Below are 60,948 nucleotides of genomic sequence, written 5' to 3'. Positions count from 1 at the left end.
TTCCTCAGCACCACCCCCAAATCTCCAGGTATTTCCCAACCTGGAGCTGGCAACCCTAAACAGCTCAGATGCCTGGGGAGGAGCAAACCTGCCCTGCCCCCCCGCCATGGCCGACTCTGCATGGTCCCCTCAGCCTTGAGTGATATGTTTGGGGTCGTGGGTGGGGGATCCTAACCCTTACTCGGAATTATTCCTGACTCCTGCAAGCAGCCAGTCTGTCCACTGACAGTCCCACCAGCCAATCAGCAGGGGGTCATCCTGGGTTAGCCCCGCCCCTGTTAGGCCAGCTAACTCGGTGGGGGCGTGGGCCCGCCTCTGCTCCTGCCACGCCCGGGGCAGGTGGCACCCGCGGAGCGTCCCTGGGGCTTGCGGCACCAGCCCCCGTCCACAACAGGGGGTTCAGCTCCAGCCCCCAGAAAGGCCTTTGGACCGGGCCTCGCCCAGAGCGCCATTAACTGCCAGGGTCCGAGCCGTGTCTCTGCAAGTCCGTGGAAGAGTCCAGGCAGGCCGGGGCCAGCTGTTCCGGGAGCGAAAGGCGGCGAGGCGGCAGCAGGGACGGCTCCACCAGCACCACCACGTCGCTGGGATGGGCGGGATTCACCGGTGGCGCCGGGAAGCCAGGGACCTGCGGAGGGAGAGGAGGCACCAAATCAGCACACCGGAGCCAGGAAGGAAAAAAGTCTCATCCCGGGGGCTGCTGAACCACAACTTGGAGGGGTCCCATGAGGACCCCACAATCTCAGGCAGCCGCCTTGCAGGCCGAGCTTCCCTGCTTCCATACGGCCAGGGTCTTCCGGGAGGTGCTCAACGCTGAGGCAAATGCCTTGGCAACAGCAATGGGGTGTCCACATGAGGGTTTCCCCTCACTTGGCTCAGCTCAGCCTCCTTCCTGCGGCTACCCCCCCCCCAGCCACTCTGAGCTTTTCAAGCCTTTAAAAAAAAAAAAGGCGATTGCTGCCTCACTGTTATTTATTTGCCTGAAAAAGCTCTCTGGTGGCACAGGGGTAGGGTAGGGGCTGGCGCCCCTTCCTGTCCTTGTGTTGCGCACAACCACTATGGCTGCAATCACATCAAACCATGTTGGGCGAAGGCTGAAGCAAACCAGGCAGGAACTTGGCCAGGAGACAGTTATCGGGTGCTGCTGCCGTGTGGATGCAGCCCCCACCCCCACCCACCCGGTTCCAATCTGAATGCCAGACGACAGCAAAAGCCCCATGTGGAAGCAGCCCCCCCCCTGCTCTGGAGCCCAACAGGCAGAACTTCAGCAGATGACGTCTCCCTTGGCACGATGGGGAAAGCTTTATCTGCTAAACTTCTGTCTGTCAGGCTACTGCTCAGTTTATCACAGGCGCCACCTTCCGGAGGGCCTGTGCAGACTCCCCCTCCCCGCCCCGGACAATCTGTACGCTTAAAATGGAATTTGTGGCATAGAATCATAGAGTCGGAAGGGACCACCAGGGTCATCTAGTCCAACCCCCCTACACAATGCAGGAAATTCCAAACTACCTCCCCCACACATCCCCAGTGACCCCTCCTCCATGTCCAGAAGATGGCCAAGGTGCCCTCCCTCTCATGAACTGCCTAAGGTCATAGAATCAGCATTGCAGAAGTTGGGATTTTAGAAGTAACACTTCAGAAGCCGCAGGGGCGCCCCCTGAACACAGAACCCTTTGGGAGACGCAAAGTGGACCTCCACCACCACCAGGGCCAGAGAAAAGTCTGTGTGCTTTAGAAGGAAGAAAGCGGAGGCCCTCCGAACGGTGGGTTCAGGTGAGCCCTGGGACTGCATCCAGACTGCCCTTTTTCATAAATGGGGGGGGGGGGAGAATGGGATTCCTGGCAGTAACGTTGAGCACTCCCCCCAAGTCAACAAGGCAGCTCCCCGGAGTGAAGGAGCCCCGCAAGCGCGCTGCAGTCCCGCTTCCACAACGAATTGCTGGGCTGGGGGTCCCGGGCGGAGAGGTGTGGCGAAAGGGAGGCCTCACCAGGGAGCGGGAGACTTACCTGAACGGGGAGCCAGAGCGCCTGGGCTTGGATGGGGGTGGCAGGAAGGGGGCACGCTCCTGGGGCGGACTCTGGGCCGAGCGGTGGCAGTGGAGACGAGACGGTGCTGTAGGCCGGTGGCACCAGGACCGCTTGCCGCTGCAGCAGCTGCATCACGGCTCCCACGTCAGCCGTCAGGCGGGCTTCCAGCCTGTGGGGAACAAGGCAAGGTGAAGGGGCTGGGAGGGGGGAGAGAGGCTGCCCAGAGTCCTCTAGGCCAACCCTGCATCGCCCCCACCCACGGCAGACCTACGAGGAGGCCTCCTTTGGAACCTCCGTGCAATACTGGTCCCCCACCCCCCATCTCAAAAAGGACACGGTAGAGTTGGGAAGAGTGCAGAAGAGGGCAACCTAGATGAGTAGGGGGTTGCAGCACCTTTTCTGTGGGGAAAGGCTGCTTGGTCTGGGGCTTTACAGTCTAGAAAAAAAGATTACTACCCCATAGGGGAAATGCATAAAATTATGCATGGGGTGGAAGAAGTGGGTGGGGAGAGCTTTTCCTTCTGCTCCCATGATACTAGAACTTCGGGACACCCAATGAAATTGTTGAGAAATAGATTCAGGGCAGACAAAAGGGAATACTTTATGCAAAAAGTATTTAAATTGTGGGACTCGCTGCTAGTGGATGTTGTGGTGGCCGTGAGCACAGAAGGCTTGGAAATATGGCTGGCTGGACTGAAGCCCTGTTGGTTGCCCCCTGCGTGAGACAGGATGCTGGACAAGACGGACCCTCACTGGTCTGGTCCAGCGGGGCTCTTCTGAGGTTCTGCTCAGGGGAAGGGGCCTCGGCCTCTCTGCCCTGTTCTTGGCCCGCCAGAGGAACCAACTGGCCACTGTGTGAAACAGGGAGGCTGAGTGAGGAGGACCCTCAGCGGTCTCCTCCGGCAGGGCTCTCTTGATGTTCCCGTGCCTCCGTGTCACCCAGCCATCCAGCAGTCTCCAGTTGCTCACGCCAGGCCGGGACCCTCCTCCCCGACAGAGCGGAGGAGCAGAGAAATCTTACTTCTTCTTGGTCAGGCGCAGACACAATTCCCTCCCGTCAGGCCACAGGAGTTCTGGATGGGGGGTTCTGGGTGGCCTTTCTGTGAACACTTTCCTGGGGGGGGGGGGGTTGCAAGCCCAAACACGAACATGAACCCAGATCAGGGCCAGCGGTTCCCAAGAAAACAGAAGAGTTAAATACCGCCCAGGACCAACGCAGGCAACAGGGTGGCTGTGGCAGTCTGTGGTGGCAAAAATCAAGAGGAGCTTTGCGGTGCTCGCTGGCAGGGGCCATGTGTCTGAGGGTGCGATCCCAAAAAACCTTCTTTTCACAGCAAAATCATCCAGAAACAGGAACGGCCAAACAGTAGGCTGGCTTCTACTCCAAGGGCAACTCTGACCTCCTCCCCACACTTCACTCCCCCTCCTCATCTGCCCGAGCAGCCTTCCACCCTCTGGCTCAGCCCCCTACCACCTCTTCCTTTCACCTCTTCCTTTCAACCCCCTCTTCCTTCTTTCCCAGGGTGAGCAGGGCCCCCTGCCACCACTGCGGGGGGAGCGGAGGACAAATCCAGGACAAGGCTGCCCACCAGTCACCAGCCTGCCTCCCACTGCCTCCCACACCAGCCGTGCCCGACGTCTCAACCTGTGCATGTGCCTCACCCCACCCAACTCATGGCTCGCACGAGACCACTGCAGACCCCAACTGCCCACCAAGTCCCCCCTGGCCGGGAAAGACCCCCCTGGGGTGGCTGCTGGCCCAGAAGGAGAAGCTCCGGGACCCAACCAGAGCTGTCAATGGGCTGGGGTGAGGTGAGACTTTGCCTCTTCACCACTACCGACACTCTATCGAAGCAAGCATTCTCACCCCCCCACCCCCACAGCCACCTCCCGTACCTGTTCAGCTGCTTCTGCAGCAGGTCCAGGCGGCTCTCCAGCTCACAGCGATGGCGTCGGCCCCCGGAGCTGCTGACCAGGGGGATATTGAGGGTTGTGTGGGCAGGAACGGGGCAGCGTGGCAGCTCCTGGTACTGGCGCTCTCGGCTTTCGCCCCAGAAGCTGAAGATGTTGGACACACCAGAGAAGGCCCCTGCAGGGGGGAGGAGAGGGAGTCAAGCCCCCCAGCTGGGCACCTGCCCTGTTTCTGCCCCAGAGGTAACACCTGCAGGAAAGGTTTTGTCTGAAGGAATCGGCCCCTCCTTGGAACCACGGCCTTGGAAGGCCTGGCCATGGGGGGTGATCCCGTGCCTCCCCACACGGGGGGGCTTTGAAAAAGGGGTCCTGGACGCGGCCAGGAAGATAGGGGAACAGTTGCCAATCTTGGCTCAGAAGATCCCGGCCTCTCAGCTACAATCATGGACATCCCCAATTGGCACTCAAGAAGCTGGGAACAGGAGAGCCTTGGAGAGGGGCGGGGGGGGGGGAGCTGCAGGGCACCAGGCCCGCCAGAAAGGGCTTAATTCCCTTCAGTGGGCGGGAGGGTGCCTTGGGGCCCGGGTGTGAGAAGTGCTGGAGAGGGGAGAGAATACCCAGACAAGGACGAAAAGCAGGACGTAGATAAAAAACGGGGGTTATCGGTAATCAGACGTATGAGAAACCGGTTATCACAATTTTAGATATTGCGTGTCAACCATTTAAAATAGCCCTCCTCTGGCTTCTGAGTGTCTTGACCCAACGTGCCTCTCTTGCCAGCAGAAGGCCTAGAAAGGTGACGGATGGTTTTTCAGTGCTGCGGTTCTCCTCCCCACCTTAAAGCCCTGATGGGAGGCGAGCGGGATTCTGGCCCTCTGTGCCCTCCAGGTAGGGGCCGCAGCTACGAGGAGGGACCTACCTGAAAGAGGGTTGCAGGTGTCACTGGCTCTGCGCTCCGTCGCTGTGGGGGAAGGGGTTTCCGCCGTGGGGCAGGAAGGCGAGAGCTGCGCAGCGTTGGAGGCAGCGATGGGGGCCTCCTCCTCGTCGCTGGAGCGGGGGCTGGATGCCACTGAGCTGCTGAGGCAGGGGTCCCACCTGGGCGGGCCACGGGGGGCGGTGCCTTGGCAGTTCTGGCCCCCCGGCAGGGCCCTGTGCTGGGCTTTCAGCTCTCCTGCAGTTGCCTCGTCTGCATGGGGGACAGACGGGGGGGGGGGACGGCTGAATCCAGGGCAGACGTCTGGGCCCCAAGCAGAACACCCTCCCTTCCCCCCTCATCTTGGGGGCAGAAGACTCCCCAGAAGGGAGAGGTGAGGAGTTACTCCCCTGGACAAGGTGAAGGAGGGGGAAGGGCTCCTGAGCGGCACAAGAGGCGTTCTCTGGGCACTTGAGTGTTGGGCAGGGAGAGGGCTGGTTGGCCTGGCCCAGTGGGCAAGGAGCCAGCGGGGAAGCCAGACTGCTCCTTCACGTCCACTGAATATCTACCGGGGCAGCGGGGGGTAAGGAACTGACAGTCTATGTTTAGTGTGGTTACACACCCAATGTTACTCATCCAATGTTTTTAATTTCCAGTTCAATTCAGGACTTAAGCAGATAAGACAGATGTTGTACAATGCAAAATTGCTGGCTCCTGATGCCTCAGGGCCATGTTCAGGCCTTCCACCTTTGCTCAGTTTCACTAATCAAAAACAGCCCCCCCCCCCGCTCTGCCACCAGCATTTTAAAGGAGAGAAGATGTGTTTTTCTGTTCAAGGAGACCAGTTTCAAATTCTGAGAGTGAATGGCAGTTGAAGGGTTAATCCTCCCCACCCCCCGTGCCTTCCTGAGGCAAACCGAGGCTGCCCAGCCTCTTCTGTGCATGGCGTGGATGGAAGGGGGCAGAAAGGCAGGGAGCGCTGCTCCTGGGACAGGGAACTGCCCCCCCTCACCTTTCTCGGTGCGGCGGCGGAAGGAGAGTTTGCGGCGGCGCAGCCGGTTGAAGCCGCCATTTATTTCCTCACTGCTCGGGGAGCCAGGGATCATGTTCGTCTGCCAGCAGAAGAGAAGTCCATTAATCTGGGGGCTGAAGACTCCAGGAGTGGAGGAGGACAAGCGTCTGGGAAGGGGCACATGGTTAGCTACAGAGGCTTCCTCCCCCCAGTTCAGCTATGGGTACTGAGGGCCCATGGACCCCCGCTCCTTCCCCTGAGCTGCTCTGCAGGCCACTGGGGGTGGGAGTCCCCAGACCACCGGGTGAACCAAACTCACATCTCGCAGGTTGAAGGTAATCTCCAGGTTGGACCAGAAGTGGTCGGAGAACTCCGGGTACATGTCCAGGACCTCCAGCAAGTCTTCCCGGTGGATCTTGTGCAGATCACAGTAGGTCAGCGCTCGCACATCTGCGTTGGACTTGCCCGGGCGGGCGTACAGGTTGAGGGGCTCCCCAAATATGTCGTTTTTCCCTGGGGCGGGGGGAGAGGAAGCCACAGAATGTATTGCCAGGTGACCACACCCCATCTGAGCGCTGACGCACTTTTGAACCAGCGTGGCAGAATGGTCAAGAGCGGAGGACTCTAATCTGGAGAACCGGGCGGGTTCCCCCACTCCTGCACATGCAGCCTGCTGGGCGACCTTGGGCCAGTCACAGTTCTCTCCGAACTCTTTCAGCCTCACCTACCTCACAAGGTGCCTGTTATGTGTGGGGAGAAGGAAGGAAAGGTGATTGTAAGCCGCTTTGAGACTCCTAAAAGGTAGGGAAAGAGCAGGGCTCATCCTGTGGGGCTTGCTTGCATAGGGCTGTGGGCAGGGTTGGCTGCTGCGGGTTGGGAAATGCCTAGAGATTTTGTGGTGGAGACTGAGGAGGGTGGGGTTTGGGGAGGGGAGGGGCTTCAATGCCATAGAGTCCAATGGCCAAAGTGGCCATTTTCTCCAGGGGAAAGGATCTCTATCGGCTGGAGATGAGCTGTCATAGCAGATCTCCAGCTAGTACCTGGAGGTTGGCAGCCCTAGCGGTGGGCCTCCAGCCCCAGGGCTTTTGTGGGCGTGGTGTTTGGGGCTAGGAGGCAAACAGAGCCCACCAGTGAAGCTAGCGGGAGAGGTAACCCTCTGGGCAGCCCCAGTTTGGTCCCCATCCCAGACGCTGGAGAAGGGTCCAAGGGGAGGGGGCCACTAAAATCACCCGTGGGAGTGGTGTGGAGGAGATTGTCTTCCTTGGAGAGGAAGCCTGAAGCGTGGGGTTTTGAAAAATGTCAAGGCAGGGCACTATGGCAGGGTCTGGATGGGGGGCTGGGGGTGACCCCCGAGGGAGGGCAAGGCGGGCGCCTCCAGGGGCCTCGGCCTTCCCCAGGGGGCAGTTCTGAGGCAGACACCGAGAGCTGATCTAGATCAGGGGAACCACACAGACCAAGAGAAAGTCCCGTTGAAACGGGAGGCCCATCAGGACAATGGGAGGCAGCTCTGCCCAGCCCAGCATCCCACCCCCAAAAGAGCTTTGCCAGACGCGTCAAAGACCCTCACAAGCAGAGCAAGAGGAAGAGAGAGGTGGGCCCACCAGTTCCAAGGCCATGCTGGGGCCTGAGCAACAGGGCATGTTAGAACCTCTACAAGAAGGGGGGGGGGCTGAGCCATGTGCTAGACCAGGAGGTTCTTCCCCCCACCCCACCACACACACACACACGCTCTCCTGCCCTTACCCAGGATGGCCACCACCACGTCGCCACGCAGGATCTCGATGGAGCCGCGGGAGATGAAGTAGAGGGCGGTGAGGACATCGCCCGCGTGGACCAGCGTGTCCCCGGGGGGCGCGTGGGTGGTCTTGAACTTCATGGCCAGGGCCCGCAGGCAGCCCTTGCTGGCCCCCTTGAAGGGCTTGCAGTTCTGCAGCAGGGTCCGGTTGAGGTGCAGGCAGATGTCGGCTTGCAGGCACTCCGGGAAGCCCTTCAGCACCTGTGTGTGTGTGTGGGGGGAAACAGGGAGCGGGGAGGGGACTCAGCAGCCCTCCTCACCTTGGCTCGAAGCAGAAGCGGGGCCCCGCAGACCGGGAGGAACTACTCTGGAGCACAGTTGGGGGGGGAGGCTCTCCCTGCAAATGGCCAGGGAGAAGGAGGACACCTCCCCCGCCCCCGTGCCCCACCAATGCAGCCCAAGGGACCCCCAAAGAAAGGCCCATCCCCATTCGAGGGGCGGCTCAGCTAGGGCAGTGCCCGGGGGGACTGGCACCCAGGCCTGCCGACGGGAGGGGGCCTCTGGGGCCGGCATCCTCCTCACCGCATTCATGTCGATGCCGTTGGTGTAGGACCAGGCGTGCTGGAAATACTCCTCCAAACGCTGCCGCAGTGGGTTGGGGATCTGGTGGAAGCGGATGAACTCCCGCACGCGCAGCATCTGGGTGTGGTAGCGGGCCGTCCCCGAGTAGAGCCGCTGGATGATGGCCGAGACGTTTCCGAAGATGCTGGCGTACATCAGGGCTGGGAGCAGAGAGGGAGGAAAGAGCATGTGGGGAGAATCCCGCCTTCCCCCGTGGTCAGCGAGTGGTCATGGGGAAGGACTCTGCCTGGCCTCAGACAGGGGCGGCAGCAGCAGCAGCACCAGGGACTGTGGAAGTCCTTGGCGCACAAGCGTGTGCAGAGGGCAAGCTAGTGGTTCTGCCCGTGTCCTGTCAAGATTTCCCGCCTCAACCCACCAAAAGTGCTCTTCTTGAGGCTAACACCCGTGGGCAAAATTGGGGCACAGCAAAATCCTTCAGGTCTGGCCCGCACCAGTGGAACTCCTTCCCACTGGATGTCAGGCCTCAGTTAAAAGTGCATGCTTGGACATACGCGGTTAGATGGTGTGCTTGCTCCTGTCAGGAGGGCTGGTTTTCGGTTAAGCGAGGCAAGGATTAGGAGAACGTCCACCCACTCGGGGGCAAGAAGAGACCGTCATGGCCTCAGCTCCTGGCATCTCCCACAAAAAGAGTTTCTTGTGGGACTGCGGCATCTGCCTACGCTGTGACCGCTATCTACCACTGCTCTTCTACATGCTGTAGCTCTACGCACAAATCCTCACGCCGCAGGACTTTGGTGGGCAGATGCGGGACTTCTGCCTCCGTCCAAAGACACGGACTCTCCTCCCTCTGCAGCACCCGCCCACTCCGGTGTGTGTGGGGCTGGTGGGGGGAGAACCCTCCAGGCAGGCCCAGTCCCCATTCCCCCGCCCCCCACACACACACACTCACAGCCAATGAGCATGACGCAGATGGAGAAGATCTTTTCCGGGTTGGTGTTGGGGGAGACGTTCCCGAAGCCGACGCTGGTGAGGCTGCTGAAGGTGAAGTAGAGGGCGGTGACGTACTTGTCCTTGATGGAGGGCCCGTGGTGGGGGTTGGTGTCGTTGAAGGGCTTGCCGATCTGGCTGCCCAGCGAGTGCAGCCAGCCGATGGTCTCCCCCTCCACGTTCCCGATGGCGTACCAGATGCAGGCCAGCCAGTGGGCGATCAGGGCAAAGGTGCACATCAGCAGGAACAGCACCGCCGCCCCGTACTCCGAGTAGCGGTCCAGCTTGCGGGCGACGCGCACCAGCCTCAGCAGCCGTGCCGTCTTCAGGAGCCCGATCAGGGTGGTGGTCTGCGGAGAGTGGGGCGGGCGGGGCGTGAAGTAAAGCCTGACAGCAGCAGGGCCCCCCCCACCCCCCGGCCTTTATGAGCCTCACAGCACCTTTGGAATGCTGACACCACGTGGTGGGGGCACAGCCACAACATGGCGGCTGCAGGAGGCGGGGCCAGCGACAACATGGCTGCCGCTGCTTCCCTACAGTCGCGCAGTGAGGGTCTTTGTGCCGTGGTGGCAGCTGCTGCCGAAGCCACGTTTTTAAAAATATGCATGGTCAATCAAATCTCCAATGGCCAATCAGAAGCCTAGCTGGGAAAAAGCTGCACCTGGCCCTGCCCACTTTCTAAAAGCACTTGGTGGGCACCAGGGAAGATGTTGGCAGGTGCCACGATGCCCACAGGTACCACGTGGGGGACCCCTGCCTTACAGCGTTCCCCACAGGGACGGAAGGGGTACCCGGAGGCCACGGCACCCAAGAGGGCCCAGAGAGAGAGCTGCTCGGGCTTTGCCGCAGGGGCCTCCATTCCACCCCCCACCCAATCCTTCAGCACAATTACCGCAGTGTTCTCGGAAGGGACCCCCCCCCTCAGAATATACCCCCGAAGAGCCTCTCATGGAAGGTGCCTTTCTCTGCCTGGAGTCAGCCCTGGCCCGAAAACGGGAAGCCGTCGCAAAGGGAAGAGATGCCGGGACACTGGCTGTTGCCGTTTCTCTGGTTACCAACTCTGGCATGAGAAGCCCAGGTCTCCGTGGACCAGGATGCCACTCCGTGGACCAGGCAGGTATGAACAGACCCACGCCCCCCTCCCTTCTTCCCAGTCAAGCACGTGCCAGGCAGGAAGGGGGGGGGCTGTCGCCACACTCTGGGGGCGCGCAGATTCCAGCCTCCCACCCAAACTAAAAGCTGCCCGGCCTTGGCTCAAGGAGGCCCCACGGGGCAAGGGTCCAGGCCCTCCCCTTGGGAAGGAGGGAAAGGAGGAGGCCGCCGTCCTTCGGCTTGTCCACAAGCCTCTGTCAGGGGGCCCCAAGGGTGCCTCGCTCTTTCCCAGAAACTGCACCCCCCACCCCCGGACTTCTCTTGCCAATGGCTTCGTCCTAAACAGTCAGAATGTCTGCAAGAATTCCATGACATCAGAGAAGCTCAGCCAATGGTGGTGGGGCTGGCCGTGCTGAGGCCGGACCAATGAGCTAGGGAGGGGGTGGGCCTACCTCCTCTGATCCAGAGCCGAAAATCAGCAGGTCAAAGGGGATGGCGGCGACCATGTCGATCAGGAACCAGCCCTTGAAGTAGTGGATGGCGATCTTGGCCGGGTGGCTGACCACCTCCTCATTGGAGTTGACGTAGGTGGTCCGGAAGTTGATCAGGATGTCGATGATGAACATGATGTCCACGATGAGGTCCACCACGTTGAGGGGGCTGCAGGAGTAGCAGGAGTAGGCTCGCCGCTGCACCTCGTCTTCGTCGTTGAGCAGGAAGGCTGCCGAGTAAGGGGTGAAGATGGCCGTGTAGATGACCAGCAGCAGGATCAGCCAATCCCAGACCGCCTTGAAGGGGCTGTAATGGAGAATGGTCCATTTGTGGATGCGAGGGGCCTGCAGCTTGTATTCCGGAAGGACGTCCGCGCCCAGCGACAGGACCTGCCGGCAAGGAGAGGGGAGGGGAGGAGGCAACCGCAACTGTCAGCCCCTGCGTGGCGCCGGGGGGCCCGTCAGAGCTACACGCAGCCCCCGGAGGCTGCTCCTCGAAACCCAGGACAGGGCAGCCAGGACTGGACTCCTCCCAGCTTTCCCTAAAGTCTTCCAATGCCAGCGATACAGAAGAGCTTCACAGAGCGCCAGACCAGAAAGGGATCCCTCAGAGGTCATCTAGGCCAACCCCTCCCCCCCATGGCAGGAAATCTAAAGGGAGAGCCGCCCTGTCAGATGACTGCCCAGCAGGAGATGATCAAGGCTCTCTGGCAGGCTCCTCTTCCCTGTGCTAGACGTTCCCCCTTCCTGTGACCTCTCCTTGAAGGAATACCACTAGTTCTGAAACAGGGCCATCCTGAGAAGAAAAGAGTAAGAGTCCAATTTCGGGCAGGGTAGCAGCTGTCATGAGTCACAGCTCCCTTCTTCAGCTATGGCTCAAGAAAGCCCACTCCCCGGCCAGAAATACTGCTGGTCTTTAAGGTGCTACCGGACTCTGGCTCTTTTCTGCTGCCACAGACAGACTAACATTTAAGCAGAGGCTGTAAGCAGAGGCTGGATGGCCATCTGTCGGGAGTGCTTTGATTGTGGGATCCTTCATGGCGGGGGGAGGGTTGGGGTCACTGGGGGTGTGTGGGGGAGGTAGTTGTGAATTTCCTGCATTGTGCAGGGGGTTGGACTAGATGACCTTGGTGGTCCCTTCCAACTCTATGATTCTATGATGGCGACCCATCGTGATCTACATCCTAAGAAGAGTTATATCTTTTTAACACCGATGAAACGAGTGCATTTAGAAGGGTATAACTGGGCAGGGGACTGGGTGGTAAGAGACTTGCTTGCAGCCATGGTGGAATGGAAGGCAAAAATTGCCCTGGAAAGGGACACCCCCCTTCCCCCCCACAGGCCTTTGGCCCGCCAAGATTTTTCGCAGGGCCTGATGGCCCATCTGCCCCTTCTTGCAGACTTTTCTGAAGCAATCACATTATGTGTAAGATCATGCCCCTGAACTCTGGATTTAAGTATCCACAGGTGGGGCTGTGCTGAGAATTACATCTCTTCCTCCTCCCCTGCCCTCTTCCCTTCCAGTTCCTGCAAATGCCCTCGGCTGCCTTGGCCAGAAGGCAGCCCCCAGCATGACATGAAAGCACCCCCAGAAAAACTGCCCCAGCTACATTAAACAACAGCCATGAAAGGGACCAGGTGCCCCCCCTTTCCTGCTGCAGGATTTTATCCATGAGCAATAAATACCAAGACCTGCGCCCACACTTAGCAATACAAACCAGGACCCCCTCTGAGCCCACCAAGATCTCTGGAGTGGCAAGAAACTAACTCCTTCGGGAGCTGACCCCCCAATCACGCTCTGGAATTCTTCCTCTGGATGGATTTTCTGGAGGAAGGGGAAGGCCCGGAGCGCAGGGCTTGGGGGCAGGCTGACCAGGGGCCCACACTCTCTCCCCCCTGCCCCCCTAGTAAAGCAAAACCACCGTGGCGGAAAACCAATCAGCAGAGGAGCAGCTGTGTGGCCTGGAGTGAGCACACCGCCCCTGGGGCTCTGGCTGCTCTCGCCCTGCCATTCGTCCATCCAGCTCACGCTCCCAAGACCGGCACTGTCACCCAGGCCGGGCTCCGGAACCTGCATCCATCCATGGCTGCAGGAGGCGGGGCGGGACAGGGTGGCATCTCCTGCTGGCCAGGCAGGCCAAGGAAGATCGCCTCAACCTCGCCAGACTACTGCTGCTGCCCCCAGGATGGGCACAGACAGAGACTCAGCAACATGCCACGGGAGAAGGGGAATTAAAAAAAGAGTCCCTCCTGGGGCTCCTGAATGACTGAAAAAAATCATTCCAGCATAAGAGTAAGGGGTGCCCGCGAGGCCCAGCCGTGACGGGGGTCTCAGTGGGTGTCTCCAACATATTTTCAAAGGTGACGCCAGAACGAAGGCCAAAGAGCCGTAGCAGGTGAAAGCGATGCCCTCTCCCCACAGGAACCACAGTTGGGAGACTAGAGTTGCCAGCTATTGGTTGCGAAATTCCTGAGGGAGGGGGTTGGGGGCAGAACCTGAGGATGGCAGAACTTGAACATAAGGACATAATATAAGAACACAAGAAAGGCCCTGCTGGGTCAGACCAAGGCCCATCAGGCCCATCAGCAGTCTGTTCACCCAGTGGCCAGCCAGGGGCCTCCAGGAAGCCCCCAAACAAGACGACTGCAGCAGCACCGTCCTGCCTGTGTTCCACAGCACCTAAGATAATGGGCATGCTTCTCCGATCCTGGAGAGAATAAGTATGCATCATGACTAGTAGCCATTTTGACTAGTAGCTATGGATAGCCCTCTCCCCCACGAACATGTCCACTCCCCTCTTAAAGCCTTCCAAGTTGGCAGCCATCACCACATCCTGGGGCAGGGAGTTCCACCATTTAACTATGCGTTGTGTGAAGAAATACTTCCTTTTATCTATTTTGAATCTCTTACCTTCCAGCCTCAGCAGATGACTCCACTTTCTAGTATTATGAGGGAGAAAAGGTTCTCCCTGTCCACTCTCAACATGCCATGCATAATTTTATACACCTCTATTATGTCTCCCCTCAGCCGCCTTCTTTCCAAGCTGACCCCTGATCATTTTGGTTGCTCTTTTCTGCACCTTCTCAAGCTCTGCAATATCCTTTTTTAGATGTGGTGACCAGAAGTGTACACAGTATTCCCAGTGTGGTCTCACCACAGATTTGTACAAGGGCAGTATGATAGCAGAAGTTTTATTCTCTATTCCTCATCTAATCTGGAGAGGGAAGGGAGTTCAGGAGGGACGTTGAGTTCACCCTTTGAAGCTGCCACTTTCCCCCGGGGAACTGATCTCTGTACTCTGGAGATCAGCTGTAACACTGGGAGAACTCCCGGCCCCACCAGAAGGATGGTAACCACAGCTGGGACCCAGACATCCGAGCAGGGCTCCCAGAGTAAGCAAGCCACGCGAGCCGAGCCTTGCTCCTGAGAAGCGCCTTCCGCTGCATTTGGTGTCCAAATGGATCCTGGCAACTGGAGGGAAATGTTCTCAATAACCTTTCCTTTTCCTTTACCTCTCAGAAGCTTCTTGCTCCATTGATCTTGAGCAGCGTAATTGTTCTCAATAACGCATCAGATCTGGGAGACGATGCCTGCCTCTCCCCTCCTTGCAGAGAAGTGGGATCCGGACCCACACACGGCCCAGCAGACGGATGGAGGAGAGAGGAGAGTCTTCCCTCCAAGGTGCGCCAAATGGAGCCTCCCCCCTGGACAACCAGACTGGGGTGGGTGGCAACCCCCCCTTCACCGACAAGCCTCTCCCGCTGCTATCTCCAGAGGGGGGGGGTCTCTCCCTGGCTCTGCCACACCAAGGCCTTGCCAAGAGCTCAGGAGGCAGCTGCAGAGAATCCCCCCCCCCCAGTGGCACCCCCATCTCTCCCCACAGCTGCCGCCCTCTTGCAGCGAGGAATTAGATGTCCCGGGTGCTGGGATGGGCACAGGGTTATAAATAGAAGACAGCGGGTGTGGGCAGGGCGGGGCACGTGCCGAGGGAACAACCCATGGCAGCTGGCTGGTGGGCCAAGATGCCCGCCTCAGATCTCAGGCAGCCCAGGAGAGAGGCCTACGCCCCCCATAGGTAATTTTTAAAAACCCTAAACTGTAAAATAAAAATGTATTTTTTAAATGACACAAAACTGACATGTGAGCCGAAATTAAAATAGCTTCTTTCTAGATTAAAAATAAAATAAAATCTAATTCTTTCAAAGATTAACTCTTTTGGGTGGCCCTGATTTGCTGGTGCCCTGAGCGTGCCCTCTGTCTGCCAACTGGGGAATCTAGCGTTGGCTAGGGGGCCCTCACTCACCTGAGCCCCTCCCCCTGCCCTCAAAAGACCCTCCTCGCATGTCAGACCTAGGGTTGCCAATCTCCAGGTGGTGGCTGGAGATTTCCCACCATTTATTCCAACTGATCTCCAGCCAGCAGAAATCAGTTCCCCTGGAGAAAGCAGCTACTTTGGAGGGTGGACTCTATGGGATTGTGCCCCATTGAAGCCCCTCCCCAAACCTCGCTCTCCTCAAGCTCCACCCCGCAAATCTCCAGGTATTTCCCAATCCAGACCCGCCCACCCCAACGTGGTCCCCTCCCTGCCCACAAGGATGCCCCTGCTCCAGGCCTGCTGCTCACGCGCCTCAGGGCGGGGGGAAGGCGCTGCCCATCCTGGCCTCAGCCGCCTGCAACTCCCCTGGCAAATGCCCACGGCCCACCACCAGCCCGGCTGCTGCAAGCCCGTGAAAGAAGCCCACAGAACTGTCCTTGGAACTCCCACCATCCCTGACAAAGCCCCCCCCCCCAAAAAAAAGGAACTGGGAAAGAGGCGCTGGGGGGCCTTTCTTCCCACACGGCTCTGAGGCAGACAGCATGGTAGCCGTCAGACCCTGGACGGGGGGAGGTCTTGCTCACCACATCAGGGACTGGACTCGCTTCTGCAGGGAATTCCACAGGTCATGGCCCCGATCCCAAGCTGAAAGGCCTCCCCGTGGGCAGAGCTGGTCTGCCATGTGATCCAGGATGTGCTGGGCAGCCTCTCTGCCACCATGGTAGAACTGACCCCCATAGAGATGGCTGACCATTTGCAGGGGGCAGCACACGGGCACGGCCTTTGCCCAGACTCTTCTGAACGCACGGGGTGGCTGGCATCCGAACTCTGGGCCCCTCAGCTCTGGGGTCCCTGCCCTTCCCCAGTCCTGGCACTCAGGGTCAACTGCACAGGAGACCAAGGTATCTGGGCATGGAACCCCTGGCAGTTTTGGCCTTGAAAAGCTGCATGAAGGGGGCAGGTTTGGGTCAGGATCACAGTGCTTGGGGGAGGGGGTTTAAGCCAGGGTCCCCCTCCTGGGGCCCTTTTCCCAACTCGCAATGGCTCCAGAGAGCTACTATGTACCCCACTAGGGTTGCCAGCTCTGGGTTGGGAAATACCTGTAAGTTTTGGGGGTGGAGCCTGAGGAAGGCGGGGTCTGGGGAGGGGAGGGACTTCAACGAGGAATAATGGACACATGAAGCTGCCCTCTACTGAATCAGACCCTCCTCGGTCCATCCAAGTCAAGTCTTGGCCACTCAGACCGGCAGCGGCTCTCCAGGGCCTCAGGCAGAAAAGGGTCTCTCACATCACCTCCTTGCCTGGTCCCTTTAACTGGAGATGCCATTGGGGATTGAACCGGGGACCTTCTGCATGCCAAGCAGGCGCTCTGCCACTGAGCCACAGCTCTCCCCGATGCCACAGAGTCCAATTTCCAAAGCGGCCGTTTCCTCCAGGGGAACTGATCTCTGTCGCCTGGAGATCAGTTGTAATCCCAGGAGATCTCCAGCCACCTCCTAGAGGTTGAGCAACCCAATTGCACACCTCTGCACCTCTACCTAAGGTTAGAAACTCAGTACAGACAACTGCTACTACTAGTTAGTGATGATATATTCAGTGTAACAATCTGCTACAGTTATAACAATGTGCTACAAAGGGTTGGCAACCCTAAGCCCCATTGGAGCAAACAGACTAGCTTGGAGCTGGGCTCAGCCCATAGATGTCAGGCGATGCCCTTGGAGTCTCCGATACACACTGCCAGCGCTCCAGCGCTGAGGACCTCTCCCATAGTATGACCCCTGGGGCCCAACACAGCCAACAAAACCCACCACCACCACCCTCGAAGAGTGTCAAGCAATAACAGAGTGCCCTCGAGCATGTGCAGAGTGAAGTTCTGTCACCACCATGCAACCCCTCCCCTTTCCTCTCTGGATTGGCAGCATGGGCACACCACTCTTTTGACATTCAGCCCTGCCTGGCTGCCACCATAGCTGTGCCCGCCTGCTTTTTCCCGTGCTGCTGCCAAAGGCCGGGGCATTGATCAGGCCAGGGCACAGAGCCCACGCTGATGACGCATTAAGTGCCCAGCTTGGAGCGTGAACCCCTCCCGCCTAGGCACAGCGCAGCCAATCAAGGGGTGCCAAAACATCATTACATGGGGGGGCCTCTGAGCATAAACAGAGTGCCTTCGCCAAATCACTAATAAACTGCTGATAGTCAGCATCAGTTTGTGAAGCAAAGTCTCCAGGCAGATGGACTCCCTGCCCTCCCCACCCCCCTGGCCCACTGCCTCATTTCCCAAGGCGGAGAGCTTGGCTTGCTTGTCTCCCAAGCAAAAGGGACCGACCCTCAATCAGGCACCAGGAATCTGCCCCGCAGGAAATGCACCAGAACAGCCAGGGAAGGGGCATGTTTGCTCCCCTGCACTGACAGGACTCGGGGGCCCTGTCTCTCCGGGACCCTTGACCTCCTTTTTTTCTCCATCAGAGACCCCCGCCCTCAGGCCTTTTGCCTTCTGGGCAGCATTTCCCCACCCCCAGCTTCCCCACAAGCCAGGACTGTGCAAGAGAACAGCAGCGCTGCGGAAGTCCCAGATTACGGCAGGCAGGCAGCCAGGGCTTGGGGGTTCCACCCCAGAACCCACCTCCAGAGCCAGGCCTCAGTCCCCACCCACATGGTGCAGGAACAAGAGTGCCTCTGAGCACAGAAGAAGAGTTGGTTTTTATATGCTGACTTTCTCTACCGCTTAAGGGGGATTCAAACCAGCTTACAATCACCTTCCCTTCTCCCCACAAGACACCCTGCGAGGTAGGTGGGGCTGAGAAAGCTCTAAGAGACCTGTGACTAGCCCAAGGTCACCCAGCTGGCTTCATGTGTAGGAGTGGGAAAACATATCCAGTTCACCAGATTAGAGTCCGCCGCTCATGTGGAGGAGTGGGGGAATCAAAGCCAGTTCTCCAGATCAGAGTCCACTGCTCCAAACCACCACTCTTAACCTTTACACCACGCTGGCTCTCAAAAGTGGCCACATCCCTCTGTGCGGCCAGCCTGCCCCACACACCTTAACCACAGGAAGAAATGGCCCCCTGGCCTGCCTGAGCCCCCGGCCCCTCTCTCTTGCATCCTGTCTCCCCCTGGTCAGGGTCCAGGAAGAGAGCTCTGGGGAGCCAGGCTGGACCTGGGGCCCCGCCTCCCCACCATCACCTCCTGTGCCACACAGACTTTCTGCCCGTGCCCCTCCTGGCTCCTGCCCCCCAGCCTCAAGCCACCCTCCCCCCAGGGGGCGCAGGTACCTTCTCTTCCTTGCTGTGCCGCGTCCTGGCCCGGCTTCTGTTGCGGGCATCGTTCTCCAGGCACAAGCAGGTGCCCCCCAGAGAGACGCCAGGCATGGGGAGCGCTCTGGGTCGGGAGGGGGCAGCTGGAGGCCGTGAGAAGTCCTGAAGCAGCTGCAGGAGGGAGGCCAGCATCCTCGCCAGCAGGCCCCCACGCACACAGCCCTCACCCCCAGCGACGGGCCCAGGGGGCATCCTGCGGGCACCGGGCAAGGGGGGCCCTGCTGCCCGGAGCCCTGGCCATGCTGCGACCCCCTGGCAGGGCACCCCCTGCTGGAGGGGGGCAAGGAGAGAGGCCCCGGCAGCAGAACGACGATAGCAGAAAAAGGCAGCCAGCAAAGGGGGAGGCGGGTGGGGAGGCTGGCGAGGGAGCCAGGCAGGCAGGCAGGCGAGTTATTGGGGCGGAAATTTTACCCAGCCTGCCCTGCTCTCAGAGCAGCCACAAAAGGAGCCTGCAGGGTCAGCCTCCCTCCCGTTAACCCCTTCGCCTGCCACCCGCCCCAAAGCAGCCCTGGCACACAAGGGGGCTGGGGGTGGCACCAGGCCCCCCCTGGAAGGCCCCCACCCTTCCAGGCAGCCTTGGCAATGCCGCGTGAGACGCAGCCCAGCCTGCCGCCAAAGGAGAGGGCATGTTCTGGCAGCTATTTTGGTCTTGCTGGCTGGCCTGGGCAAAAGGGGGCCAAAGCCGGGAAGACATCTGGGCAGAGCTGAGGATACTCAGAGGCCATCTAGTCCAGCCCCCCACGGCAGATCAATCCATGCAATTGGGGCCATCGACAGACGGTCCACACAACGCAGCCCGCTCCAAAGGGCTCCAGCAAAGGAACCAAGGCCACTGGTCAGCCAGGACTGGGGGAACTCCTGCCTGCGTTATTCTAGACCCCCAACCCACCTGGCATCCGACCTGGCGCCACAGAGGCCACCCGATTAGCTGGGTCAGAGCCCAGCCCAACCCCTCAGCCGCACAGGCCCATTTACTCCAGGCGCTGGTGGGCGGAGAGGGCTCTGAGGCCACCGATGTCACGGGGCCTGCCTCTGCCACCGATTTCCTGCACAGCCGGGCGGGGGGGGGGCAATTTCCTCTCTCCAAGCCTCCGTCCAAGCAACCAAATGGGCACCAAAGCGCCCACCCCCCACCCCCAGGGTGGTGGCTGAGAGAGAAATCAGACAGAGGGCGGCAAAACTGCTACATGTTTTGCCGACAAAAAGCGCTTCCCCATTCCACCAACGGCCGTGTGAGCTGCAACGCTGGACTCCTGGCACGTTCTCTGTCTCCTCCTGGCCTGGAGGGGGTCTGAGACCCCAAGGAAACACCAACCCCAAAGCTCCCCCTCCCCAGCTAGGCTAGGCCTGATGCTCAAGGCCCGGAGGAGCAGGGCTGCGCAGGGGCGGATGGGGGCCCTCACGCTGGGCTGGGCTGTCCCTTTAAGGGTTGGCAACCTCTCCCCTGTCCTCTAGTTCCATTTTTAGCTGGGGGGGGGGGGCGGGGAGGAGAGGTTTAATGCAAGGGAAGGGCCAGGCTGGTTACCAAGGAGCTGAGCACCCAGCCGGGCCCATCGCTAAAATTAACCAGCCTCTGCTGGGCACCAAATCGGGACAAAAGGCTCGCCTTTAGCGGGAAAGCGGGCTGGCCGGAGAGGGCCGGCACACAGGAATGCGCCCTGTGTGTCTGTGGGAGAGGGGTGCGCCTCTCCCCAAGGGAAGCACACAGGAGGGAGAGGGGGCATGTAGGGTTGCCAACCTCCAGGAGGGGCCTGGAGACCTCTCAGAATTACAGCTGAGGCCCAGGCCATAGCCCCCACCCACCCCCGGAGGGCGGCTTCTCTGCCATCGCATCCCTGCCCATCTCCCCGCCAGGCATGGCGCTTCTCCAGAGATGCTACCCTCCTGGATGACACTTCTGGGTCCCCTGTAGGGTTGCCAGTGCTGGGTTGGGAAATACCTGGAGGTTTGGGGGGTGGGGACAGAGGAGGGCAGAGTTGGGGAGGGACTTCAATGGGGCATAATCCCATGGAGACCACCCTCCAGTGGCCATTGTCTCTCTCCAGGTGAACGGATCTCTGTCGCCTGGAAATGAACTGTAATAGAGGTTGGCAACCCTAGCCCCCACTGGGCTGGAAGGCAGAAGCCTCCCCCCGCCCCCGCAGGGGGAGCTACCAGAGCCCTGCCTCAGCAGGGCCACCCCACAGACCTTGGGAAGCAGGTCCCTCGCTCTTCTCCCTTGCGCCACCATTAAAGAGGCCTGGCAGGTTTCTCCATGGCTGCCTACCAGCACCTGTTTGATCACCATGGGATGAAAGCCGGGCACCCCTTGGCCCTGGCATGGCTGGCTGCGCTCAGACCACGCCCAGGACTCCAGCCTCAGACGCTCTCGGCCTAAACCCAGCTCCTCTCAGGGTCTCTATTGCCCCTCCCTGAAAGTCTCCTCCCAGTAGCCCCCTCAAGCCCCCAACCACAACAGCCACAAACAGAGCAGCAAGAGACAGTGCCTGGAGAGTCGAGGCAGGCTTCGAGAGACCCGCGTTCAAAGCCCTACTCTGGCTACCTGCAAGTCCTTCCCTCTCACTCAGTCTACCCTACTTCACAGGGTTGTTGTGAGGACAAAATGAGCTGGATGTAGGACTAAGAATGCTCCTTGGAGGAAGGGCAAGACAAAAACCAAGACAGCGAAATGCAGTTCTGAGCTGTCGTGCCCCGGGGTGGGGAGCTCCCTCACTGCCCCTGCTGTTACCAAACTTCAGATAGCAAGACCCACTAGGCAGGGTGGTTTTTCAGTGATCAGGCTTAGAGCATTCAAAATATAAGGAAGCACCAGAAACAAATAAAAAGAATACACATGGTATGTGCAAGCATTCAGGCACAGCAAGGGTACAAAGAAAAGGTGAAAACACACAACCACTCCCTTTCCCCTGCACACAGTACTTACCCTAAACAATGTTTAAATGGGACAGGCTAGCTTTACTGGATGCTGCAGCAGTTTTACGTTCAGCATTAGCTTAGTTCTCTGGGTGGGGTCTTCCCACCCTTCCATGATCCCTGGCCACGAGGGCAGGGTGGAGTCTTAGTCCAGCATGGCGTGTGCCTCCCTGGTCAGAAGCTATAAGATGAGAGGCAGCTTCTTTGATGTCCAGAGAATTTATAATCTCCCATGGGAGAGTCCCTCCTCAAGAAGGGTTTACAGTCTAGCGGCCATTTGCCCGTCTCCCTCTCTGTCCCGTTAAGGTGGGCTATTCTAGCAGAGCATAAGATGCTCAACTAGTGTCCTACTTTGGCCAGAGCCGCTAGCATCTCTAAGTCCTTAAATACTCTGTGCGTGGAGATGGATGGGTGATCCCTTCACCCCTCCTTCCTTCCTGCCAGCTACAGTCTGCTGCCGGTTTCCAGCTCACACACGCAGAGTGCATTTGCAGTGATTGACATATCGGGGTGAATTCTGGCACAGAGGTTCACATGCTGAAAACACGTTTGCTCTGTTGAGAAGTGCAAAGTGCAGCAGAGGAGGGCATTTCCGGGCAATTCTGGGCCTTGCGGCTCAGGCAAATGGCCACCAGAGGGCTCCAGAGCCCGTTCCCAAGTCCCAGAAGCCGGGAGAAGGCCGGCCAGTCGGCCCGGCCCCTGGCCACGGAGCCCACCCACCCCCCAGCTGCACCCGGATGGGGCCCCGGAACCAAGGCGGGACAGGGATCCTCTGGGCCACCCCCTCACACACACACACACACATGCACACACCCTGGGTTTTTTTTTTTTTGCCAACTCCAGACTCTAAAGACAGAAGAAAACTGAGCTGAGGAGCCAACAGCCCCAGGACTGGACAGTCAACCAACTCAGTGGCTCTTAAGAGCACCCCGCACATGGCCTGGTGACTGACTGCAGACACACATTGTAAAGGTGTCCCCCATCCAACATACACACATCATGGCAAAACCTGAGACTGAAAAAAGAAACAGAGCTGGTCTTTGTGGTACCGGAAAAAGACAGTGGGGCTGCCACGGGGAAAGGCTCAGCAGAGGAGACCCAGGCCATGGCACCCCCCCCTCCTCAGGCTGTCCACTCCAGTGGCCCCTGGAAGGCTCCTCCTGAACCCTTGCCTTTTCTGCGTAAAGAGAGGAGGAGCGCAGCTCTTGGCTGGCAGCTGAGGGCCTGGCACTGGCCCAGGGCAGCCCTCGCAAACCTGGCCAGGCCGGAAGCATCTCCTCCAGGCCTAGTGCTGAGGGGGCGAAGGAGAGGGCACCTCCGCTGGACCCAGCTCTGCTCACCAAAGATGGGTCCCATGAGGAGCAGAGGACTGGCACGAGACGGGCAGAGACCAGCCCGAGGTGGCCAGCAGAGGCTGGGTGGACTGGGGCACCTACGCCAGCCTCTGCCCCCAGGGCAGGATGCCTGAGAACCAGCTAACCAAACACCTGCAAAACAACTCCCCCCATGGGGTGATGTGGGCACCCAGCCCCTGCTACTGAAACTGCAGGGTAGCCGTGACCCTGGAGGGAGTGGGACAATCCTGGGAACGTGCCTTCTTCCTCCACGCGGAGCTGCCAGATACCCTCCTGCCCAGCAGGGAACCTTCCTCCAGTCTCCACGTCATCCTGACCTCCCTCCCTTTTATTCTCACAACAACTCTGCGATGTGTGCTGGGCTCAAAGTCCCTTAACTTCAGGGCTGTGTGGGACCTGAACCTGAGTCAGCCTGGTTCTTGTCTGACACTCGCCACTCTGGCTCAGACTGCTGCTTCCTGAGGTGCCCCCCTCACCCAGGCATCCTGCGCCCCCAAACACAGATCAGTGTCAGCTCAGCCTTTATTTATTTATTTATTCACCACCTTTCCAAACCCGCCTGTCTGCCAGCCAAGCTGGACCCTGCCTTGGGTCAGGCTTTGGAGAGATGGCACCTCAGGGCCCAAAATGCATCAAGAAGCCCCTGGTGGGAAACAGCAGAGTCAATCCTGGCCATAAAAATCAACTTTCCAATGCTCAGGCAATGGCCGGCCAAACGCTCGACAGAGAGCCGGGCAGCCTCTTCCCCTTGCTGACCCCCAGTGGGCCTCTCCTGGTGTGTGTGGGGGCCAGCCCCCTCTATCACTGCCCTTGGACTGTCCCCCTGGGGCCTCCGTGCTGCAATCCCATGCCCGGAAGAGCTCCTTTCGCACGGTTGGCACGACATCAACATTGAAGAAGTTGGTTTTTATATGCCGACTTTCTCTACCACTTAAGGGAGACTCAAACCGGCTTACAATCACCTTTCCTTCCCCTCCCAACAACAGACACCCTGTGAGGTAGGTGAGGCTGAGAGAGTGTGACTAGCCCAAGGTCACCGAGCTGGCTTCCTGTGCAGGAGTGGGGAAACCAACCCAGTTCCCCAGATTAGCCTCCACCACTCATGTAGAGAAGAGGGAATCAAACCAGATCTGAGTCCACTGCTCCAAACCACCGCGCTTAAACACTACACCACGCTGGCTCAGCAGCACTGAGAGAAATTGGCCCCGGGCATCTCATCCAGACTGAAGGAGCTGAGAAAAAGGACTCCACCAATTTCCCAGGCCTGTCTTCAGACCGCCAGGAATTCTCTCCGCATGCCCAGAGGAGGGTGAGGGAGCCCTGGGTGCACCGTGATGCTCTCCAGAGGGGAGCATCTCTCCACAGGGAGGAGCATCTACGTCTGTTTGTGTGTGTGTGTGCGCGCGCATGTGTGTGCGGGGGGGGGGTCTCATACAAAGCTGCTTTCTACTGAGTCTGATCTTTGGTCAGTGCAGTCTACTCAGACTGGCCGGGGCTGTGCCAGCTCTTGGGCAAAGGTCTTTAGCTTCGCCCGCCTCCTGAGCCCTTTAACCAGAGAAGCCTGGTTTTGAACAGGGGACTTTCTGCAGGCAAAACTGGTGCCCAGCCACTGTGCCACAATGCCTCCCTGCTGTGATTTGCAGGGAGGGGTCTCATGGGGACAGACTGCACGGGGCTTCCTTTTGTATCACCGCCCCCGCTCCGGGTCCAGCATTTCCCACCCATTTCCCACCCATCACCACTTCTGAATGAACTCCGGCCTCCCCCTGGCCTCCCCAAGGCTCAGAGGCAGTTCCCCGTGTTGCGGTCCAGCCCCGCAATGCACAAAATGGTAACAAAAGGGGTGCCTCTGGGCATGTGCAAAATGCACTTACTGTCCCACCCACCTACCAGGGGCCCAGACCCAGGGCAGAGTTCCAGGGAGGCAGGACCCCCAGAGCCCTCTCCCTGTCCCCCTGTCCCACTCTGCCCCAGCCCCAGCCCCTTGCCCCCACCTCAACCCCCACAGCCCCCCTACCTCCTGGGCTACCAGGCTGGAGATGCGGACGGCACGGCGCACCCGAGTGCTCTTGCCCTCCTGCTGACCACTGCTGACCTTCCTGCCCTGAGACATGCCGCGGGGACGAAGACGCTCTCTCAAGGCATGATGACCGGCAGGAAGGAGCTGGGGGGGCAGCCCAGCTGCCGCGAAGGGAGAGGAGAGGCGGCGGCAGGGGCCGCCACATCTGGCCAGCCAAACTCCGCTCTCAGCCCAGCAGATGGAGCAGCCGCAGGCAGGGGCTGCCCCCCTCCCGTGCCCACTCACAGGGAGGCCTGGCTGGCTGCCGCCCACTCAGGGACGGCCTCCACCCCCCCTTCTCATTCACTGGCAGATCAGCTCTGCTGGGCTCTGAGGCAGCCGCCCCCCTGCCCTGGCCAGCTAGGCACACTTTGGGGGGGGCTGGTGGGGGGCGAGGGGGGCCCTGGGCCTGCCCCACAACTTGCCTGGGGCCTAGCTCCACTCCCTCCCGTGTGCCCCAGTCCCTAGCGGGGCTGCTCCCCCCCATGCTGCGGTGCGGTCACCTTGGGCCTGCGCATGGCAGGGGAGGGGCTCTCAATGCGGATGCCTCAATAGACAGCTCTCCCCAGCCAGCCATGAGTTATGGGCCCATAAACCCTCCTGCGCTGTCTGTCCCAAGGAGGAGAGCACCCCCCACCCCGGCTGTCTGCTGGCTCACGCACACCAGGGGCGGAGACGGCACGGCCAGAGCATTCGGCACAGGGGGGACTGCAGAGCCTCTCTCCCCCCCCTGCTTCTGCATCTCTTTCCTGCCCCCCCTTAGCCAGGGCCAGGTCTGCCACCCTTTCATCGCTGCCTCTTCACAACTTGATGCACGGCAGAGGCTATGGGAGCCATCCTCTGCATTCCTCATGTCTGGGAGATGTTCCCTGTCCAGGTGCCTCCTCACCTGCATGCTCCCCTGCTCCCAAGAAGACCTTTTACTTTGTCAGGAGCGGAGCAACAAGGCCTGGCTGAAGAATGCCTGGCACCAAGAAGCCTCTCTGCCTGTGGAGGAGGGCCTCTCCTGGGCAGGCCGGGCTCGAGAGGCAGAGAGGGGCTCCCAGCAGCTCTGGCAAAGGCAGCCGGAGACTGTGGCGAGGGCCACCTCATGGGGTGTGGAACTCAGTGCCCCCCGCACCCCCCCACCGGGTGGCGATGGCTGCAGTGGCCCTGGGGCCTGGCTTCTGGTGGGGGGCCCAGCCACACCCTGCCACTCGGCCGTGAGGCCAATCCTGGAGGAACAGCTGTGGGTGGGAGGGGGTTCCTTGAGCGTGGCCGACGGCCCCCCATTCAGGCCAAGGCAGGCCCACCTTTCGCAGGGAGAGGGAGAAGAGAAGGGCCAGAGAAGACGCGAGGGGGCTTCTCAGCCCTCTTCCCCTGGTCCTGGAAACTGTTTTCAGTGCTACAGCTACAACCGGGGCTCTCTGAAGTGACAGTGCTTTGGGGCATGTGCAGAGTGCCTCTTCCTCACCAGAACACGCAAAGACAACAAATGCATCTCGCAGTCAGCGTGTCCTGCAGGCCCAGACTGTGGCACAGGGGCAGGAAGGAGCTCTTGGCTCCGCTCCTCTCCTTAAGCTTCAGGCCCTGATCCAGAGAGGCAAGAGGAGACCTGCCCAGACCTCTTGGAGGAGGGGCCCCCTCCAGAAGCAGAAGACGAAGAGTTGTTTTTAGATCCTGCTTTTCTCTGCCTTTAAGGAGTCTCGAAGTGGCTTACAATCTCCTTCCCTTCCCCTCCCCACAACAGACACCTTGTGAGGCAGGTGGGGCTGAGAGAGTTCAGAGAGAACTGTGACTGGCCCCAGGTCATCCAGCAGGCTTCAGGTGGAGAAGCGGGGAAACCATCCCAGGCCTCCAGATTAATCCCACCACTCTTAACCGCTATGCCATGCTGGATGCTGGCAACTTTCCAGGGCAGGACTGGCACGGATGCACACCCCCGTGAGAAGAACTGGCCGGGCACTCCATTCAGCAGGCGCCATGGAAGCTGGCAAGATGCTCAAGGCCTAAACACCCAGGTGGCACAGGTGGGGGCTTGCATGGCACACCAGTGCCACCGTAGAATCAGAGATGGAAGGGACCACCAGGGTCATCTAGTCCAACCCCCTGCACAGTGCAGGAAATTCCAAACTACCTGCCCCACAAACACCCCCAGTGACCCCCACTCTATGCCCAGAAGATGGCCAAGATGCCCTCCCTCTCATCATCTGCCTAAGGTCACAGAATCAGCATTGCTGACAGATGGCCATCTAGCCTCTGCTTAAAAACCTCCAGGGAAGGAGAGCCCACCACCACCCGAGGAAGCCGGTTCCACTGAGGAGCCGCTCTGACTGTCAGAAAGTTCTTCCTAATGTCTAGACTCAACTCGTTGGTTCTGGTCCGACCTTCTGGGGCAACAGAAAACAACTCGGCACCCTCCAGTATGTGACAGCCCTTCAGGTACTTGAAGATGGTTCTCATATCTCCTCTCAGCCTTCTCCTCTCCAGGCTAAACATGCCCAGCTCCTTCAACCATCCGAGGCAGCCGTGGGACAGATCAGCGCAACAGACGTGCTCAGCGGCTGACGTCCCCGGGCACTCAGGGTCCTGCGCACGACGACGCCTGTGGCCCCCAGCCGCCCCCTGGCAGCACCTCCTCTTTCGGGGCCCTCGTTTCAGCAGCTCTGCTCGAACGCTCTTAGCCGGCTCTGCCATAGCATAATGCTTCCCTGAGGCCGGTCCGTTCATCCATGCTTCAGACGGCCTCTTCCTTGAGCAGCCTGCTATGGCCCCTCCTTCACTGGACTTCTGCTGATCTCCCCACCCCGCGTGAGAGAGGCTACCAGGACCTCCAGGCTCTCTCTCCATCCCTTGTAACTACCGGAGAGGCAACGATCAGGGGGAATCCATGGGCAGCAGCCCCTTGCCCTGCAAGAAGACGGTCCTGACTCCCGCCCCCCACGCACGCCCACTGTCACCCCAGTCCCACTTCACCCCTTCTGGGGCCCTGCATGGCTGGGCTGTTTCAGGCCTTGAGGGTGTGAGTGGGGGGGTGTTAAGCAGAGGGGGGAGCCCAGATGTTCACCCAGAGACCCCCAGGGCTCCTCTACTTTACCCCCTGCCTGCAGACTGACCACACCTCTCACGGCCTCCCCCCCCTCCCGTGTGCTAGCCAGGTGGGTTTGGCATCTTTGCCTGCACATCCGAGGGACTTCCCTGCAGTCCTGAGTGCCAATCAAGGCTGCTGCCCCTCCTCCTGCTCTGAGAGAGCCGTGACCCGCAGGCACAACCCCAGGACTGCCGCAGGACCTCAGGCCGCTTCCTCTCCCCTCCCCTTCAGCCCACCCCACCCCTCCCTGGGGATTCCTGCACCCCACCAATCCAAGGGAGGGGAGCGGACAGTCCGGCTGCACAATCTTGCTAAGAGGTGCCTGCAAATGACCCCCTCCTCCTTCTGCCAAATGTGCCCCCCCGTGTTGTTGTTTTCAATCTCAACTCTTTGCTTTCACCGTCCATCTGTCCACCCTCCTCCCCAAGAGCTCGGGGCGGAGTCCATCACATGAACACATGAAGCTGCCTCATATTGAATCAGACCATCAAGGTCCATCCAAGTCAGCATTGCCTACTCAAACCAGCAGCGGCTCTCCAGGGTCTCAGGCAGGGGTCTTTCACATCACCTACCTGCCTGGTCCCTTTAACTGGAGATGCTGCCGGGGGCTGAAAAGGAAGAGGGGAGAATAGGGGAAGGCCCATACCTCAGTGGCAGAGCGTCTGCTTGCCAAGCAGACGCTCTGCCACTGAGGTATGGGCCTTCCCCTATTCTCCCCTCTTCCTTTTCCTCCTCCCCAGAGTGCTGGGAGGCAGGCCAGACGGGCAGAGAGCTTCTGAGCAGAGTCGGAATCTGAACCCAGCTCTCCTAGGTCCTACTCTAAGCTCCAGGGCCCTCTGCCGCTCTAGAAGCAGGAAACCCCTTCAGGCTGTGCTTCGTGAGACTGGGGAGATGCAGGAGCAAGAGGCACCTGGGTGAGGGAGGGCCCAAGAGCACCAGCACACCCCCCCCGTTGAGTCCCCCAATTCTCCCCCTAAGCAGCCCCCCTTTGCGGGCTCACCTGCGTGACCTTTTCGGTGACGTGGTGGGTGCGGTCCTTGATCTTGCTGGGCGCGATGATCTCCTTCTCGCTGGACTGGGAGGTGAGGAAGGCCTCGGCCTTGAAGTCCACAAAGTTGAGGGTGATCTGGGGGATCTTGCTGATGGCCCGGTAGCGCATGAGGTCCGAGTCGGAGGTGGAGTTCAGCAGGTGGCTCCGGGCGTGGTTCACGGCACCTGCCGAGAAGCCGGAGCAGGCACGGTGGAGGGGGGGCCCGCTGGCCAACCTGGCCGAACTGCCCACTCTGCACTTGCCGGACTCAGCTAAGGGCTGTGGGGGGATCGCGGGCCCACACCCCTCTTTTCCTAGAAACAGGCTGGGGGGGGGGAGCAGAACGGGCGCCTTGTCTGCTCAGAGGTTGTCACCCTTCTCGGACCCAGAGAATGTGGCTGTGCTGATCCATGTGACAGGAACCCTGAGGTTGGACTACAGTGACATGGTTTACATAGGGCTACCCTTGAAGACAATTCGGAAATGTCCCCTAATATGAAATGCAGCAGCCTAGCTGGGGCAGGCTGCTTAGTGAAGAGGACACCAGTTGTGCGAACCCTGTGCAGGACAGCACTTTGTCTCCAAGTCCAGTTCGAGGAAGCTCTTTGAAGCCAGCGCAGGCTCTGCCCCGCTGCATCTCCCCAACAGGACCGTGGTGATTCAAGGCCTTTTCAGAAGTGCTCTCGCCCCTCCCGCAAGAAGGCCAGAGGGAAGGCAAGGAGGGGCTGCAAGCAGGCCAGGCGTTGCCAAAAGGTGGGAGGGTCCTCCTGGGAGAGCCAAACTACCATCAGCAGCTGCCTGGGGTGTCGGCTGCCCCTTTCCCAGGCCCGGTGTAAGCAGAGGATTGGGGCTAGGCAGGGTTGGCCCTGGTCAGGACTTGGAAGTCCAGGGTTGCTGCGCAGAGGCAGGCAACGGCCAACCACCTCTGCCCCTCTCTTGCCTTGAAAACCCTACTGGGTTGCTATAAGTCAACTGTAACTTACGGTCACAGAACAAGTAAGGTAGCACACGTCTCTTGGCTTTCCAAGACCTCCAAGGGGCCCAACTGCCCTCCCTCCCATCGCAACATAGCATCCCTTTCCATGCCTGTCCTCTGTGACCAACCAGGGGGGCCCTGTCCGTGGGACTGGCTGCTGCAGAAGGCGGGGGGGGGGGGCAGTTCCTCCAACGGCTCGAAAAGGGGCCCTACCGCCTCGAAGTGGGCAGGTGAGGCCAGTCCCTGAGAGCTACGGCAGGCAGCTGCCAAAGGGAGCCTTCAGGGCCGTAGGCCAGGTGTCTCTGAGCTGCCACTTGCGAGGGGAAGCCTGCAGCCTCCACGTCCCACTTGCGAGCCTCCTGGGGTCAAGTGGGCGGCCACCGTGGGAAAGAGCGGGCAGGACTAGAGGGGTCCCTGGTCGGACCCTGAGGTCCCTGCAGCCCCCTCCCCATACCTGTGCTGGCGTGGCGGCTCTGGCCCCGCCCCTTCTCGCCCTCGGCCTTCATGGCCTCTATGTCGTCCACGGAGGATGCTCGGCGCACGCTGAAGAAGCTCTCGCGGGAGCGGCTGCGGGTCAGGCTGCAGTTGGAGAAGGAGGTGTCCAGGTTGAGGCGGGCCTTGTCCACCCGGGGCGAGGAGTGGGTGACGGGGGGCTCCGACTCCCGGCCCCCCTCGCGCTCCATCAAGGCCTGCCGGTCTTCCGGCTCCCCACAGCCCAGGCAGTTGTTGTCCAGGGAGGAGGAGGGGACCTCGTCCAGGGCCACCGACTCGCTGCTCTGCTTGGAAAGATCCACCACCCCCTCTTCGTCGGGGTCATCCTGCGGCAGCGACTGCTTGCTGCCGGCCAAGGCCAGCAACGCAGGCAGCTTCAGCCGGAAGGACTTGCCACGGCCTGAGAAGGATTTGTGGGGGGGGGGGGGGGGGAGAGAGAGAGAGAGAGAGGAGCTGGGCTCAGAATCGGAACCGAGCCCAGAATCCCTCTGTGTGGAAGGGATGCTCGCTCTGTGGAAAGGGGACTTTTGGGACATCCCCCTAGGACTTTGCTTAACACAGCCCTGCTAGTGTGGAGGGAAAGGAGGGCAGGGGTCCTGCACATGGGAAGGGGGGCTGGAAAGTGGAGAGCTCAGGATAACCCTGACCCGGCTAGACCTCGCTCATGTGAATGCAGCTTCAAAGGCAGGGGGGAACACAACCACAAATCCTTGTCACATGGGAGCCTGTGGCCTTCTTGTTCTGCCTTGCCTACCTCACAGGGCTGTGTGGTGAGGCTAGAAACGGGCATGCTTGTGTGCCCCTGCACTGAACTCCTATGGGGGAAGAGCAGGCTACAAATCTGATATATGAAAGAGAAGGATGTCTTGAGCGGCCCAGAGGGGCCTTGCATGGCTGTGGCCAGCAGGACTCCTGGTTCTCGGGTGGGCTGCTCTCTAGTAACACCTGCCAATTCTTCTGGGAGTTGGTTTGGGGGGGAAATGGGTCTCTCTTTGCAGCTAAAGACACTGTAAGCTTTTTAAAAAATATTATTCTAGAGCTGTAATTATGAAGTTGTAATAATAAACTAAATGAGTAATGGTTTTGGCTGCAAGACAGACGTAACGATTAATACCCTACCTGCCCTGAACAAGAACTGATGCAGGCATGCCCTCTGAACAGGAGGCAACGGCGCTGAAGCAGAGAATCAGAAGCCGCTGTGAAGGGAAGGGGCCTGCGGGGAAGGTGGCCCTCGCAGAGAATAGAGGAGCTGTCGCTAAGCGGCTCTGACCTCCAAGCAACCGAAGGGGGAACAGAGGGCTTGGCTGAATGCCACGGGGCACCCCCCCCCACACACACACAATTATTCCAGCACTTAACAGTAGTGAAAATGGAATAGTGGAAGAGTGCAGAAGTGGTGGTGCGGAAGCCCACCTTGGTTGATGAAAAATGCTGAAGGCACTTTAGGACAAAGCTACCAGAGGAAGCCTGACTTGAACCCCTTTTGGACTCGCCTGCCCGTCTCTTTGGCACAGCCATACCCGTTGCACCCTCCTGCACGCCACCTCCTCAAATGCCAATGGAGGCTGACCCACAGTGGTGCCTCTGTAGTCAGGAAATGCCCCCCCCCCCAGGATCAGCCCTACCATGTTCGTGCTGGCCAGGCCTCCTCCTGGACACAAGGCACAGGCTGGAGCCGGCCACGGGAGCCCCCCTTCCTTCCTTCCCACACCGGGGAATCCGGAGCCAGGAGCAATGGCCCTGGGAACACGGGGAGCCATGGCAGCCGGCGACCAGAGGAGAGTCCGGAGACGGGAGCATGGGGGGGGGCAGCACAGGCGCCCTGGACAGCCCGTGCACAGGTGGACCTCGAGGGCAGCTGCCAGATGGGCATGCCGCGGAACCAAAGCAAGAGACCCCCACCTGTGGGGAGCCAGGCTGCCGGTGAGACCCAGTGGTTGGTGTTCTTGACCGGGCTGGTCAGCAGGTCCCTCTCCATCACCACCTCAAAGTTGAGGATGAACATTATGACGGCCCCATCCTCGTTCTTCACGGGCACCACATCAACCAGGCACAGGAAGCAGCTCCCTGTAAAGGGGTGGGGGAGAGAGAGAGAGAGAAAGAGAAGGGGCCATCAGTTCCTCTGTGACGCTGAGGAGCAGGCGGGGGGGGGGGAGAAAGGCTTTGCAATGGAAGTAGGTGGGAAGGGGTGCCAAAAGGGTGCCACACGTCAGCCCTGCCCCCTCCCATGATGCAAAGGAAGTCCCCAGCCAGAAGGGGTCTCTTGCAATAGCTGCATTCCTGGTGTCCACCGAGGATTCTTACGTTGCTACTTTTCGTCCCAAGGGAACACCCCCACCCCCCGCTGCTTACCAAACCTTCGAGCTCTGCCTTCGAGCTTTTTCTGAAACCCGAGCTCTTTGAATCAAGTAACTCAGGCTTTGCAAGGCTTAATTTGCTGGCAGAGATGCTGGGAACTTCTAGCGAACTCTGTCCATGGACAGAACGCTCTAACAGGAATGCTGGCAGAGGTGAGATTGGGGCCTTTGGATTTACTGACCGTGTGTATACTCTGCCCAGGCTAGCCCAGACTCATCAGGTCTCAGAAGTTCGGCAGCAGTGGTCCTGACTGGTGCTTGGATGGGAGACCACCAAGGAAGTCCAGGGTTGCTACGCAGTGGCAGGCGATGGCAAAACCACCCCTGGAAGTCTTGCCTTGAAACCCCTGTGATTTGATGGCCCTTCCCACCACCACCACCAAGACCCTGCTTTTTTTCGGGTGACATTGTGGGGAGGGGCTTCAGGGCTGGCCTGGGGCCGTTTGCACCCTGGCTTTGCCCTCCCCCCCTCCATCCCAAGCAAGCAGGCTTCTAAAACTCCTCTTTCAATGCATTTTTTTCCTGTGCCCGAGGGCATTCCGGCAGCAGATTTTTAAAAACCTGCTGTTTTGCAAAAGCAGAAAAGGTGTCTGCTGGCACCAGAAAGCCCTGCAGAGTTACGGAAGTGTTAGCTGCTCCAGGCCAGAGGCCGCTTCATTCGATGCAGAAACTTCAGCAGAAACATACACATCTTGATCTACAAGCAACCAGAATTGCCATCCACAGTCTTAAAAGGCAAAAGTGGGAAGCCCTGCGGTACAGGCTGGCTCCGATACTGCCTCAGTTTCGTCAGGTTAACCCTCTGCAACACCCACTTGCATTAGCTGCCTTGAGATCATCCAACCAATCTGACGAGATAGGAATTAAATGAGAGAGCATTTCCCGCATGCAGGCTGTCTGAAATGGGGGCTGGGTACTGCCCGCACTCCTGGGGGGGGGGACAGTGTGGGTGGTGGCCCTGCAACCCAGTGGGCCTCTCTGCAGCCAGCATGACATCAGGCAGGCTGTTGGGGGCCAAGACCTTAAGAGCAATCACTGTAGGGAGAATGTTAGGAAAGCTAAAGCTCAGTATGAGCTTAGGCTAGCCAGAGATGCTAATCACAAAAAAAGGGGGGGTTCTTTTCCTATGTACAGAGTAAGAATAAGAACAAGGACATGATAAGCCCACTGCGGGGACCGAAAAGTGAAACTGTAACAGGAGATGAAGAGAGGGCAGAACACCTCAACTCCTACTTTTCCTCAGTGTTTTCTTGCGAGGGAAGCGGTGCTCAACAGGTGAGGTACCAGAAGATTGGAGGCGGGCAAATGTTGTCCCCACCTTCAAGAAGGGGAAAAAGGAGGACCTGGATAACAACCAACCCATCAGCTTGACTTCTATACGGGGAAAGGTTTTCAAACAAATCATCAGTCAGTCCTTGAACATTTAAAAAAAAAACACAGCTGTGATTACTAAGAGCCAGCACGGGTTTCTCAAGAACAAGTCATGTCAGACTAACCTTCTCTCTCCTTTTTTTAGGAAGTTACTACCTTGCTGGATCAGGGAATGCTGTGGAAATAGTTTATCTTGATTTCAGTAAGGCTTTTGATAAGATTCCACATAACATTCTTGTTGACAAGATGGTAAAATATGGTTTAGATCCTATTAGGTGGATCTGTACCTGGTTGACAGATCGCACCCGAAAAGTGCTTGTTAATGGTTCCTCATCCACTTGGAGAGAAGTGACTAGCGGAGTGCCTCAGGGATCTGTGTTGTTCAACATCTTTATAAATGATTTGGATGAAGGAATAGAAGGGATGGTTCTTGTAGGTTATCCGGGCTGTGTAACCGTGGTCTTGGAATTTTCTTTCCTGACGTTTCGCCAGCAACTGTGGCAGGCATCTTCAGAGTAGTAACACTGAAGGACAGTGTCTCTCCAGTGTTACTACTCTGAAGATGCCTGCCACAGTTGCTGGCGAAACGTCAGGAAAGAAAATTCCAAGACCACGGTTACACAGCCCGGATAACCTACAAGAACCAATGAACTCTGACCGTGAAAGCCTTCGACAATAGAAGGGATGCTTATTAAATTTGCAGATGATGCTAAATTGGGAGGGGTAGCAAATATGGTAGAAGACAGAGCCAGGATACAGGATGATCTTGACAGGCTGGAAAACTGGGCTAAAACTAATAAAATGAATTTCAACTGAGATAAATGTAAAGTTCTTCATTTAGGTAGAGAGACTTGTCTTGGCAGTAGTGTATGCGAAACGGTTATAGGGGTTTTAGTAGACCATAGATAGAACATGAATCAGAAGTAATGCAGTAACTAAAAAGGCAAACACAATTTTGGGCTGCATCAACAGAAGTATAGTGTCCAGCTCGTGCAAAGTGGTGGTATCGCTTTGCTCTGCTCGGGTTAGACCTCACCAAGAGTACTGTGTTCAGTTTTGGGCACAGCAATTCAAGAAGGATGCAGACAAGTTGGAATGTGTCCAGAGGAGGGCAACAAAGATGGTGAGGGGTCTGGAGACCGAGTCCTAGGAAGAAAGGTTGAAGGAGCTGGGAATGTTTAGCCTTAAGACTGAGAGGTGATATGATAGCCATCTTCAAGTATTCGAAGGGCTTTCATATAAAGGATGGAGTGAAGTTGTTTTCTGTTGCCCCAGAAGGTTGGACCAGAACCAACGGGTTGAAACTGAATCAAAATTGTTTTCGGCTAAACATTAGGAAGAACTACCTGACAGAGAGATTCCTCAGTGGATCAGGCTTCCTTGGGAAGTGGTGGGCTCTCCTTTGGAGATTTTTAAGCAGAAGCTAGATGGCCATCTGTCAGCAATGTTGATTCTGTGAACTTAGGCAGTTCATGAGAGGGAGGGCAGGAATGGTTGCATCACTGCTTGGCTCTCGTGGCCCCTTCTTCCATGCCCAGGGAAATGTCGATTGCCACTTGGGGTCAGGAAGCAATTTTCCTTCAGGCCAGATTGGTCAAGGATCCCAGAGGGTTGGGGTTTTTTTTGGCATCTTCTGGGCATGGAGTAGGGGTCACTCAGGGTGTGGGGGGGAGGTAGTTGTGAATTTCCTGCATTGTGAGGGGGTTGGGCTAGATGACCCTGGTGATCCCTTCCAACACTATGATTCTATGATTAATTGAACAAGCCAGGGAAAGAGGGATAGAAGAAGAAGAGTTGGTTTTTATATGCTGACTTTCTCTACCACTTAAGGGAGACTCAAACCGGCTTACAGTCACCTTCCCCTCCCCCTCCCCACAACAGACACCCTGTGAGGTAGGTGGGGCTGAGAGAGTGTGACTAGCCCAAGGTCACCCAACTGGCTTCGTGTGTAGGAGCGGGGAGACAAATCGAGTTCACCAGATGAGCCTCTGCCGCTCATGTGGAGGAGTGGGGAATCAAACCCGGTTCTCCAGATCAGACTCCACCGCTCCAAACCACCACTTAGCCACTACACCACGCTGGATGCTGTAGGGGGCCAAAGGGTGGGCCTGGGGTCCCATGCATTCCAAAAGATGTGGGGACAGAGGCAGAGCTGGTGATTCTGGGGCCCCAGGCAAGACAAGGATGATGCCCCGGAATCACTCAGGGCGGGGGTGAGAACAGTCAGCTGTATGGTGTGTGTGTGGGGGAATGACCGCCTATCAGTCCACTGCCCTTTCCCAGCGGTAACTACTGCAGCAAGGATTTGGGGGGGGTGGCTGCTGAGACCGCTGGCTTCAGGTTGATGGGGCTCTCAGCACAGATCCCCCTCCCCCAGCATGGGGCCCCGGGCAGCAGCCCAGGATGCCCCGTGGCCGAGACCATCCCTAATTGGGGCAATGGCCTGGGCGGAGCAATTTAACCCTCTCCCATGATGTCCCGGATGCAAATAGAGCTTCCTGCACTGCTCTGACCAGGGCTCCAACCTCCCCCCGCCACACCCCGGACTCCACCTCCTTCCAGGGCTACTCTGTCCAGCAGACCCCACACGGCCCCAGGTGGAAGCAGGAAGCCCCCAGGTGCAAACTCACTTGCCTCCCCTCGGCCCCTGAAAAAGGGCGATAGGCAACGCCACAAGAGCCCTTTCAACGCTCAGCAGTTTTGTCGGGGGCCCCCCATACAGAACACGGGTTGGCAGGAGGCCAAGCGGAACGGGGCAGCGCCAAGGATGCTCACAGCTGCAGCCCTAATCCTGCACCCTCTGGCTCCAGCAGCTGTGAACACCCCTCCAGCCCTGGACGGATTATCTCTCCCAGCCAGCAGGGACGGAGCAGCCCCCTCTGTTGGTGGGGGGGAGGAGGCATCTGTGCCCTGACTCCAACCCCCCCATCCCAGCCCCTAGCTGCCCTACAGGGTGCCAGCAGAACCTGCTGCTGTGCCCCTAGACATGCCCCCCCCAAGCAAAGGGGCAGCCTAGCCTGGGAACGGGTGGCTTAGCAGCCAGGGTGCGGGGCCATGTTCGGCGCCCCCCGGAAGGGTGGCGGCTGCTGGCGGCACAACCACCCTGACCTCATTTCTCCAGGGATTTGAGGCGCAGCGGCAAAATCTTCCTGGGATCTGCTTAAAGACGCACCGAGCCCCACCCCACCCCCGCTGTGGAGCAGAGGCCGTCCGAGGCCAGGCTGGCCGAAGACACCCCCACACACACACCCCTGCTGCTTTGGCTGCTCTGCAAACTGCTCAAGCCCTCCGGGGGTTCTGCTCCCCACCAGGTGTCTGTGAGCACTCCCTGCTAAGGAAAAGGTACTCTGTACATGCACCAAGAAGTTCTTGGCTTCTACAGCCCAGCTCCTGTCTCCTCCAGGACATCCTCACCCAAGGACACAGGAACAGCTCTCTTCTTCCTTTTATCCACACAACAATCCTGTGAGGCAGAGCAGGAGGAAAGGGAGTGACTGTGGCCACCCAGCGAGCTTCCTGGGGATTTGTACCAGGCCTCCTCCGGCGCTAGTCCAAGACTCTAACCACTACACCACACTGGCTCTTGCCTGCTTCTCATCAACAGCCGGTGTGTGTGTGCGGGGGGGGGGGGTTAGCTGGCCACAAAAGCCCCTCCCTCTGCAGCCCAATGATGCTCCCTCTCTGGGGACCACTGAGGCCTCCGTCCACCTCTCACCTCCTCTTCTCAGGCCCCCTCTGAGACACCCACGAGTCCTGCAGTGCCTCCCTGCGGCCTAGGTGGAAAGCAGCGGCCTAGCCAAAGCTTCTGAGAATGTGCAGTGTCCTTCTTCCCCACTGACTGGCCACAGTCAGCACCCACCCGGGCGGGCCTTGGCAGCTTCAGGTCCCGTCTGTCTTCAGCGACCTCCTCCTCAGCACCCCCAACCCTGGCCAGCTCTGGAGGGGGCATGGGCAGCAGCGGCACACTGGCCAGAAAACCTCCTCCAGCCTGGCACAGCTGGACCTTACCCTGTCTGGCCACAGCACAGCTGGTACTCACCATGTGTGTGTGCCGGGCAAGGCCAGGCGGCCCTCCCTGGGCCCTGGCCTCACCGAGAGGGCAGTTCGACACCGCCTGAGCACGGGCAGAGTCCCGCGGCCTCCCTCCCCTCACGCTCACCCACCGGGCCAGAGCTGCCCTCCGGCCACCCAGCCTGAGATCCCCGCTTGGGACGGGAAGCAGCAGCCCTGGAAATGGCTGCAGAACTTGGCATGAGGAGCCGGACGGGAATTTATGCCTAAATATGGCTGTGGCCAGGAGCAACACCATGACAACGAGCTCCCGCGGGAAGAGGGCAGCCTGACCCCAGGAGGGAGGGAGGGGTGATAAGGAGGCTGGGCCTCTCCTGGTGGGCTCGTCTGCCTCGGGGTCCTCCTTGTTCAGGTGGGCCGGGCTGGTCCTTGCAAGCCAGGCCAGCCGAGGTTCAGCCCCGTGCCGCACTTGACGTCCGCTCGGCCTTCCCCTCTATGGGCCCTGGGGGCAGAGCGAGGGCGCCCAGCCCGCTTCCCAGCCCGCCTACACAGCTGGCAGCAAAGGCATCCGCACTTGTCAACTGGGGTACCAATAAAGCACACAAAGAGAGTCGGAGGATGCCCAGAGGAGACCTGGGCTCAGATCCTGGGGCTCTGGGCCAGCCACCCCCGCTGCCTCTGCTGGAGGAGCAGAGGAGACTCATGTGCGTGTGTGTGTGTGGGGGGGGGGTCACCTGGGGCTCTCTGGAGGAAGGAGAGAAAGAGAGGGAGGTATGGGGGAGTGGGCAGAAAAGAAGCCAGGAGGGAGGGAGGGTCCGTGCTGACCTCCAGCCCCCCCTCCTGCAGAGGCCAGGATCCGGGGGCTTCATCCCTGCCTGTCAAGCCACAGAGGTGGGAAGACGGCATATCTGCAGGCTTGGAAACATCTGGTGGAGGGGGGCATGCGAGCAAGAGTCCCCACAAGACCCCCGTTGCCCCCCTCCCGACTGCTCTCCTGAAAGTAAGGGGTGAGCCAATCCCTGGTCATTCACGAGGAGGGCCGGCAGCGGGGCTCAGTGGTGAGAGCCAGTCTGGACGTGCTCAGACACACGCTTCTCTTGTGACTCCTGGCTCCGATAATAAGGTCGCACTGAGGCGGCGAGCGTGGGGGTCGCCCCCCAGAGGGCGGCTTGGAGCGCCGGGGGGTCCGACCCTCCCTCCCTCCGACCCTCCCTCCCTGGGGTCCGCGCGGCGCGGCGCGTTCGAGCTCGTGCGTGTTTGGGGGCGCACGTCTGCCTTCTGGTCGGCAGGTGGCGCTCTTGCCTTGAAACTGCCCATACAAGGTGGCGGGGGGGGGGAGGCAGCACAGGCCCCCCTGCCCCGGTTCCGAGGGGGGGCGGGGGGGGCTCGCAGGGACGCCTTCGCCGGGCGCGGTGGGAAAAGCTTCACCTGCCGCGTTTGGCCGAGGCCGGCTGCTGGCCCGGAGGGGCCCCTGCAGGGAGCCAGGAGAGGGGCCGGGGGGGCTCAGCCCGCTCCCCCCTCCCCAGTCCCTTGGGCTCCTGGCGCCGACCGGTCGAGCCCCCCCCCTCTGCAAAGCTCCCACCCGCCACAGGCTCAGCTGGGGGGGGGTCCGATCGGCCAGGGCTCTCTCCCCCTCGGGGCCCTTCCTGTCGCCTGCCCCGCCCAAAGCACAGGCAGGAAAGAAGACGGTGCCTCTGAGCTTGCGCAGACTGCCTTCCCTTCTCCGCGGAGAGACCGACAGCCTGAAACGGCGCACCGGCCACCTTTGGCCCAGCTGCAGATCATCCGAGCCCAGGACAACCCCCCCCTCACCCCCTGCGGGGGCCCCCCCCCTCCGCTTCTGCCCTGCCAAGCAGGCGCGCGCAGCCTCCCGGGGGCGCCCCGCGCGGGAGGGAGGCGCCGTCGTCGCTGCGCAAGCCCCCCCTCCCCTCTTGCCCCCGCGTGGGGCCGTTCTGGGGGGAGGCCGCGGGGCCGACGGGGAAGCATCCCTCTTGGCCCTGCCCCACCCACTGCGCGAGCCACATCTGGCGAGGACAAAGGCAGCCTCTGCACATGGGCAGAGTTCTCTCCCCCCCCCCCAGCGATCAAGCGGCCAACGTCTCTGGGCCGACCGCAGCCGGGAGTTTCCCTCCCTGCCAGAGCCCCCCGACGGCCGGCCTCCTCCCCCCCCCAACCCCCCCCCGCCGGCTGCCTCCCGGGACCAGCGCGGCCCCCAGGGCAGAGGGGCCAAGCGGGCGGGCGAGGCCAAGCAGCCGGGGCTCCGCGCGGCAAAGGCCTCTTCCAGGGGCCGCCCCCCGCCCCGCCCCGCGCAAGGGCTCTCACAGGCGCCCCCCCTCCTGTGGGGCACAGGCACCTGCTGAGCTAGCCTGGGGGGAGAGGGCCTGGCCCCACCGGGCTGATGCACCCCCCCCCCCAAGGCTGTTGGCAGCGCCCTCTGCTCCTCTGCCCTCTGGCTGCTCTCAAGATCTCCGCTGGGAGCGAACCAGCAGCTCCCGAAGGCTGAGAGGAGGGGGCATCAGGTGCAGGCGGCGGGGGAGAACCAAACTCCAGCTGAGACTGCGGGTGCTGCCGGGGGCCAGCTGGCACAGGCTGATGCCTGGCACCCTCGCCCTGGCAGGTCTTCCTGCTCTGAGTGCCCTCCTCAGGCTCCGCCCCCTCCCCCAATCGCCAGGTATTTCCCACCCCGCAGCTGGCCACCCCGCTGGCAGTGTCTCTGTGCAGTGTGTTCCCCAGGGGTGCCCGTGGGCCGGCAGGGAAACCGAGGCAGGGGCCCCACCCGTCAGCCCACCCAGTTGCCTCCTGCTGAGTCAGTCCACCTGCTCCGGATTCTCGCCCGTGGGCGGGGCCTGGCGGGGCTTCCCTGCTCCCCCTCACCTGGGCCTTTGGCAGGAGAGTCAGCCTCCCAGCCCGGCGCTCTGCCTCGGGGCCCCTCATCGCTCCTGCTCGGGGGCCGCGGTGCACAAGGAGGGTCCCGACCTAAAAGGGTTTCCACGGCAACAGGCACGCACTCCGCAGGCCTGTCCCAAAGAGCCCTCTGCTCCCCAGCCCAATCCGGGAGCCAGAGTTTATCACTCTGCAGGCCCCGCCGCTGACGCAGCCCAGAACCGCCGCAGCCCGGAGACACCAAGAATACACAGCTGTCAGCAGGGCCGCCCGCCTGCCAAGAGGCCTGCCTGAAGAAGAGGCCAGCAGGCAGGCCTCCCCATGCCCCCCCCTCCTCCTCGGTGTGAAACAGCCGTCCAGCTCAGCTGGTGCTGCCTGGAGGGGCGGGGGGGGGGAGAGGCTGACCCCCAGGAAACAAGGGCCGGGAAACTGCTGCTCCCTCCCCTCCCCCTCCAAGCCGGCAGCCGCTACCAGCCCACTGGATGCGGGAGGCCTCTGCCACCTCTGCCCAGGGTACGTGGGTCAGTCCCACGCATGCCCCAGCGCCCGGCTGGACAAGGGGCGCCCGAGCATCCCTGCCCAGGGAGCGAGCAGCTGACAGGTCTTGCTCCAGCACCTGGCACTGACCAGATGACCTTTGCTCCCCTGCTATCTGCCGCCATAAATAGCCAACGATAAAATACTTCTCTTCACTGTGGCGGGAGTCTGAAAATGTCCAGGCACCAACAGTGCTGTTCTGGAATAAGCTACACACAGGGCTTCTTTTTCATGGGTTCGAGGCAGAGGGGCTCCATCACTCGTGTGCTTCCGTGTGGAGCCGGGTCTCCTTGTTTACAACCAGAGGGATGAAGCAAAAAGTGCCCCCCTCCCAGCCCAGAGAGATGTAGTTCAGGGTGACCTTGGGCCAGTCACTTTCCCTCACCCCCCCCCATCCTTCGAGGGGGCCCGTCCCTGCTGCAGCTGCCACCAGGCATTTCAGGCTTGGCCCCACGACTTCATTAGCTCCTAATTAGCCCCTTTGCAAGCAAGCGAATGGGGAGATGCTGCCGTGCGTTCTATTTCGGAAGCAGCACCCGCTTCCTTCCAAATCTCCCTTGCCTGGGAGAAGGGGAGCGCTGATTCAGACGGCTTTGCCTCCCCCAGCAGGGCTTATGCTGGACTCTGGACTCAGTAGCGGCCCTACATTTTTGGGACCCTGAAGCTTGAACTGTTATGGGGGGCCCTTCGCAACCAGCAACAATAGGGCAACATCCAACATTATAAAGGCATTACCCTCGACATGACCCATGTGAATACTTACGTTGAACTGTCTGCAAAGAATTCTACCACTAGAAATGCAGTAAATGAGAATTCAAGCCAGGTCCTGCCACTTTCAAATAACTCAACTGAATAAGCAAAATATAAAAAAAATATTCTAAAAAACAGAAATATCTCAGTAAATATGGGAACTGGCTAACAAAACCAGTAGAAATATACACATAAAAATATTATCCGTGCTATGGACCAAGCTTATAAGCACACCTTGACCTATACATTTTTAACACTAGCAAAGATATAATCAAAAACGTACCAAAAATGAAGAAAAAGAAAATTTGGAGGAACAGAAATCACACCACCCAACATCAATGCACGGAAAACGGTTCATTCTCTAACAGAGAGGCAGAAGGTCATCAGAAGTGGCTCATTACGATAAAGAGGTGAAAATCTGATTTTTGGTGTTAAAATGCACAAGCGAGACGAGTGCAGCCTGAATTGAGAATTCAGATGTCTTTTTATGGTTCCGACTGGCTCTATCCTAAGGGCTGAGATATAGAACTATCAAGCCATGCACCAACGAAGGATTCGAGGATCCAGCTGCCAAAATGTAGGCTATGAATAGATTCTGGGGAGCTGAAAGAGCCCATACAGCTGGGGGTTCAGGTGCTGCAAGCCCCAGGAAATTTTGCAATTTGACCAATTACAGGGACATTTTGAGGCCATATGGAATGGGTATCAGAGCATATTCTAAGGTCAATATTAAGTACTTCAATCCATTGGCTTATGATTTTGTCGCTAAAATAGCCTTATTTTAATAACAAACACTTAAAAAAACCTCAATTTTGTTGAAAAATTAATTCATTAAAAAAAAGTTGCTTCAGGGGGCCCCTCCGGGATTTTGGGGCCCTGAAGCTTCAGCTTCGTTAGTTTCACAGTAGATCCGCCACTGCTTGACTGGGATACCTGAGTGGATTTTTAAGCATGGAGGAAGCGGATCGCACCATGGGGCCTGCCCCTGGAGAGAAATCTCACCTATAACGTCTGGACCGAGAAGTCTTTGAGCGGCACCAGGAGAGGAGGGTGGGGGTGGGGAGTGACTCAGCGGAAGAGCCTCTGCTTGGCAGGCAGAAGGTCCCAGGTTCAGTCCCCGGCAGCATCTCCGGTTAATAAAGGACCAGATTTTAGGTGACGTGAAGGGCCTCAGCCTGAGACCCTGGACAGCTGCTGCTGGTCTGAGTACGCAAGACTGACCTTGATGGACCAAAGGTCTGATTCATTAGATGGCAGCTTCATGTGCACGTGAAATTGGGAACAATTTCTAAACAGACACACGCGCCAAATGTGCATGAGCCACATAAACACACTCAAAGCCTTGAATGGGGGAGGGAGAGGGGCCCTGCTATGGCCCCTCCCTGTCCCCCTGGCAGACCCCCCCCACTCCTGGGCCTATCACGCAGAGGGGAGCCCGAGTGGATCTGGCCCACGTCCTCTGCTCCTCACGGGCCCTCTTGCCTGAGCAAGGAGGACCATGGGAGGTGGAGGGGGGGGGACGCGGCTGCTGCTGGCTGCAGCTGGGAGCCGGCTGGGCTTTGTTTACCCGGCCTGCCGGAACTGGGCCCGCGGAGCTGACGCGAGCCGGAGGCAGATGCCTCCTGAGAGGAGAGACACCTGGTGCGGGAGGCCCGCAGGGAGGGGGAGGGGGAGTGGAGCAGCCTGGTACCCGGCGGCCTTGGTGTCTCACCCGGCCCCAAATCCCCCCCCCCCATGGCAGGGCTATCGGGGATCAGGGGGCCACGACAGAAAGCCAGGGCGCGAGAGCAGTGCTGAGAACTCTCTCTTCTGCACCCTTTTCCTTTAGCCATTCAAGCCTTTGCTGCCGATGGGGGCCCCTTAAGCCGCCTGTCCCTCTGAGGCTCAACAACTGAAGGCCCCTAGAAGCTGTGCTCAAAGCCAGGGATCCGTCTGCAAGAGCCATAAGCAGGAGGCACCCCCTGCGTGGCCGGGCGGCATCCTCAAGAAGCCCAAAGAGACACACACACACACCAGTCTTGGAGGACCTGCCTGGCAGGGAGCGCTTTGTCTTTGGCCCTGCTCTTCAAGGAAGCTCAGGCAAAGTCACCACTGCCACAGAGAAGAGGTTTCAATCCAGAGAACTTTGCTCTGCTTCCCACTGCGCGCTGCGATATTTCCTAAATGTCACCGGCATCTAAAAAATGGTAAATTGATTTACGGAAGAATAGTCTAAACTGGCCCCTGCTCAAATTGGCTCCGAAAAAATCTCTTTCTCGTCTTGAGGCCAGTGAGGAGCAGAGAAGATGGCCCAGCTGGCCCTGGGAAATGGGGCCTGGAGAAGAACACTTGGTGAAGAGGACAGCGGTTACGGGTAGCGTTACAGGCAGAGCTCAGACTGGCATCTGAGAAGGCTTTGTGGATCTACGGGTGCTTGGCTCTGCTCTGTGCAGTGCCCCCCCCCCACCAGACAGGGCCAAGTTTAAAGGCCAGTGAGGAAGGGTGGAGACATTCCTCCCTCCCTAGCCCCCTGGCCTCCCCCCCCTCACAACAAGTGAGTAGTGGAGTCCCACAAGGATCAATATTGGGATCCGTGCTATTTCCCAGGTTTGCAGATTATACCAAACTATTCAGGATGGCAAAACTCAAGGCTGACTGTGAAGAAATGCAGGAGAATTGGGTGAATGGGGTAACAACCTGGCAAATGAAGTTCAGAGGGGCTGAGTGTCATGTGATGCACCGTGGGACAAAAAAAATCCTAATCTTAAATATATGCTGAACTGGCTGAGAGTTAAATGGTTAGAGATCTTGGGGAAGCACAACAAAAAACACTGACCGAGTGTGAGACAGCAGTGGAAAAAAGGAAACTGTGTGCTAGGAATGAGCAAAACAGCCAATATTCTAACGTCCTTGAACAGATCTCTGGTGCAGCCCCGTTTGAAACGCTCTGCACAGTTCTGGTCACTGTATCTCAAAAAGGACACGGCAGAGCTGGAAAAAGTACAGAAAGGGGCAACCAAGATGATTCAGGGGTTGGAGCACCTTTTCTGTGGGGAAAGGCTGGAGAGTTGCAAGTGGATGGTGATCTTATCAGCAGACCCAGAAGGAAAGCCAGTGGAGGGCAGGCAGGGAAGGAAGAGTTTCCGTCTAGACATTAGGAAGAACTTTCTGACAGTCAGAGCGGCTCCTCAGTGGAACCGGCTTCCTCAGGAGGTGGCGAGCTCTCCTTCCCTGGAGGTTTTGAAGCAGAGGCTAGATGGCCATCTGTCAGTAATACTGATTCTATTACCTTAGGCAGATGATGAGAGAGAGGGCACCTTGGCCATCTTCTGGGCATGGAGTAGGGGTCACTGGGGGTGTGGGGGGAGGTAGTTGTGAATTTCCTTCATTGTGAAGGGGGTTGGACTAGATGACCCTGGTGGTCCCATCCAACTCTATGATTTTATGATGGGGGGGACCCTCCGGTATCCCTGACCAATCTGGCCTGAAGGAAAATTGCTTCCTGACCCCAAAGTGGCGATTGACATTTCCCTGGGCATGGAAGAAGGAGTCACGAGAGCCAAGGACCGACACAACCCTTCCTGCCCTCCCTCTCATGATCTGCCTAAGTTCACAGAATCAGCATTACTGACAGATGGCCATCTAGCCTCTACTTAAAAACCTCCAGGGAAGGAGAGCCCACCACCTCCCGAGGAAGTCTGTTCCACTGAGGAACAACTCTAACTGTTAGAAAATTCTTCCTAATGTCTAGAGGGAAACTCTTTTGATTTAATTTCAACCCATTGGTTCTGGTCCAACCTTCTTGGGCCACAGAAAACAACTCGGCACCATCATCTATATGACAACCCAACAAGTACTTGAAGATGGTTATCATATCCCCTCTCAGCCTTCTGCTCTTCATGCTAAACATACCCAGCTCCTTCAACCTTTCCATATAGGAGTTGGTCTCCAGACCCCTCACCATCTTTGCTGCCCTCCTCTGGACATGTTCCAGCTTGTCTACATTCTTCTTAAACTGTGGTGCCCAAAACTGAACACAATATTCTAGGTGTGGTCTAACCAGAGCAGAGTAAAATGATACCATCACTTAACATGTCCTGGACACTATACTTCTGTTGATACAGCCCAGAATTGCAATTGCCTTTTAAGCTATTGCATCACACTGCTGACTCATGTTCAGTGTATGGTCTATTAGGATTCCTAGATCCTTTTCGCACACACTACTGCCAAGACAAGTCTCCCCCATCCTACAATTATGCGTTTGACTTTTCCTACCTAAATGCAGAACTTTACATTTATCTCTGTTGAAATGCATAAAATAGTCTCCAACTTGCAGAAGATCCACAGGAGGTCGAAGCAAGGTTTTGAAGGCCTCTGAGTAACTTTCATTCGCCTCCTTCTTCCAAGCTGCCTGCCCCTGCAATTCCCCCCTCCCGCCATGCAAGGATGCAGCAGTTCCCAACCCCCAACCCCCATCAGTGGCTCCACCGGCTCCCCAAGCGAGCGAGCATGAGGCGGGCCACGTGCTCACAAGCACCCCACACAACCAGAGATTGCTCGAAATCATCATGTCTTGGATGGCACATGAACCAGGCTTATTTCTGCAGAGTGTTTCTCCCGGAAACCCGCTCGAGGCAGCACCTGCTCCGTTTTGGGGAAGCCCCCTCCCCATTTTCACAGCCCCACGGAGTTTGTGAGGCAGAATGTCTTGAGGTGCTTTCTGCCACTGGAAACCCTTCTGCTCCCAAACCAGTGGAGGGTTAAAGCAGAATGGAATAATACGTTTCAGAGGTGAGGTGGCCATTTCCAGATTCAGTGTCTGGCCCCCAATCCCACTCGGAGGGAGAGACTCCCACCCTCCGCCTCCATCATCCGCTGCCTCTTCCAGGAGGCATAATTCCTCCCTCCCGTTGCCAGAGAGAGGGGTGGGGTTGTCTGGCTTTCACTTGTCTCCTCCCCTAATAGGGGCACGCTGGTCTAGGCATGGACCAAATTCCAGCTTCCTGTGTGCTACCGACGTATCTAAATAATTTTGCTGTTACTGCTCCTAGTGAGTGAATGATCTCCCAACAGCAAGACACCTGGATAAATGACAACAGATCCAGCCTGGCACATCTGGATAGCCGCATCGTCGGGAGCAGAACCCCAACGACGGGGCAAGAGAGAGACGCCCCAGCTCTGGACAGGCCGACCCCCAGGAGAAGCTCTGCAGGCCGGCCTGCCCGAGCAGCCTTGGGTGGCACAGAGTTCCCAGAGCGGCCGGCCAAGGGGCCTGTCTGCGCCTGATGGATGCCTCCTTCCATACAGGCACAAATAATCGTAAATCTCTGCGCAGCTGTGGGTGGTGGGACGCCAGGCGAGTGCAGGCCGGGCAAGCAGCACGCAACGTCTCCAGGGGGACTGCCACAATATTAGAAAAGCCACTCCAGCAGGCAGGGCAAGGGGGGGCCGGTTTCCCTGCCCCGCCTTTGCACTGAAGGGCTTCGGATGGAATGAAATCCCCCTCTGTTCTCTGCCCAGCCAGGGAAAGAAGGGAGTGAGAACCACCCAGGGTTTCCTAGCAGGAAAAGGAAAGGCTGAGGGGTGGGGCCAGCCCGCCTCCCGGCTCCACCTCCTCGCTATACAGGCAGCTGGCCAGGATGCCCCTCTGGGAGCCTGGCAGTACCCTGCAGTGGTCAGGGGTGGCCTGGTTCACTTGTGCCAGTCAAAAGAAGCGGCTTTCTTTGCAGGCAGCCTGCTGCTCATGGTGCCCCGAGGCTGGCGAACGGGTGCAGGATGGTGGCACTGGAAGGGGCTTGTGGGCCTCTTTGGACGTGGCTGCGATCACAGGCCAGCAGAGGTCACTCTCGCCAGAGGCCCCACACCACGGCCAAGACTCACGCAGAGACACAGGGCTTGGCTGGACACACCACAGAGGGTCTGTCTCCTTGTCTCCCTCCTCTGGGCCTGAGGGCACGTGCTGCCCCCCAACCCCCGCCCTGCGCAAGGTGGTTCCTCTGGCCCCTTGGGCTGCTGGCCCTGCCTCGATTTCCCCTGCAGCTGCCACGGCTCCACCTCAGCCTCCCTGCGAGAAAAACCCACTGGACAGAGCAGGGCCTCCGGGAGTCAAGAAAATGTGTCATGCCTGTTCCCTTTAACCCCAACACTCCACAACCCGGTAAAACATACCATGATGAGAAATGATGGGATCAAGCCACAGAGCCGGGAAGTTTGCATGGGAGGGACCCCCTGGGAACACTCAACCCCCCACCCCATCGAGGACGGCCAGTCTTTGCAACGGCTGTCGAAGGGCAGGGAAGAGGAGGCAGAGCGGCGGCTCTCCAGGGATTTCCAGCCCTGACAACGAGCACCAGCGCTGCTGCTCAGAGAAGAGACGATGCCAGCTGGGCAATGCCAGGGGTTGTTGGTTTGGAATAAAGCACATCAGCAGCCATGAGAGACACGGAGGCCCTGCAGGGCCAGGCAGAGCAAACCTCTCCCCGCAGCCCCTCCGGCTCTGCTTCAACGGATCTTCTTCAAAGGCTCCGCAGCAGCCACAGGAAACTACCCCCCTTTGCAGGCTACCTAGCAACCAGGGCCAGGTGACAGCAGCTTCCTCCTCCCTTGGGGCAGGCGCCTTCTCACCTGGGCGAGCTGCTGCTCAGGAGAGGCCAGGAAGGCACAGCAATTGGCTGGGCGAGCTATAGGACCAGCAACCTCCAGGGGGACTTCCCCCCACCCAAGTCTGGGTCGGGGACCCAAAGGCTTTCTTTTGCTGATGAGGTCACGGCGGAGCAAACAGCCCTGAGTACCCCGGTCAAGTCCAGCTCTCTGGGGGTCCTGCCCATCACAGGAGGAAGTCTCACAGATGGTTGCTCTCTAGACAGCCCCCTTGGACGGTAGGCCCCAAACACAAGGCCTGGCCAGAGCAGCAGGGCCCTGGGCCAAGCAGCCCTCTTCCACACAGCAGGGGGAAAGGGAGAGGCACCGTGACCTGCACCAGTTCCAGGGTTGCCAACCTCCAGGTGAGGTCTGGAGATTGGGAATTACTACTGATCTCCAGGCCACAGAGGTCTGTCCCCCTGGAGAATTGGGCAGCTCTGGAGGGTGCAAGCCATGAGATTATACCCCTCTGAGGGCCCTCCCCCAAGTCCTGCTCACCTCAAGCTCTACCCCCCCCCCAAAATTTCCAGCAATTTCCAAACCCAGAATTGGCAACCCTGTACACAAGGGGGGAGACCCACAGTCTCCGTCTCAATCACCTGCCTCCCCTCTCGTGCTCGCCCCAAAGAGCTCCTCTCCAAGCCGACCAGCTCGCCTTGAGCCATTCTAAGAAGGCAGAAACCGGGGCCACTGCGGGCACTAAACGTTTGACAGGTCCATCAGCCGCCCAGCCATGCCGAGCATGGGGCGGGAGGGTTGCTGCTCCTCTGCCACCAGCCCCCTCCCCACAGCCTGAGCTGCAGAGAAACCAGCCTCCATGGCCACAGTCCAGATTGTAAAGACTGATGCAGACGGGTCTCCGAGCAGCGGGGTCTCGCTTCACCTGAGCCCCGCCAGGTTTTAGACCCATTCCTGGACATTCTGGAAACCTTCCAGCCCCCCCTTCGCCCCCCAGGACTGGAGCCTGAACACGTCAACGCCGACAGCAAGGAGATCGGAAACAGGTTTTGATGGCATCAAATAGGCTTCCTCTAGTCCCTCTGGGTGCCGACCAAGTCCCAAGAACTGGGGCAGGGGGTGGGAGACTATCTTGTGAATCATTTCCATACAAAGCCAGCAATTTCTCACCTCTACTGTGTCGAAGCCGCCAGCTTTTCTGTCGCCCCGTAATCTCTTATGGGGCTTCTCTAGATGGTGGCAAAGCTGGGTTTGGGGAGTCCTCTCCCTCTCTCTTCTTTGGGGGGAGGCATGGGCCAAGGCCCCCTAAGATCAGGGAAGTGGCCCTGATACCTCCCTTCCAAATGCAACTCAGACATTCGGCTCAGGCAGACCACTGCGAACTGGGGCTCCGGGCCAGGCCGGGGGATTCTTCTCCACCAACTGCATCCATTCATTTGGCAGGAAGGCATAAGCGTGGAGCTCAGATTGGGCTGGCAGCACCACAAAACCAGAGTGCGAAGGGGAGACCGAAGGAGGAAGGATGGCTGGACATTCAAGTCCCAGCAGTCTGCCAGTGGCCCCAGCAGGTGAAGAATTTGTCTCCGATGCACAATTCAGTCCCGCTGTCTCATTTCTAGCCCCAAAGACGACAGCAGAGCCTGGTGACGCTCCGAAGCTCAGGGCACAGACTGAGCTGGCATGGGGGAACGGAGGGTCCGGCACCCTCCAGAGCTCCTTGGGCCTTGGTCAGGACAGAGCAGGCGGGCTGACGTCATGTATTCGAGTGTCAAACTGAGGCCATTTAGGCTTGGTAATTAGCAGCGCATTCCAGGCTGAAGTGCCCCACATATTTTTTTGAGTTTTTCACGCTGATCCTTCATTCAGGAAGTGACTGCGAAGCCGGTACATACCAGCTTCGCATTTCTTAAGAGCCCCTTTAACGTGACCTTTTGTGTTTGCTCCACTCCCACCTCGAAGAATCCCCTCAAGGAAGCATGCAAAATCACAGCCACACGTTAGCTATGCAAACGGCAATTGCTAATGAAAGGAACGAAAGAAAGAGCAGGTGAGTGTGTGTGTGTGTGTGTGTGTGTGTGTAATTTCTTTTTTTGTGTCGGGACCGTGAATAAGAATTTTAAAGGCCACATTTTTAAAAAGGGCTTTGAATGAGCATCAAAATAGACCCTGCATAAATGGCCTGAGAATTTTCTGGCCATAACAATTGGGGTTGTTTTCCAAAGGTTTTCCCCCCCCCCCAGTCCTTCCTCCATATCCCCACCCCACCCCCAGGCACCAGGATGCTCCTTACCATCTTTCCGGTAGAAGCAGATCTCCACCTTGCGCTCCTCGGAGCCCAGGAGGGCCTGGGCAATTTGCGCCGTGGAGCTCTTCTGGGTGCGTGGCCCGTACAGGAAGTCACAGGTGCACGGCTTCTGCATGACCTCCGCCCGCGTGTAGCCACAGAGGTCGCAGAAGCCATCGTTGCAGTAGATGATGGCGCAGTTCTCCACCCGCGCGTTGGCAATGATAAACTTGCGGCCTGCAAGGGGGAGGGGAGAGGAGAGAGGAACAGTGAGATCTGCCCCCGGCCTCCTGCAGATATCCCTGCCAACTTTGGGGGAAAAGAGACCGAGGGGTCTTCCCAACGGGTGGTGGCCGTGGCTCAGGGGTGGAGCATCTGCTTTGTGTGCAGAAGGACATGGGTGTTCAATCCTCCGCAGCCTAAGTTTCTAGTGAGAAAAAGAACCAGGGAACTGGTGATAGTGAAGACCCTGCCTGACACCCTGGAGAGCTGCTGCCAGCCAGAGGAGACAAGGGTGGGTTGTCTGCCTTGTATTAGTGGCAAGGGATTTCCCAGGAGTCCCAGAGGCTGGTGGCAAACAGCTCCATCTTTACCACGCGTGCCAGAGTTGAGTGCCATCAGCAGCATGTTCAAGCACTGAGCCATTCAGAGACTCTGCTGGCAGACACACAACCCTCCTGGCTGCCAGCATGGTGCCTTGGGAAGCCCTCTGGCCCAGATCCTGCACAGAAAATGGGACACCCTCCTCATACTGCTCCAGCAGAGGAAGGCGACCGCAAGTCTCCAGAAGGGGCGGAGCAGAACCAGCTGGAGCGAACGGGGTGGGGGAGGTGGCACACATCTCACTCCATGTGCACAGGACTCTGAGTCCAGACAGCCAGCGTGGTAGAGTGATCAAGAGTGTTGGCTAGAATACAGAAGACCTGGGTTCAAATCCCCACTCATGCCATGGAAGCTTGCTGGATGACCTTGGGCCTGTCACTCACTCTTGGCCCAACCTACCTCCCAGGGTTGTTGTGAGGATAAAATGGAGGAGAGGAAAATGAGGTCAGCCGCTTGGGGTTCCCACTGGGGAGAAAGGTGGGGCATAAATGTATTAAATAAGATGATAATTTGAGCTGGACTGGTGACCTCCTCTGCCCCGCATCCAGCCCACGGCACAGGTCAATAAGAAGCCCCAAAGGGCCCCAAACCCTTCCACATAGCCTGCTCACCAATCACCATCTCCAGAAGCCCCACGAACTCACACGGGCTGACTGACCTCCCACTAGATTTAACCTGGGTTTTCCTAAACACAACCACTTCTGAGGACTGGGGGTTGCAGCACCCCTGACGGTGACACAGGGCTGTTCAGAATGCATCTGCGCCACTGAATGAGTGCGCACCAGCCACACTTTGCCACGGACAGTGGTCTTGGGACGTGGGGCGCCAGTTCCTAGACAGCTCCCCACAGATGCCATCAAAGGAGAGGACTTGGCGGGAGGGGAGGGACTGATTCACAGCTTCCATTCTGCAAGCCTTCATCCCTTCCTCCCCACCACCAGTCTTCATGATAGGAAGGGACCCCAGATGGCAACATGCCTGGAAAAATCCTGGTAACATTTAGGGTGCTGCTCATAAACGAGATGCTAGAACCCAGAGGCCAACCTATTCTTGCCACCTCGCATGAAGGGACCCACCAGGGAAAGTGCCACTTGGCAGCCAAGCCGCTCCCCCGCCCCAGTGGTACGATGCTTCCCGCATGGGACGAAAAGTGCTGTCCTAAGAACAGGAGACACTCTGGGGCAGAGAAGGTCCCACGTTCCTCCCTGGCACTGTTGGCAAGAAGAACTGCCCGGCTGTTCATCCTTCTCCCCGAAGAGGGTGGAGGTACCCACAGATGCCGTTTCCTCCTGGGGGGAGGGGCGGCGGCCCATGAAGGGGCTGAAAAGCCCAGAGAAAGGGATTCTGAGCAGAAACGGGCCAGAGGATGTCTGGGTGGGAAAGCTGAAAATGCACGGTTGGAAAATAGTTCAGATTCCAGCATAATCTTTCAAGGTGCCAAAGCAACCAGACGGCTGGCGTTTTGCAAGCTGGAGATTTAGGAAGGGGCAGGGAAGGAAACGTGAAGCCTGTGCTTTGCGACCCCTTCCTTTGTGTGTCCCCAACACATGAGCGCAGTTTGCAACCCATAACTCTTCTGTAGCCTGGTCTTTTTCTCCCAGCTGCGCTGAACAGCCAGAGGTTTGATTACCTCAGGAGGGCTTGCTGGGGCTCGGAGCTCAGCAATGAAGAGCTCCAGAACTGGTTTCCAATCTCAGGGCCCATTCCGGATCACCTGTCCCTGAGCATATGCAGAGCGGCAGGCCCCAACCATCTAGGATCAGAGCGCAGAAAACCCCCTTTGAATTGCAGCCCCTCTCATTGAACAACGGGAGCTCTGTCAAGAGGGGAACCACAAACGCCTCCGCGGTGCCAGGCAGCAGGGCGAACTCTGGGCCAAGGAACTAACAGCAGCAAGGCCTGCTGCTCGGCCCGTGAAAGCTGCTGGCTGCTTCCTAGCCTGGGGGCTCAAGAGGCTGGCCCCCAGTGAGCACACCTGTGTGTGTGTGTGTGGGGGAGGTTACGTGAAGTGTGGAAAACAAGGGGGCATCGGGGCTAGAGGCAAAGTCCTAATTGCGGTGGTTACTAAAGCCTAGAGGAAGTGGAAAGCGGGAACTGTTCAACAGTTACAACAAATGGGCACGGATCTGTGGGGCTCGTCGACATGCTGCCCAGGAGGGCATCTCTTGGGGCACCCCTGCCCCCTCGGGACCAGCCTACCAGGAATGAGAAGAATGCCTCCGGAGCCGTTCTCCAGAGAGCGCCCTCGACACGTTGGTAACATCTCAAGGTCAAAAGCACCCAGGGCTGCCGAAAGGCTGAGCGATGGGCTGGGGGGGGGGCAGGGAAGAGGTCCTCTGCCAAGGAGGGGAGAGAAGCCTCAGCCCCACCCAGGCCCCCAAATGGACTGGTCCAACCTCTCAGCCCTCAGCTGGCGCCTGCCCTCCAAGGAGCTCCTGCCCAGCTGCTTCTCCCCTCCCCCACAGCAGCCCCGGCTTCAGGGAGTGCCAGGCCGTCTCCTGCCAGTGACTGGAGAAGGGGTCCACTGGGGGCCCTGAGCCCCCGCCCACCCTTCCTTCTTGCGGCAGGGCCAACGCCAGACCCCCGCCCCCGTCCTGCTTGCAGAACAGCCGGCCAAACCCACCGCAGGGGTGCTGGGCCAGCCAGGCCGGGGGGGGGGCTCCTTCCCAACCGTGTCTCTGCGAGAGGGGCGCCCCCGCTCTTTCCGAGCCAGAGGCCCCCACTCTGGGGGCTGCCCCGGCCCAGAACAAGCCGCCCGGGCAGGCCTTCCAAGGCCCGGGAGAAAGGCACTCTGTGCATGTGCAGGAGAACCCTCCTCTTCCCTGGAAAGGGGCGCTGCTGGGACGGAGCCCCAAGCCCCCCCCCCCCGCCGCCTTCCAGGGCTTCTCCCTCCCGGCCGGGGCTGCGGACTTGGCGCCCTCCGCCCAAAAGGCTCGGCGGCGGCTCCTGGCCTCGGCGGGCCACTCTCGCCCCGCGCCGCCCGCCCGCGCCGAGGGGCCGCCTGCCTCGGCCCGGCAACGCAGCGGCCTACAGCGGGCGGGCGGCGCTGGGGGACCCCGGGAGGCACGCGCCCCGCCCCGCCCGCCCCGGCCCCGGCCCCGCTTGCCAGGGAAGCCGCGGGGCTCCGCGGGAGGCGGCCGGGCGTCTGCAGGCGAGGGGAAGGGGCGCTCTGGCGCGCAGGAGGCCCCCGCCGCCCCCCGCCCGCCCGGCCGCTCCTGGGAGCCACAAAGGAGCCCCCCACCCCCGCGGGGCCACGTGCGGGGACGCTCCCCCCGCCTTTGCCGCGACGCCAACCCCCTGCGGGGGTGCGCGGATCCGCCCCTGCCCCCCGGGCGCCCAGGGGACCCGCCCCGCCTTTGCCGCCGACTCACTCTGCCCCTCGAACTTGCGGATGATGGTGTCGAGGAAGGTGTTCTGGGGGGCGACGTGGCCGCGCCGGACGGGCATGATGCCGTCAGCCCATGGGGGAGCGCCCCGCGGGGGGCGGCCCGGCGCGCCTCCGCCCGCCCGGCCCGGCGGGCGGCCCAGCTCCGGGGCCCGGCCCAGCCCGCGCCCGCCGGGCCCAGCCGCCTACGGGCCCCCGACCGCCCGCCCGCCCAGCCCGCAGCGCGGCAGGTGGGGAGGGGAGCGGCGGCGGCGGCGGGCGGCGCCTCGACGGGACGGCACTCAGCGGGCTCAGCGGCGCGGCGGCATCGTCCTTATTTAGGCAAAGGCGGCGGCAGCAGGCGAGGCAGGAGGGCGGGAGGACGAGCGAAGGCGGGCGGCTGGCTGGCTGGCCGGCCGGCCGCGAGAGGGAGAGCCGGGCGGGAGGTGTGGGGCGCCGCCGCTCCGGCTCCCGGGCTGGCCCCGCTGCCTGCCGCCTCCTTGCGCCGGCGGCGGCGCTCCCGACGGCGGCGAGGCGGGCGGGCGGGCGGGCTGGCGACGGCGGACGGGCGCGAGGGCCGGGCGGAGCTGAGCGCGCCGCGCAGCCAATGGAGGCGCGCGGCGCCGCGGCGGAGGGGTGGCCGCCGGCGCCGCCGAGCCCCCCCCCCCGGAAACTCTGGAGCGGCGGGGCCAAGCGCGCCTCTGAGCGCGTGCAGAAGGCCTGGCCCGCCCCGCCTCCCTGCTCTCCATCCCTCATGCGGATTCGAGCGCTCCCTTCCTGGGAGCGGCGCGTGGAAAGCCGGCCCTTCGCCTCCCGGCCCGCCGCCCCCAACACTGGACCCCTTGACGATTCCCCGCCTTCTTGCAGGAAGGCAAGGCTGGCCGTTTCTCCGCCTAGGAAGGGTCACAGAAACCGTTGGGGAAAGCAGCAGCCATCCTTAGGCCACCCATCGGTCTTGGCTGTGGAGACTCAGCTGGGCAAATCACTTCTCAGCAGGGCCTACCTCGCAGGACTGGTGTGAAAATAAAATGTGATGTGCACCTACAAGCCAGCCAGCTCTTGAGGGAGCAGGTGAGGCAAAGGAAGTCATTCCGGAGGCCGTTTCAGTGGAGGGAAGGGAGATGGTGGACTATATATGACTCATCCCTACCACATATTTTGCTGTATATGTTTATCTCACTGCATTATATTTCTACCTGTGTGTGTGTGTTAAGTGCCGTCAAGTCACTTCCGACTCGTGGCGACCCTCTGAATCCTCCAGAACGTCTTGTCTTAAACAGCCTCGCTCAGGTCTTGCAAACTGAGGCCTGTGGCTTCCTTTTTCCTTTCCTTTCCACGTCAGGAAAGAAAATACCAAGACCACGGTCACACAGCCCGGATAACCTACAAGAACCAATTCCTTTGTAGAGTCCGTCCATCTCTACCATCCATTTCTACCTGGGCAATACTATTTCTTGCAGTGTTTAAGGGCCATCTTTAATACTTGTGCTTTGTTTCAGGTGTCTGCAATCTTAGTCCTGGTACATTGTTTATTAGAACAAGCCGGATCCGAGTCCAGGAACACCTTAGAGATCAACAAGATTTTCAGGGTCTGAGCTTTCGAGAGTCAGAGCTCCCTTTATCGGAGACCCCTTGTTCATCCTTGTGGCTTCTGTGCATGGGAACGCATGTGTGCCTGCACAGAAGACCACTCCACGAGCAACAGGCTACAGCTAAGCAACACTATTTGTCTGCTGCAGACCCACACAGCTGCCCTCTGAAAGGGATGTTTATTAGGCGTCTCCTCCTCGTATTCCCTGTGTGTGTGTGTGTGTGTGTGTGTGTGTGTGTCTCTCTCAAGTGCCGTCAAGTCGCAGCCGACCTACAGCGACCCCTGGTGGGGTTTTCAAGGCAAGGGGTTCACCCTTGCCTTCCTCTGCAAAGTCTTCCTTGGAGGTCTCCCATCCACGTGCCGACCCTGCATAGCTCCCACGATGGGCTATACCATACTGCCTTCCCTCCCCGTATTGCTTGTACGCACCTGCACTTTGGGGTCCGCCTTGAGTCGCAGTGGGAAAGGGGGACTATAAATGAATTGTGATGGTCTCCCCCTCTTTGGTTATCCTACATCAGTGAGTCACAGGCTACATTTCAGAGGCAGCAATAATGATAGGACATTTTGGAGGGCATTAATCCATAAGTCAGATGCCCATTTTGGAGGGCATTAACCCATAAGGGTCGCCATAAGTCAGAAGCAACTTGATGGCACTTAACACACACACATACACGTATGGATCAATTCCCTCCCATCAGTTTGCTGGGTATCCAGAAGACATGGAGTCTTTGCTTTGGGAAGGGGCTGTGGTTCAGTGGAAGAGCCTCTGCTTTGCATGCAGAACGTTCCTGGTCCCCTCCCTTGGAGCATCCCCAGTTAAAAGGGACCGGGCAGGAGGGGATGGGAAAGGCCTCTCTCTGCCTGAGACCCCGAAGAGTCGCAGCTAGTCTTAGACTGAGTAGGCAAGACTGATTCTGATGGACCGAGGGCCCAATTCAGTAGACGGTGGCCTCGTGCGTCCCTGCGTTCTCTTCTGCAGGGTGTGCCTTGCCTTGCCAGCCCTCCTCTTAGAAGAGCAAAGGGGCTTGTGGGTTTTGTAAGGCTTAGAAGCAGCACAGGTATGCAGACACACACACACACATGGGCAAAACATCCCGTGCCTTTACAGGGAGCCTAGGGAAGTTATTAAGCAACTAGGGCAGCGGGCATGGGAAACGGAAGAGGGCACAAATGGATGTCTTCGCTGCAGGACTGGCACCGAGGAAAGGGGCAGGATTTGCTTGTTGTTAAGAAATGCTCCAGCGGTTTCCGCCCCTCTGGCCTTGCACCTCCGACAACATGAAACATCCCCAAATCATGGTAAATCTAGATAGGAATAAAAATAGCAAATGCAGAGCAACCATCGAGGAATAACAGCACAGATCTGCTGATGCCCGCGAATCCTGGATAAGTAGGCCAGTCCGCCTCCTTTTCTGAATGGCCGGGAGAGACTGCGAGGGGCTGGCCTCCTGGGTGGGTGGGCTCTTGCCAGAGTGGCTATCAAAGGCCAGCAGCGGCAAATGCCCAGCGGCTTCCCCATCCCTTCCATACAAAGCCATGACCGAAACTGAAAGCCCCTTTATTTCTAAAATGATCTCAGTCGAGTGATGGGCCCCCTGCCCAGGCTGGCTCCCTGCCCCCCCAGCACCTAGCAAAGGGTCTCAGGCCTCAGTCGCCCCACCCCTCCCATCAAAAGCAGAAAGGCAGCTGGAGGGTGTGGTTGGGCCAAGCACACGTCGGGCCAGGAACAGTCCTTCCTGGACCAGTCTTTCCCACTTGCTTTATTTAAACATTTTTATGCCACCTTTCCATCTGACCAGGGTCGCCAAGGCAGTGCACACAAAAACATTTGCTAGGACCCAGCAGGACCCTCTAACAGGTCCAGGAGGTCTGGCCCCACTGAAAACACCCCCCTCTGCAAACATCTTTGGAACTAACCAATGGCTGCAGGCGAGGACATGTCCAAGAGTGGCAAGCAGCCCCTGAGTGTCTCCGTGGCAGCAAGTCGTGTCCTCCCACAGCCTGTTACAGTTCAGCCTGTATCCAGGATCGAGTCTGAACTGAACTGAGCCCAGAGCAAACCGGGAGCCAGTGTAGACAGACCAAGTCTGGAGTGGTTCGGTCCCTGTGACCCACCCCAGTCAAAACTCTGGCTGCAGCATCCTGTACCAACTATAGCTTCTGGGCAGTCTTCAAGGGCAACCCCACACAGAGTGCATTGCAGTAATCCAATCTAGATGTTACCAGGGCATGCACTTCAGGCCTGTCAAGTCCATGGGATATGTCTGCCGGATATGTCTTAACCTGTGGGAACCTGAGAGGTAGGCGAGGAGGTCGAGAGGGAGCTCTCTCTCTCTCCCTTGGCTGCAGCTGCCTGGTCTCCCTGCACACCTCTTCCAAGACAGTTTGGGAAGTCAAGTGGTGAGGTATGGAAGCTGTAGCCTAACGGGTTGCCAGTCTCCTGGACTGGTCATGACAACCCCGGCAGATGTGTGCAGCAGCCTCTCCAGACCAAGCGGCAAGCCTGTGCCGCCATGGAAAGGACTCCTCTTCATCCGCGAAACCGGCAGTCAAAGAGCAGCAGCCAAAGTAGTCCCTCCAGTGAACCAGAGGGCATCCATGTTCCTGTGTATCCTGCTCCAGTGAAAGCCATATTGCAGGGAATACGTGCAGGCATGTAGCCTGCACCAACACCCCCCCCTTGCAACATCGGACTAGTTCAGCAAAGCCATTCAGCAGACATTGAGATAACAATGACTCGCTCTTCAGCAACGATCTCCAGACATTAGCAGCGATCGCACCTTTTGTTTCAAGCCATTAAACCAATCAGTGAGACCCCTGGCTTCTCCTGGGGTTGCATAAGTCATTGGAATCAGAATAGTATTTCAAAATTGTCACCACACCACCCCTCAGCCGGTCATTCATCCTTTTGTTTTAGCTTGGGAGCCAAGAGGGTAATCCAATCAGTCCCCACCCCCAGAAAGAGTATAATTGTGTCCTGAAAATCCATACGATCACCTTAGGGCCTCCCATTTCATACAGCCTGCCACTCTGCCGGAGTGAGCAGCCATGCTAGAACTCGCAAGGGGCTATCCCTGCCCTCTGTTTATTCCCCATGCCCCCCATTTGTTCATCTTAGTCTATTGGAACTCTGGACGGACAACTCCTCTCCAAGAAAGGTAGTATATTCCCTTAATCTGCCTGCCATATGGCAAATGTCTCTGTACTCCTCTCTTGATTTCTTAGATTCTTTGTGTATGTTTGTGTTGCACCACTGAATGCTTGACTGTGTGTGTGTAAAGTGCCTTCAAGTCGCAAACACTATTAATTTGGAATCCTTTTGCCTCTGTCTTCATTCCAAGGTCACAGAATATGGACTCTGGTATAGCTGGTTGATCTCGCTATATAAATATTAAAGTTGCCGATCTGCTCAGCTAATTCCCCAATTAAAGAGCATTTCGGGTAACAAAGCCTCTTGTGGCTCCTCAGCAGCATCGAGGGGGATACATCAGGATGCGTCAGCCAAGAACGTCATCTCCAAGGCTTGGAGGATCATTGGCCAGTTGGGCCAGCCCCAACACTGCTGTGGTGGGGACGGGCTCCTGGCCCAAGAAGACCGCTGGCAAAGGCTTTCGAGGGAAGCCAAAAGTCACGCGAGGACAGACACAAAGAACGGACCCTGGCCAACTGGGGAAGACCTGCCTTTGCGCTTCCGTCCAAGTGCCTTTCTTTACAAATAGAAGTACCAGGAACTGAATCTGGGGCCCGGCTTAGATATCCTGCCCTCAAGAACGATCCTGAGGGGCAGCCACTTTACTCTGTGTCAGCAGAAGTTAAAAGGGGGTTTTGTGGTGCCTGGAAGATGGATAAGACTTTTGGCAGCATAAGCTGTTGGGGCTGAAACCTGCTTCGTCAGATACTTGATATAAAACCTCAGTAGAAATGGGAGGGGTGGCGGTAAGCTTTAAAAGGCCATGAAATGGAAGAGGGATGATCGATGACATTTCCATGAAAAATTCAGAAGTACAGGAGATGAGAACAGCAACTGCTCGGAAGAGCTGTATTTGGTGGCAGCACAGATGACTTAGTTTGCTGCAGTTTGGCCTCCTGGGATGGCTGAGCCGGGGGTGCGAGGAGATGGAAGCACCGGACCTCCTTTGAGGAGGAGTCGCACAGCAAACGCAACACTCTGCTACATTTCATGTGCCCACCAACTGTGAGGGAAGTGGAGCAGGACATTTGCACCCACACCCACCATGAGACTGTGGGGAATACTACTGTGGTATAAAGGCCAAACTCTGCCGGACCACCCTTCAGCCCCCAAACCTACAGTATGGATAAACCGTGGAATTACTCTGATCAC

The 60,948-nt window shown here is 58.7% G+C and overlaps 1 protein-coding gene across 1 annotated transcript; it reads right to left on the bottom strand.

The window, feature by feature from the left end:
- Window positions 1–451: 451 nt before the first annotated feature.
- On the bottom strand, window positions 452–55,103 carry KCNH2 (potassium voltage-gated channel subfamily H member 2). Its single transcript, XM_056857191.1, has 15 exons — window positions 55,020–55,103; window positions 51,052–51,282; window positions 32,176–32,340; window positions 30,236–30,673; window positions 28,776–28,990; window positions 10,710–11,138; window positions 9,128–9,515; window positions 8,179–8,378; window positions 7,605–7,857; window positions 6,181–6,374; window positions 5,862–5,961; window positions 4,856–5,122; window positions 3,922–4,114; window positions 2,005–2,194; window positions 452–625 (listed from the first exon to the last, which is right to left on the bottom strand). Exons 1-15 carry the CDS (start codon window positions 55,093–55,095, stop codon window positions 452–454), a joined length of 3,513 nt encoding a protein of 1,170 aa, XP_056713169.1. The 5' UTR covers window positions 55,096–55,103.
- Window positions 55,104–60,948: the final 5,845 nt, after the last annotated feature.

This window comes from Euleptes europaea, chromosome 11 (genome assembly GCF_029931775.1).
Source record: "Euleptes europaea isolate rEulEur1 chromosome 11, rEulEur1.hap1, whole genome shotgun sequence".
NCBI lineage: Eukaryota > Metazoa > Chordata > Lepidosauria > Squamata > Sphaerodactylidae > Euleptes > Euleptes europaea.
Note: the sequence above shows the minus strand (reverse complement) of the source record. Positions and strands in the feature narration are given on the sequence as shown.

What these genes read in the sequence shown, in the direction of transcription:
- KCNH2 (XM_056857191.1), bottom strand. Translation starts at nt 55,095, where the DNA reads ATGCCCGTCCGGCGCGGCCACGTCGCCCCCCAGAACACCTTCCTCGAC. An exon ending in GAGCCGCCACGCCAGCACAG is followed by an intron (nt 28,991 to 30,235) that starts GTATGGGGAGGG and finishes GCTTCTCGGCAG; the next exon opens with GTGCCGTGAACCACGCCCGG. An exon ending in ACGGCATCGACATGAATGCG is followed by an intron (nt 7,858 to 8,178) that starts GTGAGGAGGATG and finishes ACACACACACAG; the next exon opens with GTGCTGAAGGGCTTCCCGGA.